General features: G+C 39.5%; 8 protein-coding genes and 1 long non-coding RNA gene across 19 annotated transcripts in view; 4 read left to right on the top strand and 5 right to left on the bottom strand.

Annotated features, from left to right (window-relative positions):
- ints9 (integrator complex subunit 9) overlaps positions 1-4,585 on the top strand; it is an 18,672-nt gene extending 14,087 nt beyond the window's left edge. For all 5 annotated transcript variants that reach the window (XR_007138128.1, XR_003443760.2, XM_027166242.2 and 2 more), the window contains one exon: positions 2,921-4,585. Coding sequence is in view for 3 of the 5 variants with exons in the window: in XM_027166242.2 (XP_027022043.2) it covers positions 2,921-3,097 (177 nt within the window). In the remaining 2 variants the exon portion in view is untranslated. The remainder of the gene's footprint in view (positions 1-2,920) is intronic.
- A 5,448-nt stretch (positions 4,586-10,033) lies between these two features.
- On the bottom strand, positions 10,034-34,922 carry extl3 (exostosin-like glycosyltransferase 3). Its single transcript, XM_027166189.2, has 6 exons — positions 34,500-34,922; positions 19,325-21,908; positions 18,786-18,913; positions 17,833-17,977; positions 16,158-16,286; positions 10,034-13,182 (listed from the first exon to the last, which is right to left on the bottom strand). The coding sequence occupies exons 2-6, from the start codon at positions 21,452-21,454 to the stop codon at positions 12,973-12,975; spliced, it is 2,742 nt and encodes a 913-aa protein (XP_027021990.1). The 5' UTR covers positions 21,455-21,908; positions 34,500-34,922; the 3' UTR covers positions 10,034-12,972.
- A 690-nt stretch (positions 34,923-35,612) lies between these two features.
- Positions 35,613-45,373, top strand: riox1 (ribosomal oxygenase 1). 2 transcript variants are annotated; one of them, XM_047801816.1, is made up of 15 exons: positions 35,613-35,768; positions 36,737-36,850; positions 37,025-37,179; positions 37,771-37,870; positions 39,007-39,120; positions 39,304-39,410; positions 39,870-39,977; positions 40,062-40,096; positions 40,228-40,406; positions 40,501-40,605; positions 41,866-42,007; positions 42,975-43,095; positions 44,172-44,271; positions 44,609-44,695; positions 45,160-45,373. In XM_047801816.1, exons 1-15 carry the CDS (start codon positions 35,703-35,705, stop codon positions 45,226-45,228), a joined length of 1,602 nt encoding a protein of 533 aa, XP_047657772.1. In that variant the 5' UTR covers positions 35,613-35,702; the 3' UTR covers positions 45,229-45,373. The 2 variants fall into 2 exon arrangements, with proteins under 2 accessions (XP_047657772.1, XP_047657773.1); XM_047801817.1 differs by lacking the exon at positions 35,613-35,768 and adding an exon at positions 36,339-36,485.
- Positions 44,943-47,802, bottom strand: LOC113655606 (NADH dehydrogenase [ubiquinone] 1 beta subcomplex subunit 1). 5 transcript variants are annotated; one of them, XM_027166204.2, is made up of 3 exons: positions 47,669-47,802; positions 46,179-46,323; positions 44,943-45,934 (listed from the first exon to the last, which is right to left on the bottom strand). In XM_027166204.2, the coding sequence occupies exons 2-3, from the start codon at positions 46,316-46,318 to the stop codon at positions 45,898-45,900; spliced, it is 177 nt and encodes a 58-aa protein (XP_027022005.1). In that variant the 5' UTR covers positions 46,319-46,323; positions 47,669-47,802; the 3' UTR covers positions 44,943-45,897. The 5 variants fall into 5 exon arrangements, with proteins under 5 accessions (XP_027022005.1, XP_027022003.1, XP_027022004.1 ...); XM_027166202.2 differs by having other exon boundaries at positions 47,586-47,692; XM_027166203.2 differs by lacking the exon at positions 47,669-47,802 and adding an exon at positions 47,449-47,585.
- Positions 47,803-47,811: 9 nt separating this feature from the next.
- cpsf2 (cleavage and polyadenylation specific factor 2) lies at positions 47,812-55,372 on the top strand. 2 transcript variants are annotated; one of them, XM_047801815.1, is made up of 15 exons: positions 47,812-47,955; positions 48,360-48,532; positions 49,519-49,678; positions 49,802-49,907; positions 50,339-50,468; positions 50,557-50,672; positions 51,097-51,284; positions 51,605-51,895; positions 52,422-52,522; positions 52,649-52,852; positions 52,944-53,096; positions 53,450-53,675; positions 53,992-54,303; positions 54,547-54,681; positions 54,992-55,372. In XM_047801815.1, exons 2-15 carry the CDS (start codon positions 48,384-48,386, stop codon positions 55,082-55,084), a joined length of 2,364 nt encoding a protein of 787 aa, XP_047657771.1. In that variant the 5' UTR covers positions 47,812-47,955; positions 48,360-48,383; the 3' UTR covers positions 55,085-55,372. The 2 variants fall into 2 exon arrangements, with proteins under 2 accessions (XP_047657771.1, XP_027021991.1); XM_027166190.2 differs by having other exon boundaries at positions 47,830-47,874.
- LOC113655603 (ankyrin repeat domain-containing protein 9-like) lies at positions 55,137-57,624 on the bottom strand. Its single transcript, XM_027166196.2, has one exon. It carries the CDS (start codon positions 57,566-57,568, stop codon positions 56,753-56,755), a length of 816 nt encoding a protein of 271 aa, XP_027021997.2. The 5' UTR covers positions 57,569-57,624; the 3' UTR covers positions 55,137-56,752.
- Positions 57,625-59,303: 1,679 nt separating this feature from the next.
- On the bottom strand, positions 59,304-60,499 carry LOC113655604 (ankyrin repeat domain-containing protein 9-like). Its single transcript, XM_027166197.2, has one exon. It carries the CDS (start codon positions 60,309-60,311, stop codon positions 59,463-59,465), a length of 849 nt encoding a protein of 282 aa, XP_027021998.2. The 5' UTR covers positions 60,312-60,499; the 3' UTR covers positions 59,304-59,462.
- Positions 60,500-62,593: 2,094 nt separating this feature from the next.
- On the bottom strand, positions 62,594-63,709 carry LOC113655602 (ankyrin repeat domain-containing protein 9-like). Its single transcript, XM_047801381.1, has one exon. The coding sequence runs from the start codon at positions 63,495-63,497 to the stop codon at positions 62,691-62,693; it is 807 nt and encodes a 268-aa protein (XP_047657337.1). The 5' UTR covers positions 63,498-63,709; the 3' UTR covers positions 62,594-62,690.
- A 281-nt stretch (positions 63,710-63,990) lies between these two features.
- Positions 63,991-68,131, top strand: LOC113655608. Its single transcript, XR_007138074.1, has 2 exons — positions 63,991-65,055; positions 65,511-68,131. It is a non-coding gene; the product is annotated as an uncharacterized LOC113655608 (long non-coding RNA).
- Positions 68,132-70,299: the final 2,168 nt, after the last annotated feature.

Below are 70,299 nucleotides of genomic sequence, written 5' to 3'. Positions count from 1 at the left end.
GCTCCAGGGGCGCTGTATCATAGCTGCCCCTTCACTCTGACCCCAACCTCCTCGGGTTGGGATATGTGAAGAAAAGAATTCCACAGTGCTGTAACGTATATGTGGCGATAATAAAGGCGTCAACCATGGAACCAGACTCAAAAGTAAACCCACTGACATCTGGGTGACACTGAATAATGCGATTATAAATAACGTCCTTTCTATAACTATATATAGTCAGGTAGAGTTGTGTAGGAGCTTGAGTTCATTATAGATTCACAGTAAAATGTGCGTTCAACTCGTAAATACAATCATTCTGACATGACTCGATATTAATAAACACCCATGACAAGGTTAGAAAATAACTACCATTTTTGACCATAGGACTTTTATGTTTTCCTAAAGTAGAAAAAACTCGCACACATCTGGTTAGATTCAGCAGCATCCGACGGCTCTCACAGAAATCCGTATAAACAAGCAAAGTTATAATTCTAACAGATTTTCTCACGTTTAGAAGCAGCATGTTCTGAATATATTTTGTTTCTTTTGGTATTGTCCAGGAATTCTTATTAGAGCGCATCACTGTTTAATTTGATACAGGAAACGAACAAAAAGTGCTACATTAATAAAGCTTCTTATTTTCACGGTAGCATTTTATCATGATGTTTGATGGTCTCTGGGCTGTGCACTTCCACAGAGGCAGGGAATTAGTGCAGCGTAATCCCGTCTGTGTTACTGTTAAATTCCCATTAAGAGGGGAGAGATGGGGGTGATGGATGAAGCCATTCATTTTTAATAGTATTAGGGTCTCGTGTGTGCAATATAGAGAGTGTTAGCGAACACGGCGTGTACGAGAGGCGCTTCATTTCTGTTCCATTACCAGCTCTAAATGATCCGGAGTGAAAAGTAGTGACGTAAGTCACGAGAAAGCTGTGATCCATTTTCTGGTGTGTATGTGAGAGACTCTTTAGGCAGGAGAAAGGCTTTGGGATTTGAGAATTAGACCCCTGATGGCACCCTAAATTGAGGTAGAGAGGTGGAGCACACACATTAAAGTGGAAAGAGAGTAGTCCATCTGTGTGGACTGAGAGAACCCTGATTATTATTTTTCACATGGGCAGCATTAAGGAAAATTGGATATTTTCTCTGCTTCCGAGACTGTCCCTAATGTGGGTGTCATTACAAACTTATTTATACTGTTTAATGTTGTGGAGTGTTTTCAAAACAAGTTCCTGTGTCACTCACAGAACGTTACTGCAGACAAAACATAGCTCGTCATGGTACTGATAAACTCACAAACCCTTCATCCCGAGGACTTCGCCATGTCTGAAAACGTACCGCTTTATTTCTCACTATTACTAAGAGCTGAAACGGGAGACTCGTTACAATAATTCCCCTCAAAAACAACTTTTTACGTCTTATTACACTTTTTAACAAAAATGTCAGAACTGCTGTTATTAAAAAAAGACAATACTATCAGTGAAATAGAGAATTCAGCGGAAAAGATTCTGTACCAGATTTCACACAATTGAAAAACCTGTGTTCAAAAAGAGTTTATAAGATCTAATTGGTTGGGTGGAAGCATTGTGCATATGAGCTGAAGATAAACAGTAGATGAAGGCAAAAATATAAATATGTATTGTTATCACTTCACTTTGGCATTTAACAAAAGAAGACAGAAAGAAAGTAGTTCATCAAGCCTAAGCAGATGACCTGATCTTTTTCTGCTGTGTGTGCAGATTTAAGTGCAGAGAAAAAGTTTGTGAAATTTTATCTGGGATAAAGGTGGGATCTGAGTTTGATCTAAGTTCTATATGTTATCTGTTGTATATAAGACTGTCCTCTCAGGCTGCACAGCCAAGATTTCTTGGGAAAGAAAGTGCTCTAAAGTCCTCCTGAGGACTAAGGGTGCATGGTAAGCACTAAGGCATACAGCACGGCTTCATTCACTGGCTAATTAAAAGCATAGCAAGTCCGCTTTAGTGGGGTCATATGGCCAGGCTTTAACCTCACTGCGGAAAATACTGCAGCATACTCGCCTACCAGTTTCATTAGTGCGTGATCGATATGCTATCTGCCTGTGGAAAGCTGGCAGGATTAGCTCTGTGTGTGTGTGTGTGTGTGTGTGTGTGTGTGTGTGTGTGTGTGTGTGTGTGTGTGTGTGTGTGTGTGTGTGTGTGTGTGTGTGTGTGCGTGTGCGTGGGAAAGATAGAAGTTGAAGACAATTTTGCTGAAGATTGCATATCATGAATCGATAGTGTTCGAAGAGTTTGACTGTATTGAGCTTAACTGTGGAAGCCCTAATGCATGCAATTATGTCTACTTGAAAAATTGTTGTTTGGAAAAATGGAGGGAGGGGTATAACGGCCTGGCGGGTGGGGTATAACGGCCTGGCGGGTGGGGTATAACGGCCTGGCGGGTGGGGTAAAACGGCCTGGCGGGAGAGGTATAACGGCCTGGCGGGAGAGGTATAACGGCCTGGAGGGTGGGGTATAACGGCCTGGAGGGTGGGGTATAACGGCCTGGCGGGAGAGGTATAACGGCCTGGAGGGTGGGGTATAACGGCCTGGAGGGTGGGGTATAAAGGCCTAGCAGGTGGGGTATAATGGCCTGGCAGGAGGGGTATTACAGCATGGCGGGTGGGGTATATAGTCTGGGCAGTGCAAATTCACAGTAATTCAGATCAGAGCAATTAAACTAGATCAAAACAAGAAGTACTGAAGATTATAATGGGAGAGTTTAAGTCCTCATGTCTGTGTTGCTGACCAGGATGCTTCTAGTTTGAGTTTGATGCAACACTGATGGAAAAATGAAACTTAAATCTATCTTATGTATGACTAAGTTATTATGGCCATTATCCTGTTTGATCATTTGAATGGAATATGTTACATTCAAATGGAGCTCCCACCGCTCACTGTGCTTTATTCTTGTTGGTGGTCAGAACGGAATCTCGGAGGTGAAGGTGGAGGAGACAGCGGACGGTCACATCCTGCATCTGCAGGCCGAGGACGCGCTCATCCAGCTGGAAGAGGACGCAACGCACATCGTGTGTGACAACAACGAGCCACTGCGGACCGCCCTCAGGGACCTGGTGCTCCGATTCCTCCAGAAGCTCTGACCTGTGACCGTTGGAGTCTGGACTGTCTGACCTTAGTGTGGCTGTGCACAGCATGGTGATGATCCAGTGAGTCAGTAGCAGTGAGCACTGGGATATTTGTGGTTATTTAAAAACAGAAGCTCATTGTAAACATTACAGAGATGTGTCTCAGGGCAGATAGACCTCACTGGTGAACACTGGACTTCACTGATTTCTTGAAATAGGAGATGTTCCTGGAGCAGCATTTCTTATAGCACTAATGACATCAATTTGTGTCCTAAACCTCCTGCTCCCGAACCACTTAAAAATAAAAACACACACACAGTTCATTACAAAGATTCAGAAATGAACTGTGTGTGTGTGTATATATATATATGCTCTTAGTAGTTTGTATTTTATTGCATTGCTTAGCTTTATAAATTAATATAAAGCTTAGCATTAAAATACAAATTACTAAAAGCATTTATTTATATATATACATATATATATATATGTATATATATGTATATATATATAATTAAAAGATTCAGAAATGAACTGTGTGTGTGTGTATATACATATATGCTCTTAGTAGTTTGTATTTTATTGCATTGCTTAGCTTTATAAATTAATATAAAGCTTAGCAATAAAATACAAATTACTAAAAGCATATACATATACATACATATATATATATATTTTTTTTTTATGGGAAATGGTACATTTTGTTGGGAAATGTTTCTTTATCTGTATTCTATATAATATAACCAGAGTCAACAGTAAATTTGATCAGTTTCCCTACATTAAATTCATATAACGTTTAAACACTTAAAATTGAAGATCAACAGGAATTGAAGTCTTTCAGTACACCGTTATGTAAAGCACATATCATAGACCTTCTGTAATCAAAGGCATGTATACATTAATCTCTAAATTTGTAGAAGTTATCCTTTCAGACATGGAATTTCTTTTCCAAAGGAAGGAATCTGTGGTCATGTGTGTTACCAGTGTAGTCCTGATGGCACACCACAAACCCTAAAGCACAAATACACAGGATGACTTTGCATTGCTGCGGTGGAGAAAAGATGGATAACATTTCATAAGAACTGCTTAGTTAAGGCTTTCTCTCATGTCCTTCTCATCCTTAGACCTTTAGTGTTAGCAAAATGAACGGTTTTACTTTAAATGTAAAACCATATTTTAAATGTATGTTTATGGAGCTTACCAACCGCCTTTAGACTTAAAACATGTTCAAAATGACGTACAGAGTGGTACTTTCATGTCTGGAAGTGGACTAGCATCAGGGGGGAATGTTTAAGTGGCTCAAGTTCAGGAGGAATCAGATCAGATCAGATCAGGTGATACTGTTGTTTAAAATAAAGTGGCCCTGCTTAGAAAAAATGAGGTTCATCAGAATCAGGAAGCAGAATAAATAAATAAATAATAATAATAGACTTTTCTGTTTCACTCTTTTTTATATTAAAGTTTGTCTTTTATAATTTTGTAATAAATCATATTTCTTAAATTTCCTATGCCTGTTTTCTTCACTGCACCTTATCAGAGGCTGTGCTGAAGTTTTGGCACCAGAGGTCAGAACTGAGCAGTCCAATAATCTCTTCTAACAAATACAACTTCTAAAAATAGTTTGGAGCCTTGTTTTAAATCCTGTTAGTGGGATTGTGGATTTTTTTTTTCTTTTTAAGTAGGAATGTGCTTCCCGATAATGAAATAAATGGAGCGCAGCAGATGGCCATGTAATTTGAAGTGCATTAGAGCACTCATGCTTAACTGAAATTCTATTGACTTGATATTCAGTGCAGTGTTTAGTTTGTGTGAGCTGCAAAAGAGTGAAATTCTGTCTGCTTTAATGACTCATCGCCTTACTTATCACTGCTTTATTGCTGTTCTATCATGACCATCAGATTTGTTGAGTGGGAGGACTCAGAGCACAAGTGTTTCCTTGCATTTTCCCTATGCTTTCATTTACAAAATACCTAAATATCATTCTTATCTGAGAGTCAGATGTTGAACTGAACACAAGGGTTTAAAGACCGATCTCAACGTTTACAGTCCGGCTACACTGATTCAGAACAGCACAAACAAACTAAACTGAAGACTGCTAAAAATAAACAAAAAAACATCTCAAATGTCTTTACTATCATTATAATTGTGGTCATAACTGTCATGAGTCGGTGGTGGCTCAAGTGGTTAAAGCTCTGGGTTGTTGATTGGAGTATCACTGTTCAAGCCCCAGCACTGCCAAGGTGCCACAGTTTGGCCCTTAAGCAAGGCCATTAACCCTTTCTGCTTCAGGGCTGCTGTTTCGTGCTCTGACCCCAAATTTGGTGTATCTAAAGAAACACTTTTACTGTGCTGTAAATGTATATGTGGTAAAAAGGCTATTCTATTTTTCTGATAAACAAATCTCTAATTCCTAATGAAATTCTGTTATAAAGCCAGTAGCTCACTTCATCTTTGTTAAGAAACTGTAAATATTTTTCAACAAATTGCACTATATACTGAAATAATGAGTAAATAAATATTAGGAAAGTAAATTGTCCGAACAGACGAGTCACTGGCTGTCTTCAGATGGTGTGTAAAGTCTTTCCTCTTCCTAAAAAACTAGTTCATGTTTTACAAAGAAGTTGATGTGCTTTTCTAACTGTCTAGACTGTTATTATTAGTCCCCAATACCCCAGTGAACCGGTATTGATGTATTCGCTGATAAAGATCTAAAGCATTGTAATGTAAAATAATATTATGTTCATAAAATAAATTTGTAATGAAGAGATGTGTTTAAAAAAAAAAGAAGAAGAAAAAAGAAAGGTGAATTAATTGATTGTTTTCCATGTAGGAATTTACATGATTCTTTACAGCATTTGGCAGACACCCTTACCCAAAATGATATACAAAAGTGCTGTTAGGTCTCTAGCTATGAATTCATTAACACCGGTTCATAGGTTACAGACATGGGATACCATACACATACAACAAATAGGGGACAAAGTGCTAGTTCGAGTGTTTCAGAATCAGGTAGGTCTTCACCCATTACCTGAATTAATTAATGTTGGAAAATAGGATGTAAATTGCACTGTTACTATGTGTAGATCTGGCAACAGCATACCAGACCCTGCTCACAAAAGGGTCACAAAAGGGTCACGGGTAATAATTCTGGGCTTGAAGATTGCAGCAAGTCATAATAAGAAAGTGACACAGTGGATTACATCGATTCAAATTTACAGTTTATTCGTCACATACACAATCACACAGGTAAACATAGTACAATATATAGTTAGATGCTTTTTACATGTCCTTGATATGAAATAAGAATGCCCTGTAGATCAGTTAATGATGTATAATGCAAATCAGAATGAGAAGTGGGACAAAGATGAAGGTCGGACCCTTACAAACAGCTTTTAGTTAAAATTTCCATTGCATCACCAATCATGACTGATTTGATTACATGTTAGGGAAGGGGATAATTGTGTAAATGTGATTTTGTAATGTTTTTTGAAAAAAATTCTTTAAAGCTCAGGCTGAAAGTCTAGTTTTTCAGCTACACCATTCATCAAAACGCACACCCGTGAGGGCGGCAGATTAACACCAGCACAGCTGTTCATCTACTGAGCCAAGAGGGACTTTCTTCAGTAATGTAGCTCTGACACCATTCACCATACCCAAACACTCCCCTCAATTAACGGATGCTTAAGGCGTCCAAGTTTCGGATGCAGTTTGTTAAGAGAGGGAGGAACAGCGCGCATTTGGCCATTAGAACATGTTGGGATTTGAGCCAAGAGTGTGTTGTGATGAGGGGCCTTACACTCCTCTGAGCTGTAATAGGAGCTCGCTCTTGCTCTCGCTCTCGCTCTCTCCCTCCCCCTCTGTCTCTCTCGCCTTAGTCACATAAACGCATACAGTAAACTGTCACTGTCATAAACTATAGATTTGGATTTATCATTAAATCCACACAAGATGAATAAACACTATTTTACTTATACCATTGGAATCAGTAGCGTGAAATAAAAAACCAGCCCAGACAGTCTGTGAGTTGTATACAAGGATTCTCATGCCCACGGTCATGCTAAGTGTCATTTTGCTAATGAGGCTTTTCTGAGAAATTTACCAACATGTCTAAAGACTGATTTCCACCTTGTTTCCACTGTCAGTATTCCTTCACACTGTCTATATGAAAAGAATAACAGTCTTGTGCTAGCTAAGTCATTTATTATTAGCTAGCTTATACTGGGTGTCTGTATTCCAGTTAGTGAGCAACAGCAAACTCACGTTTAACTAGGAGACATTTTCAGACATGTTTTGTCTAAACAGCTATATTTGGGGTAAGGGGAGATATTTGTGCATGTTTTTTTTGACCAGTTTCTTCAGAACAACTTGTGCCATGTGCTTATTCACAAGGTCTATCTGTCAGTGCCTCACACATTAACAGCATGTTTACAAGAATAAGTCATTAGATCAGATCCCGATATGTGGTAATGATCAGCATCGGATTAACGCACATCATTACTGAATTGCTCATTTGGCTGGATTTTTGTGGTAAGAACCCTTAACACGTCACTGCAGCTGTTTAATGCCTAATGAAATGCCAGCAACATTCCATCTGCTCTGAAAGAGCAAAGAAAACAGTTGTTTCACCGCGTCTTCAGGGAACGAAGGGTAGGCAGTCGTAACCTTACACAATACAAATTGTAGTACAACAGCAGCACTATGGCTGATGCTCACCAGGCTCTGAAACCTTGAGGCAGCAATGGGTCTTTACTTGGGTTAATTAATTTGTTTCACTTCACTGGAATTTCACAGACGAAAGAATCTTCTGTGACTGAATAAAAATGAATGAAAGCAGCCGTAAAAGCAGAATAGCTTCTGTGCGAGCATAACTGCTGAATAATTAAAACAGAAAAAGACACACGAAATGTGCCAACTACAATCTCTGCCAACTTTAATGTCTTATTCTGCAGACCCTGAGTTTGAAACCTTCTGGTCATGAAGTTCCACAAATGTAAATGAATGAAACCCCTCAAGCCCTTTACCAAACCTCCTTGAGTTCGGAGGTCAGTAGTAAATAACCCACTAAAGGAATTAGCTTTTATGACTGACTCGTGTTATATCATCTTTTAGCCAAGAGCATGGCTAGACCTGTCTATTTGGCGTCACACTTTCTCTCAGGTATTTTCCTCATTTCCCCAATATGGGACCCTGGGATGCTAGCGGTCTCAATTACTGTCCCAGGCACTCCTCATGCAATGGGTGTTTGGACCCAGACACATTTCTCTGCTGTCAGGCCTGGCTTAGTGTTAGCACTGTGCCAACTGTTAAATTTCTTTTATGTAAGCATCCTTTTTTTAGCAAATACCCCAGAGATTAGCCATCTGGGCATCATTTGAACTGGCACAACAGAGGCAAAGACCGCAATGTCCTGTCCTAAAACAAGTTGAACTCCATGTAATGATGATGTGAATCTAAAGGCTAGTGATGCTTCTGTGTAAATGGCTCTCCTGTGGACTGGACCCGAGTCTGTGCATGAGGAGTAAAAAACCTAATGTGGTCTTCTGCTGTTGTTGCCCATCAACCTCATGTGTTGTGTGTTCTGAGATGCATTTTTGCTCACCACATTTGTAAAGAGTGCTTATTTAAGTTACTATACTTCCTCATCAACAAGGTGCCTCAGCCTCCAGACCACACAGAGGATGTTTTTTTCTGTATGAAACTACAGAATTATAGAGAACCCAGATCAGCAGCAGTTTCTGAAATGATCATACCAGTCAAATTTTGGCACCAACAATCATGCTACAGTCAACGTAACTTAGCTTACATTTTCCCCCCAATCTGATGTGAACATTAATGGAAGCTCTTGACGTGGTTGATGGGATAACTGCATAAATGGTGTACAAATCGAGTGACCTATACCCTCAACCCCACTGAACACCTTTGAGATAGATTGGGATGCAGACTGCACTCCAGGCCTCCTTACCTGATCTCGCTAATGTTTTTATAGCTGAATGAGCACAAATCCACACAGCCACATTCCAGAATCTGAAAAAAAGGTGCTCCCAGAAGATTAGAGGTCATTTCATAACAAAGGGGGAATACTTCTGGAATAGGATGTATTCAAGAACCAAGTACTGGTGAAGAGAGTGAGGTGTCCAAAGATGTTTGGCCAAACAACTTTTGGCTAGTGTATTGCACAAAAAAAACTGAAGCATAACTTACCCAAATGAGCTATAATGGCTCATAGGTCCTGTCAAAAGCCTCCAGTTTGCAAAAACCCTGGAATCCTTTAACCGTGTGAACTCCATTGAGTTGTCAATCTCACATTCTAATTGCCCCGTTTCTTTTCGCACTGCTACCATTCCTGCACATCATGTTGTCTACTGGTGAAACATCTTTCATACATTCTAGACGGATCAAAAAGGATCAAACTCTGCTGTTTTGTCTTTTGTATTTTTCCACCTGATAATCACAACAACCTTATTATGGGGGCAAGTCATGGCCTAATGGTTAGAGAGTCTGACTCGTAATCCTAAGGTTGTGGGTTCGAGTCTCGGGCCGCCACGACTGAGGTGCCCTTGAGCAAGGCACCGAACCCCCCCAACTGCTCCCCGGGCGCCGCAGCATAAATGGCTGCCCACTGCTCCGGGTGTGTGTTCACGGTGTGTGTGTTCACTGCTGTGTGTGTGCACTTTGGATGGGTTAAATGCAGAGAATGAATTCTGAGTATGGGTCATTGTACTTAGCCATATATCACGTCACTTATTCTTGATGCACTTTGCTAGGGAAGTTTAAAAGAACAGACTATGCTTAGGTACAGAGTAACAGTTGATGACCATAGCGCTAATACTAGAATTGTAGAGAAAATTAAAATCCATGATTGGTGCATTTTTATATTTTATCACACCTTCTGGGACCGATACAAGTTTAATGAGTTAATAACCAAAATGAAATAATTAAACATCAATTTTCAAGTTCCAGAGACAAATGGCACGGGCTGGTTTATTAGTGTTTTTGAGGATTACACTAATGATACAGTCTATCAGTCAAATTGCTGTGCTTCTGCTTCCTCGCCTCCCCGATCTCCATGCTTGAGTGGCAATACAGGGAAAAAAAAATAAAATAAAATCCACACGTGCGCACACGCACACACCTTAAACCTTAACAAATGTATCCGTACAGTCATTAAGTGTATAAAAAAGGTTCCATAAAAGGCATCAATGATCTGACACACGTAGCGACATATATTAAAAAAGAAACATCTAATGGATTTACAATACAGAAATCTCTACACTATACATTTCAGGACAGAAATGAACATTGTAATGCAAACGATAGGTCATGTGCATGGAGGCATTCTGGGTTTTACCAGTTCAATGAGAAAAAGTACCATTTTGAAACAAAGGGTTCAGATTGTGCCAGTTATTCTTCTGCAGTATTTATACGCAGCATACATAGATTCTCCAGAATTGTGCTAGTACTCAGACCTGAGGTCTATACTCCAACTTCACATCAACTATTTGAGCAAAAGAACAGGACAAACATGAGATAGGCAAATCAGAGACACAAACGTCTGTGCTGCTTAGGCATGTGCCGATAATCACTTACATGATACGCTGTCATTTCTCCCCAACAGTGGCTTGGCAGTGGCAGGCTTTAAACTCATGATCAGCATCCCAAAAAGCCGTAACTACTGAGCCACTATTTCCGTAAGTTTTACAAAACTGGGAAAAATGTGCTGGGATTTGTTTTGGTTAAAATATTCATTCATTGATCTTCAGTAGCAATTCAGTCAGTCAAACGCAAGTCAATGTTGCAGTGAATCTGGATCCACACGTCGGATGGGACGCCGGTCCATAAAAAAAGTATCGTGTACACACACACACACGCGCACGCACGCATGCATGCATGCACGCACGCACACACGCACAAGGTCAATCAAAGAACAAATTGTAGTATTCCACCTACTGTTATGTGTTTGGGAGGAAAAATACACAGACATGGTGAGAATATGAATAGACAGTAAGCTCCAGACTGATCTTGTGGCCATGGAGCTGGAGCTGATGCCCATCATGCCATCCCAAAAATATAAAACCACCCCACTAGACCAGTTAAATGTATAGTTTTAAACAAAATATCATGATCATACAGTAAACAATGATAAGCTTAGCCTTAGGACTTAAGATATGAAGCTTCATCATCCAACATTGATTTCTGCTCAGCATTGGTTAAAGTCTGCACTGTTGAACACATCTGATTTCAGGTCTCTAAAGAAATGCATGTCATCTAAACTTGACCTTAAATTGACTCAAGTAACAACAAATCTATTTTAATGAATTGCGTTATGGGAAAAGCTTTAGAAACAGATGTGAAACTGATCTTCAATTCTCAGAGAATTTGGCCTTTACTAGTGCTAGTTTCCTTTCTTTACTTATCTTTGGTTTCCATGAACTGGCTATAAAATATACGTCACCATGACGATATTCACAAATAACTAGTCCGGCAAGCCGTCTCAGTGTGTTCAGTTTACACCATGACGTCTTTTCACAGAGGTTAAACAAAGTTAAACTCATCGGCAGTCAATACTAGAGAGTGATTAACCGTGAGGATCGTTTCAGTCAATCTTTCAGAAAAATCTTCACATAGCTTCTGATAATGATGACCTTAATGCTTTTTACAGTTCAGAATGACCAGTATTATACATATTTTTTTTACTTCAGTCTTAATCTGCTATTTAAAAAATGTATGACGTTGATTTTCAGTGAAAAGATTAATTTATAAGCTACAATATACGTAAATGTCATAATTCTAAACAAGGATAATAAGAGATAACATCTTCCTATGTACGGAGGCGAGAGTTCAAAGCTACTTAAATGTCAAGATAGTGAGATATGAGGGAGCAAAACGTACACAAAACCACATTTTTATTCCAAACACCGATCGGTAGGTGTGGCGATATAAAGCGGAGACTTCGTGATGTCATGTTCACCACGGAAACGCTGTTATTTTCTGCTCGCAGAAAGGTTTGTGATTTTAATGCCATAAATATTTAACATGCGCTATGATGTTATTGCAGACGCTAAATGAACGTCACTCCCGTTACATTCGATCCTGAAAAGCAGTCAGGTATGATGGCAGCGTTTTTTTTGTGCGGGTTTTGTGCTCCTGAGCTAAAGCCCATCCCAGCTGGGAAAGCCGAAGGCAGAGGCAGTGTCATGTCGATCTTAAAACTCATCCTGTTCAGCAGATGAATGATCGGAAAGATTTATTCTGATATGATAACGTGATATCGGCACATGCCTAAAAAGACCTTATTAAGTGAGGGTGTACACGCTGTTTTTTTCTGATCGCTGGCACCCCGGGAGAGAGAGCATTGGAAGTGATTAGCGCTCGCCCGGCCGTGTAGTGCTTTTAATTCTGCACTTTGTCAGTGTGTCTTTGAGGTCTGGTGACTTGAAATATCTCTTTTGAAAGTTCCTTATTTCGAAAACACACACACACACACACACACACACACACACACACACACACAAAATTTCTGTGACCTGCAGAAATGTGCTTGTCATATACAAGAGTACATCTCTTGCAGATGAAACACACCACATAGATATATAAATGTAGAATGGGTTAAAAATAAAGAGTGCAACGAGACAGGAAGCTTTTGCCCGTGTCTTTTACCATTCTGTCAGTTCCAAAGTATTCAGTCTGAAAGTGTCCTCAACTCGTATCCACTTCTTTTCTGAGAATGATGAAAGTGGTGCGAATGAGACCAGTAGTGGTTGCTGATGGGTCGAACACACAGAGAAACGAAAAAAAAAAAAATTTATGTAGCAGTCGTCCCGTCTTTGACTTTGTGTCAGATAAAAATCTCCCGTCCTTCAGAGCAAGTGTCTGTAAGTCCTCTTATGGTCCCTCTAAATGAACTTGAAGCATTTGGTCTTGTCGTGCGGAAGGCGAGTCTTAAAGAGGACAGAGTCCACTCGGAACTGTGTGTAGAGCAGTGGCATGTAACCGTACACTTTGACGAAAAAGTTGATGCACTTGTGGCGCTCGTGGAAATGTGAGTCGTCGTGAGACAGTGCCTGAGGACAGCCGGGACAGCGGAACGTCCAACGAGATGTCACCTGATCAGGGAGACAGAGAGAGTTTGTTTTATAAAAGATTTAGATATTTGCGGTCTAATCATAACTCAAGTGAAGTGTTTTCATTCCAATAATTCATGTTTGAAAGAAGAGACACTCTCTTTAAATTTGTATGTAATAAAGTGAAAAGAAAAAAAAAGAAATTTCTTGTTAAATTAATCAATTATTTGAAATTAGCAAGCATGACTCAAAATAAGCGTGATGATCATTCCAGTCATTGTTGTTCAGCCCTGTTTATCGTACAGACTTCATTTATTTGCAGTACACAAGACTTCCTAGCCCAGATGTTCTTAAATAAGGTGAAGATGAGTGATTTCTCTCTGCTGTTGTGAGCTTGCTGAAGAGAAGATTGTGGGTTAGAGAGATTGACTGCGAGAAATTCAATAAAAGAGCTTATGACTTTCAGGGGAAATTGCTGCACAGACGCAGTCTTCCTCTAATAACACGCAGTACATGAAATTTCATTTGGTTCCCCCCCCCCCCCCGTTGCCACACTTCTGAGAATATTGCTCAAGGCTTTTCTAAAACTTCCCAAACACCAGCAGTGTTATTCCCAACAATACCTTATCACGTAGCTGGAAAATATACTAAAAACAAACTGATTACAATTGTAGAACTGCAGCTCTGACAATTGCACTGGCTACAAAACTAAGGCCACGTTCACACTGCAAGTCTTAATGCTCAATTCGGATATTTTGCTCAGATCTGATTTTTTTGTTTGGCTGTTCACATTACCTTTTAAAATGTGGCCTATATCAGATACCAGTGTGAACTGTTTGCTGTTTCGAACTGACCCGCATGCGCAAACGAACAATAACAATGATGTCACACGCAGCACGCAGTTGCGCTAAAAACTTGGCGAGGTTATGGAGGAAGCAAGCAAACATATCTTGTAATACTATGTGATGTATTCAATGCAAACATTATGAGCTGGTTCACGTAACCACTTTATATAACACTCTTAACACACACACATTACCAGTCACGTTTGTGTAACGTTTTCGCCGGCGCAAAAATAAATAAATAAATAAATAAAGTTTTCGCCGGCGCATAATTGTGACGAATGTCAATGTAGATTGATGTAAAAGTCGCATGAAATCCGCCAGATTTGGGTCTGATTCAGGACCACATATGGAAGTAGCCCAGATCTGATTTGAAAAATTTCAGATTTGGGCCACTTTTACCTGCAGTGTGAACAGGGCCTTAATCACAAGTTTATGTTAACACACCCTTTATAATACATTACTGTTTATATAAACAATCAACACAGACGTGTATATAACTAGCGGTCTATATAACAAAGGTCTACATAACAGGTGTATATAACTAGCGATCTATATAACGGAGGTCTACATAACAGAGCTGTATATAGCTAGAGGTCTACATACCTAGCGGTCAATATAACAGAGGTATATATAACTAGCGGTCAATATAACAGAGGTGTATATAACTAGCGGTCAATATAACAGAGGTGTGTGTACTTAGCGGTCAATATAACAGAGGTGTATATAACTAGCGGTCAATATAACAGAGGTGTATATACCTAGCGGTCAATATAACAGAGGTGTATATAACTAGCAGTCAATATAACAGAGGTGTATATAACTAGCGGTCAATATAACAGAGGTGTATATACCTAGCGGTCAATATAACAGAGGTGTATATAACTAGCGGTCAATATAACAGAGGTGTATATAACTAGCGATCTATATAACGGAGGTCTACATAACAGAGCTGTATATAGCTAGAGGTCTACATACCTAGTGGTCAATATAACAGAGGTCTACATACCTAGGTGTATATAACTAGCGGTCAGTATAACAGAGGTGTATGTACCTAGCGGTCTATATAACGTTGTTTTGGTTTGGTTGCCGTCACTGCAGAAAACCCCGCTTCACACAGATAGCATGTCGGAAATGGCAATAGGGATTTAAGTGCTGTGGTGGCAATCTCAGGGTGTTCAGCCATGACTTTAATCCAGAACACCGGCAGAGTTTCTAACTTTCTAACGACGTCTGTTTCGTGCTCATTTTTGCTAATTTGTGAGTCAAATTTGTGCAAACACAATATACACGCACACCAAGCACTGTTAAACATGACAAAGTACCGGTGAACAGAGAGCAGAGCGATACACACCTTCTCTCCACCAAAGCTACAACGCCACTGCCGCTTGCAGCTGCTCAGCTCCAGACGTCACCTAAACCCGGCCCGATATCATGATATTTTGCGCATGCGCGGTATTGGTGCGGCTTTAGGTGACGTCTCTCAGCTCCCGGTTAACCTCTCGCACATGGAAAGTCGCACAAACCCGAGAGAAATACACCACAGTAAATAAAATGGAAATAATTTAATGTTCCTTGGGAAGCCCGGTACCATTTGGTCCACGGACCGGTACCGGTCTGCAGCCCGGGGGTTGGGGACAACCCCCCTAAACAACAGAGGTCTAAATAACTAGTGGTCTATATAACGCTTAAAAAAAGTAATTGTCAAATTTTTTGAGGGAGATTCTTATTTAACATTGTATATCTCCAGTGTCCATGCTCTGTAGTAGTTAAAGTAGGGGGGTGGAGAGTATAACGCAAGACAGGTGTAAGTGTCTTGGAAAAAAGTAAAGTTCAGCATTTTATGCAGCTTAACAATAAATGGATTAAAAAGTATGACATGTTATTCTTTATTATATAAAACAAAGTAATAAAAAACATGTAAAACATGTAAAAATAAGTAGTTATAAACTGCTGTACCCTGGGAGGAATACATCACCATGAGACATAAATGCTGTTACAGGAATTGTATAACCATTCTCTTTTAGTTTAACTCATTTCTAATTCTTTACATACTAGAAAACAACACAACACAACTCCTGAACAAATTCACAACTAAGTTCCACACAGAAGGGTGGTCTAGTTGAGAAGTGCACCGTGATAGACTTTGCTGTTTCTCACTGAGAACTGACTGACCTTGATGGGCGGTTTGCGTGTGATATGTGACACCAGGAAGTTCATGGCGATGTCTTCACAGTTGATATACTCATCCACCATGTCTCGGATGGCCTGGGGCATCACGTAGGAATACAGGTAGGCATAGTACTACACACGCACACACACCACATCACAACCATACCACAACCACACACACACACACACACACACACACACACACACACACACACACACACACACACACACACACACACAAAGAGATAAACATCAGTTTCCATTCTCACATTAAAGCAGCATAAATTACCCAACATATCTGACCAATCAGTGTGCTTGGACCATTTATCACCTCACATGCAGTATCACCAGCAGTAGACAAATAATCGTTTATATTCAGTTGTACTTTTTACACTTTTATATTATATTTATATATTTATATACATTAACTAATACTTCAGTAATGTCGGCACCCTGTTTTTTTCTCAGGATCTGTGGATCAGTCAGTGTGTGTATATTGCCCTCCTTGTGCTCTGTATCTTGAACAAGCTCTTTATAAGACATTCTATCACTACATAAATAAATTAAGATTGTACCGCATGCCTTGTACTGCATTTCTTTTGGCAGTTCGGAATAATACACACAAGTGATAAATCACAGGATTTTTTTGGCTCTGTAATGCTGCAGAAAGGTTTATTTATTTTTTCTGGCATGGTTTGAGTCTACTTGTCCACTTAAAGGGAAGCCTCACTGCAAATGCAAATCAATAAAGTTCATCTGACTGATCAGCTGCATCCTCTGATAAAACATTTCCATCCTGATACGAGTGTCTTCCTGGATGACTCCGCCCACATCCAGAGAGCATGAGGGCTGACAATGTTTTGCTGAAAATCATATTCTATGCCCACTAGAGTCACAAAAACTCAACCCAATTGAAAATCTACTGAGGTTCGATGTCTTAGGCATTTGACCTTCAATACCATCATCGTCAGTAAAATAACCATCTGGAGGGAATATTTGTGTGAGAATTTTGAGAATTGCTCTGGTATAGATCCAGAATCTATGCTAAAGGTGCACTGAAGCTGGGCTGGTGGTTTGTGATGGCACACTATACAAAGGCAATTATATGAATGGTTTTAAACCACTTAGCCTGTTTGCTCATAGGCCTATTTTTGTGCCTCTTGCTTGAAAATGACATGTTCGATTTAAAATGAGTATATATTAAAAACTCCAAGGTGTATATGAATAATTCTGATACTTAGAATGTCAGAAGGTCAGAGTAAGAGAAGATGGATCACCGCAAAAGATAAATTAATTAATTAATTGATTAATTAATTAATTAGTGGTTAATAATAAAAAATAAAACACTTTTTTTCTGGTTCTGTGAGTTTTGGTCAGAGTCCTCATCCTTATACCGTTGCTGTTTAAGCATTTTTTCTGTCTGTTAATTTAGCCACTTGGTGTTGGAATTGTGTTTTGTTTAGGTGGAAATGGTCTTTGTAGTCTTATAGCTGAGAGTCCTCCCGTACTTCTGCTATGCTGCATGTGTAGATACATTCGGGCTTTGTATGCTTAAGAAAATTATTTTTAATTTCTGTCCTGGTGCTGGGGTAGAAGGGGTTAAACTAATCCCCAACCAGGTGCAGAATTTAGCATGAGATTATAGATGATTTTTGATCGTCCAAGTAAGAGTTGTTACCTTGTGGAAAAAGGCAGCGCCTGTGAGCACCATGGAGAGTTCACAAGAGTAGTTGGAGTTGTAGAGCCAAGACTGGTGGTTGATGTCCCAGGCATGAAACCGCCCTGGGAAGCCCACAATCCGATCCCTGGCCTCTCGCCACACCCTGAGACACGAGCAAGAGACAACAAATCAGCACAAAGAAATCAAAATCAGTCCCGTCAATGTAGCTACTACTAATTGTGTAATTTTTTTTGTTCCTCACATGACCTATATTAACACTAATGCTCAAACATGTTCAGTTTAACACAATACTATGGCATTGTCCTAGTCACCAATATCTGATGGCACCAAATAAAAAAAGAAATCCTAATTCTCCCAATGCCCTATAACCCCATAACTAAACTCCTCACCTGGGACTTTTCACAGAACAGGTATGGCACAATGTCTACTACAGAATATCCTCTAAACCCATAGTTCGCAAATTGTGGCCCAAAAGTGTAGCGGTCTATATAACGGACGGGTATATAACAAACGGTCTATATAATGGGGGGGTTGTAATAAATAAACAAACAAACAAAAAAAAAGGGGGGGGGGTTTGGTAATAAACAAACAAAAACAAATAAATAAGAATAATAAATAAAGAATATATATTGTCTGTTCACTAAAAGGATGTGAAATAATTCGGTGTTTAATACATTTGTTATGGGAGAGAAATGAAATTACAAACTATTAGACACATACACCCTTCCATTGTCTCAACTGTTTCCCTTTCTTATCATTTCTGTCCGTACGACATGTTTTTCTTGCAGATTGTAGAAAAAAAAAAAAACTTATGCCAACACTAATATCATTCCGGACATGTTATTTTCCTACATTACAGCAAATCTGTTGGAACTTTTTTGCTGTTTTTTTTTTAACTGTTATGGCAATACATATAAAAAGATATATTAACATCATGAATTAAATATTACCTAAACCCAAACATGATTTCATCATGTCTGAGATGGGCGTCATCATCAATGGACAAGATCGCCTCCGTTTCTACTACATCCCAGGGCAGGAAGCGATTGTTCAGACTGTTCTTTTCTGTCCTTACCACCTGTAAATAATAAGACATTGCCTCAGAATATCACTGTCAAAATATCATATTCTTATCTACCATGGTCTGACATTAATTAGAAGCTTGCATAAAATAAGAAAGTAGCCTCAAGAAAAGAACAACTCACTGCTAAGTAATTTGAAACATGTGTAAACATGATTTTAAGTTGGAACATATTGGGTCATACAGCTACTTCTAATGCCAGTTCCATTTTGGCTCCCATTTCCAAATTTGACATTTCCGTGATTTTAACATGCATTTTAAAGAGATAAATTAAATAAGGACGTTTTATAGCATGTGACCCTTATTTCTACAAATTTATCAACTCTGGAAAACAACATGAAGGTTCTACTGTCAAGGCTTTAAAATATGCTGGTTAATCTTTTATATAATCAGGATAAACAAACATACCACAATGGGCAACCCAATGTCTGGCCAGAGGAGGTCATCTGAGGGTGGTTTTGGGGAATTCCAGACTACCACCACTTTGTTGAGATAGGGAAGGCCATTCAGCCTCTCCAGAGAGTTCATAAGTACCTCCTCTCGCTCATATGTCAGCATAACCACTGTGAATTGTTCTCGTGGAACATTTCCACCCAGTGCAGCCTGAAACTCTTTTCCAGAACCTCCAGAGCCTCCACCAATGGGGCGAAAACCAGTTCCTGAACCCAGAAACTTTGCCTCTGAAGGCAGAACAGGGTCTAATGGTGTGTGGGGGAACAGGTGGAAAGGTCCAGGAGCGCGATTCCACGTTCGGTAGACATCCGATACTGTGTAAGTGAAATTCCGCAAAAACCTAGGTGATGCGTAAGGGGGTTCAGTCTCTACTGGACCAAGGTCCAGGTCCCCATTGTCAGCCAAATTGGCATCTGTTCCTGCCATCTTTCCAGCTTTGTGGGGAATCTCCTGGGCAGGTTCCTCTTTTATGGGTGATGCTGGTATTTGAATGCTGGTTCGTATACTGGCCAAAATGGTATTGAAGATACTCTCAGAAGTGGAAAAGTATGTTTCCCAAAGGAATCGACCTTGCCGCCGCATGGCCAATAAATCGTTGTCTGATAGGCTCCTCAATAGAAAGTGCAACTCTGTTATGCGTGGCTTAGGTACCATGATAGCTGCCTCACTCCATCGAATTAGATGGTGATATGGTAACTTTGAGTGGTCGCCGAGAACCACAGGGATGGCCCCAACCTCTAGGGCCTCAAACAAGCGCATGTTGCACCCTGCTGTTGCTATGAGCTGCCCATCGCCTGGAGAAATCACCAAAGCAAACGTAGATGCTTTTAACACTTCCAAGCGATCCTCACGCTCCCCACACAGGGCCCATTCAGTCGGTAGACTGGGCTTTGGTCGGTTCTTGCAAGTAAATTCCACAAGTACCTGGTCTAGGTGACTGTCTTGTACCGCTTTAAGGGTGCCAATGATGCGATCATCATAATCAGCTGGCGGATCTCCCTCCATTTCTTCCTCAAAGGACTGTGGTGGTGCTTCCAGCAGGCTACTCCTCAGAGATTCCACCTTCTCTCCTTGAAAGGTAAACAGATACTTCCTTTTCACTGGAACCTGTGGTGGCAGCTCCAGAAAGTTGGGCTCGGAGAGAGCATGGACCAGTGGAGACACTACCAGGTCAAAACCCTCTCTATATTGTCGCTGAAGGAAGGTAGACTGTGCTATAGCTGCTCGGCCTGTACTTACATTGTACAAGAAGTTCTGAGTTAACGACTTCCTGGACAGTTGAACCAACAGGTGATTATGACCATCTGACCTCCAATAAGGCAATGCTTTTAACTGCTTTTCCAAGCCAGCTGGAGAAGGTGAATGATCTTGTATTTCTCCAACAAGCACCACATAAAGACAAGCAATATTTGGATTATCTGTCACATAAACACTGCTTTTAACAGAAGATACAAAAGCTTGCTTGATCAATGGGTCAATATTGTCTCCCCAAGGATATGACCCTGTGTCATAAACATATACTGGGAACCCCGATGTAAGTGGACATCTGGCGTAATCAAAACAATTATGCAAGCGACAGGCCTGTACGGACCGTGGAGGCGGGAGACCTGGATCATCCTTGTCCGGTAATAGTCTAACTGGCAATGATAGTTTTGGCTGATTCTGAGCCATGAGTTCCTTATAAGAGTGTTCTGTCTGGCTGATAACATTTTTGAGTTGTAACAAGTCCTGTTTGGCACTGTCGATGCTACGCTTACAGGCATCAATTCGCAAATTGAGACGGGCTATTTCACCGTTGAGCTCTTGCCGCTTGGCTTCCAGCTGAAGCAGCTCTTCGCTCACTGATTCGCGTATACGACACAGGTCTTGCACATGTTTTGCCTCACATAGTTCACCACCAGGTCGTGGGCCAAAAATGCGTTTGTCTGGACCACCTGCCTCATCAATTGTGGTGAGGTAGTAATGTGCAATGAGTGGGAAGAAAACCAATATGAAAAAGAGCATAAAACTGAGCCATGTCAGTCGAACCCTCCGGAACATCCATGGCTGGCTGCCATTCCCCGTGACACCTCCGTTTCGCTGCATCGTCCAAACGTCACTCTCCACCACACCAAGCAGTTAAATAAAGGTGCTGGGGAGAGTCAGCAGCCATAATGCAATCTATGTTGTGTAAGCATGTGTAGATAGACAAAAAATGAAAAGTAAAGACAGAAATCTCATCTTCACTTAGACTTTAAATAAAAGCAAACTTCATCTTCAAGAGCATGCAGTTCAAACATAATGCTGTATTTTTCTATGCTATGCAACCACACTCCAAATCTATCCAGAGATGTACATGAGACCTTGGACCGTGGCAAGAACTGCGAGCCTCTTGTCGAAATCAAAGATGAGCACATGTTTAGTACTACGGTATCTTCATCATTCTGTTTGGCAGAGCCGTTCTTCAACTCGGCAGAATCTTGCCACGATGGCTGTAATATGTTTTCCAGCCACTCATGGTCTGTGAACCATCCAGCGTTCCTTTAATGCAGCGTCCAATCTACAAGAGAGAATCATACAACATGATAAATGTCAGACAGATCATTAAAAGTGAATGTTGCTAGTGCATGCTTCTAAAGCATATGTACAATCTTGAAAATTCATTTACAGCTTGCATTATATTAGGTTCGGGGTTTTTTTTTCATGCAGCCATTAACAAATCCTACTTCCGACAGCTTAGGACGATTTAGTGAATTGCTCTGCAGCAAAGCAGTTTGTGACATGACAGCTGCACCTGCTACCCCGCTGGGTAGTATAGGAGCGCGCCATATGGACTCATGAGCTCATTATTCATGCTTTGCAGAGTGTCCAGAGAACAGAGACATATTAAGTCAGTAAGTTTCATATCATTTGATACTTAATGCTACTAAGCCATAAAACTGGACAGAAATTTGAACAGTCCCATATTATTAGCTATACTACTAATATCTAATACGATAATACAACATAATATCTTAAGTTATCCTTTAACTGAAAGTCTTAAGTTAACTACGGCTTATAACTAAGCCAAATTTAAGTAAACGCAGAAGACGCCATTGATTGTTTTGATCATTACTATTCTGGCTCGTTTTAGTGTCATTTTCGTAACTCTAGCGTTCGGTAAAATACTAACGTCAGAAAAGTCATTTGAATAGCCTCTTGATACCTAAAGCTAAAAGAAATTCTAAATGAAAACATTCATATATACAGGAAGCTGTATAGGATTTGCCTGTAGAAAAGTCCTAGCTCTTCTGTACACATATTTACATGTAGGATAGCAGAATTCTGATGTGCGGTTTTCAGGATCAACAATGTATATATTAAGGGCCTTTTTACACCTGGTCAATTCATACTGTATGTTTTCTCAGATCCGATAGCTACCTGATTTGTTAAAACTGTCCATTTACATTAGGCCACATAAATGCGTCTTGGCGAATCGGCTTTGGTGTATGCGGTTTTCAAAATGCAATCAAAAAGAAGACGATTATGCCACAAAAGCATCATTTACTGTTTGCTGCATTTTCGCTGGCAGTAGCAGTGCATTTTAAGACCCAACGAGACTCCTGGGTGAAAGATCACCTGCGATTGACGTACTTCCATTTGGGAGGAGTATAGCACTGACGTATGTGGCTTCAACAACCACATGCATTTACACCTCTCCAGTTTCATCTGAAATGCGTCCCAGACCACCTCCTGAAGTGGTTTGAACGATGGGATTTATATCCGTCTCAAAAACGTTTCGGAGGGCGTTTAGACCTGGTCTTTTTACCATCTGATAGCTATCTGATCACAGAAAACACATGAAGTGACCAGGTGTAAAAAGCCCCGTAGTTAATCGGTAATCCAAACAGTATACATATAGCTGTAATGTACTGTAGCTTCTCCAGGTCTTTTCTAGCCTAACATTAGAGTATCAAAGGAAATCAATGCCTTAAGGCCTTTCACTCCAATCTGCTAAAACCTAAAACATGTTGAGTCAAACAAGTAACAACTTATTAGGTCTTTAAACATTATTCACAAACACTGAGAAATACTGTAGATTCAACAGTAACACATAATTTAGTTAATGCTGCAGCTTTAAGAAGACCGAGCCAAACATGTTTGTGGGATACAGTGTTGTGTGGGCAAACACCACGCTTGCAACCTGAAATTCTACTGCATTATTAAATCAGAAAGCTTCTAGTGTGAGAACGCACGATCACACTACATACTCCAGGTGCATGATTAATGTGGCAGAAACAATAATGTATTGTACTGATAGAACAGATGTGTTCAAAACAGACACTGGGCAGTAGACCAACACTAACAGGATCATCAGTTCTCAGAGAAGCACTTGGTTTGGTTCGGTTATTTTTGACGTAACGTCTTAGTTGGGGTCTTTGATGTTAGACCACAATACTGTGGGTTATGAAGCTGCATAAGATTAAGGGAATAAATTCTGTCCAAAACAGGACAATTCTTCAGACAGGGGAACAAGTTGCCAATTTTACAGCACGTCTGACTTGGTTGGTGCTGTGAACTTTAGTAGATCAGCTCACACGCATAATGTCATGCAAGTTTCATTATCTCGGCGTCCTCGGTTAGTCCCAGGTGTCGGTAACGCAGCTACTTCTGTTAGTGACAAACTTTGCTAGTGATTTCTCATTAAACGTTAGTCAAATTCCCGAAACTATAAATGTCAAAAGGTTCCCCAAGACCTTATAACAAACATGTTTTTGTTAGGTTTTTAGCCTCTTGAAAAGCAAACACGATGACTGTGTACAGAGTTTCTACCTTTCGATATGCCAAAAAAGTAGAAAACAAATAAACAAGCCCATGTTTTTAGCTGGCAGAGTTCAAAGGCCAAACGAAACGCCATCTGGTCCAGCTAGTCTTGGGAGTCTGCCACGTTCTGTCCGATAGCACAGAGACGGAGATAAAAATGGAAACATAACCTTTTCCATCCCTACAAGAAGTAACAAGACAAGACTCTCTTAAAATTTTGAACGCTTAATGCATTGGAAGTAGTTTACCAAGAAAGAGAGAAAGGGATCAAGAGAAGAAACAAGGAACTGTGAGAGTGCCTTCCATCCCTGGTGCCCATGTGGAAACTAAACTGGAAGCAAACTGAGCCAATGTTTAACCAGCTGTGTTAAACAGGAGCATTTGTTCTGCCAAGCCCTTATTGAGAGAGTGGCAGCTAAACATAACCGTAACACAGTAATGCGTAATGAATTCTCATGCAGCACTGCCAATAGGCCTGACATTACTCTTGTGCAGATAATCAGCTCTTGCATCACAATTATAATGGAAATAACGACCGTTAAGATGTAATGTCTCTACACTAAAATGCTAGAATGCAACCGAGTTAATAAAATGACAGAAAACATATTGCATCAGTCATACTCTCAAAATAATGGCAGAAATTCTGATAAACTGGATAAGCGGTGGTTATAGAAACGTTTTATTAACGGTATACATTAAAACCATAATGATATGAATCGCTTTAGACATGTGATCGATATCAATAAAAAGTGTTCGATAAAAATTAAAATGAGCCGCAGTGAGCGAGGAAATTGTAAATAAAAGAGGAAAAGTCAGCTCGCAAGTATGGTTGTTCTTTTGGATATTACAAGTCTGACCGTAGTCATACCAATGTCGTCTGTAGTCGTCCCTGCCAAGACTGGTAATACCTATAAAGACTAATAATAATAAATAATATATGTATAAAAAACAATAAAGAAAGAAATAAAGAAAGAAATAATAAATTTATAAATTAAATTAAAGAAATAAATAATAAATGTAAGTAAATAAATAATAAATAATATAAAAATAATAAAGACTGGTGGTAAAAATATTCTCTATGTTTATATTTAACACTTTGCACTATTTTATTACACTTTATTAAGCATTTCTTACATTTTGCACCTTAAATATTAAGAGATAATAGTTAAGTGTTCATTGTGACTTTAGACTTATGTTTACATTTTAATTATTTGAGTTTTCCTGGTTGACATTTCTGTCTTAATAACTGAGGGGATTATGATCAGAGGAAGGTTAAGTTTAAAATAAAAATGTTTAAATGTAATATATTTTTCTCCTGGTCCTTATTTTAAATGGGTCATAAAAATGTAATAATTATCGATATCGATCAATATGAAACACTGATATCGTGATACAGTTTTCAGTCATATCACCCAGCCCTATGTTACATTTTCATGTTCCTCAGAGAATTCCTTGACATTAACCAAAAAATAAACACACACACACACACACACACACCATGCTGCATTTTTAAATAGCTCCATATTTTTGAACCTCCCACTGGCAAATACATGTGAGAAGAGAGCAGCTGGATTCATCAAGAGCTTGGAGAAGAGCGCAGCTGGGAAGAGCAAAAAACAGCTGTTCTCTTGTTCATCTATTCTACTCTATACTTTCTCTTTTTCGTCCAGATCTCCGTCCACATGTACCTATCACTTAACTTGCAGCTGTCTGTCTCTATACACACACACACAGACACACACACACACACAGACACACACACACACACAGACACACACACACACAGGCACACACACGTTATGACTGCACAATATTTTGATGGCTTTCTGATTTCAAACCCTCTTTTCTGGAGCCTCGTTAGCAGCAGGTCCGAAAAGTAAAAGACATGCAAAGCAGTCTGCTTGTTCGTGTGTCCCACTACTAGGAGGAAGGCGTCCGCTAGCATTTCTAGTAAAGGGTTAAATCACGTCCCTACTAGGATGTATCAATGTATTAGCGGTGCAGCGCATCAGCCAATGGACAGGGCACATTTTGGTGTAGTGTAGTGTAGGGCACGAGTGAGCTGGGGCCAGTTCAAGACTCCCTTAAAAGCGATTGAAAAATCTACAGTTTTTATTTTTTTATTATTCTTTTAGGTATAGAACTTTTAATTTTCTGCATCTAGCCAAGTTTCTGTCACATCCTCTGTATTTGTCTGTCCGTCCTAAGAGCCCCGGTGGGCTTTCACAGAGAGGCTTTCTTTTGAGCGCACATCCATCTGCCCAGCCTTCATGGCCTTTACACTGGAAATGACTTGCTACAGATGGGGCTCAAGATGACTATTTGTTTCATTTGGAAATGTATTTTTCTCCCTCGGTGGCATTTAGCGATTAGAGAAAGTAAAAAAAAAATCGAGTGTGGCAAAAAAAAGATAAGAGCTGGGTGAGTTTGTGACTTCAGTGCAACCCTTAATGGCCTGCAACAAAGCTACAAAATGAGCTATTGTCTGATTCATTATCTGTGAGCAGTTTCCCTGAAATGGTGTAGAAACCAGATGGAGGATTGGTATTTTTGGACATTTTACAATAGAAGCTTTTTTTTCCCCCTCTAAGAAATGTCAAGGGACCATGAAACCATTTAGGAAGTGCATTTCTAGAAGTCTAACCCTGTTCAGCAGACATGCTGAGTGCTCAGAATAAGTTTCGAGCAGAATCAGAAAGCAGGAGAAACCTCACGTTCGGCTCGTTTTGTTACAGAGAACGTAAAGACGTATGGCTGCGGACTTATTTCCAGCTCTGAGACGGTTATATAGTTATATCTGGAGAGGAAGAAACTAAAGAAAATGAACAGGCCGATCGTTCATTTTTTTTTTAATCTTCGGTAACAGCTTTAGTCTGCTCAGGGTCACGAGGCATCAGAAGCCAATCGATGGTAACGAGGTGGAAATACACCTTCGGTGGGATGCTAGTCGATCGCAGGCCACTACAGACATCCTGTAACCTCACATACTTATTTACACCAAAAGACAATCCACAGATTTTATTGTATTTATAATCAGAAGTTTTTTTCATGCTCGAATCACACGACAGGAATGAGATAAAGGACATAATATCTGATTAACTTAAGCCTACTTAACACGGACAACACTAACAGAAAGCCAGTGATAACGAATCTGATGCCTGTTCAACGCTGTATACATTTTCACTAAAAGATTCAAAAAGGCTAACGTGTTTAAACATGAGCGTGTAAACGGTCAGAGGAAAACCAGAAGATCTGCAATTCCCAAAGGCGTTACAAATAAAACATGATTTATTCAAACAGACTAGCTAGAAAATGTCGGAAATTCCTTTTAGCTCTGCGGCGGTCGAACAAGCCGTAACGTTTAGCTGGGCCTTTGCTAAGTGAGCGATGTGAAAACACGTCACATGTCACTGACACGGAGCTCAAGACGATATGACAGACGCATGGCTAGAGGCTGAATCGAGTGCGTGAAGTTTTACGCTCTGCAACAAGGTCGACCTTCAACAGCATCTTTGCTCGAGCTGAAAATCATAACAAAATGAAGATATAAGAGAATAATCGATAATATTATAAATTCTGGTGCAGAGAGTCGCTCGATTCCTTATACCTGAGGGTTTTAAAAAACGGAACTGTGATCTATTCCACCAACTCTGATGCAACTCGCTGGGAAAAGGTACAGAATTAGGCCTAAAAAGGCACAAAGACAAAGAGTAAAACTGATTTAAACTAAACCACAATCCAGGACAAATTGAACACAAAAACATCATGTACCGGATTGGAAATGAAATGAAATACTAATCCTGTGTGTGTGTGTGTGTGCGTGTGTGTGTGTGTTTGGGGGGGGCAATAAGACAAAGGCAGAAGGGAAACCAGAGGGTACAGGCTGGATAATGACAGGGTCACAAACAGGACAAAGATGGAAGCACAGATCAGACAACGATGGAGTTGGCACAATGTGGGGAAGAGTTTGGACAACGGGATCACAGTTCAGATCATAATGAAAGTCGATACAGGCCACAAAACATATAAGGATGGAGACAGATCAGAAGCACAGACTGAATGAAGATAGGACACAGACTGGATCAGATAATGGAGATGCATATCGGACCACGACGGAAGACACCCATCTACGTCCTCCGTCCTCATCCGACTTGATACTGGAGGACGTAGACTGGATAAGAACACGGTACAGATCGGATCTTTGGGGGTCTATGAGACAATGACGGATATTCAGATCGGATGATTGGGAATGCGGATGAACGTAACTTCTTTAACGACTGGATAGTCGACTAAATAGTCCAAAAGGAACCTCGATACAGTTTCATCTCCTTATGAGTTTCATCCCAGCGACAAAAGTGTTCATGTAACTTAATTCCCTCAACAGTAAACTTTCTGTCCTTAATCACATGTGGCATTGTCTAATTATAAATTCCCAGAGCAATGCAGAATTCATCCAACCTACACAACCACACACACACACACCATCACAACCACCCATCCACGACACAAAACCCACACACATCGATATGACCCAAATCTTGCATGTGCTACATTCCCAAATCTGTCCAAATCCAGGCTTTTTTCAAATAGATGGCATAGAAGATAGCGGCATTTACTGAAGAGCAGAAATGCAGATGATGCTTCACTAAGTGCAGACAGCTGCATCTGAATTTTAATGCAGCACTCGTTAAAACAACATTCATTTCAATAAATTAAAATTAAAAAAAAGGTCTGTGAGGATAAAAAAAAAAAGAAAAAAGAAACCGCACATAGCTATGCATGTAATGATCAGTTTTCCATCTCAACAAGCTATAATTTGCAGCATTGCTCTTCAACATGTCACTAAACCTGTAAGTTGAAACACCGGTCGATAAATAAATGCAAAGATTTCTTGGAAACAAACACAACAGGAAAGTATGGAAGTATTTTCCAAAGCAAAAAGTTCCTCTTATAGGTGCTTTAAAACGCGCCCGAACGTAACGGACGTCGCTTCCGACTACAAACAGGTCTTAAGAGTTTACTCAGTGATTGACAGGTTTCTGTGCAACAAAAGGCGTGTGACAAAGTTGCAACTCACGAGACGACGGACATTCGCTTGGAAAAGAGATTTTCTTTCCCGTCCGAAATTTTGGCAGGCGCACGTTTGCGTAAACAAACCGACTTGATGCGTGATTTGTGTCCGTTTTTGGGTCCGCAGACAGAAAACGCAGCTGTAAACACACTTTAAAAAAATCTTTTTGTCTGTAAACCTTCATACTAATGACACGTCTGGTACGAGATGGCAAATTTTATTGTATTACGTTTGAGCATCGTGCTTCTTCCCCATGTGCAAAACCCTACAAAATTCTTTTTAAAAACCTTTTCTGCTCGTGTTTTTTAATTAAACGCAGTCGATGTACTTGTTTTAACTGTGCAGCCAGCTGTTGTGTGCTTCCTGCTTTCGATCAGAGCGTTGACTGTTCACGTCCAAAAAATGTCCTGCTTGTGGATGACAGAATAGCAACATAAACAGAGGGGGCAGTGTGTGAGGCAACATGACGGTGCTTCGAGTAACAGACAGATGGTGTTACTTTGGCGTCAATGTTTCTTAGAAATAAAAGAGAAATATCCTTTGTTATCATCAGTCTACATAGAGCATTGTGATCCCCAGTTTTGGCCATTTCTAGAGCTCCACATCTTCACAGCCTCCTCAACATCGGTCAGGAACTTGGTCAGTGATGGTGTTCCGGTGCTGGAGTTTTGTCTCTGACCTTCATGATGGAGATTTTAAAATCTTACACTTTTAGAAACATGGCACACTGCGTACATGAACGGTGCTGCTCGTGTAGCTGGGTTACTGCAAGCCTGAGTAGACGTGCTAGTTTAAAACAGAAGGAAAATATAAATAAAACCCAAATCTGGACCATGAGAGATCATGTGGTCTTAATAACCATGCAGAAAATAACCGCTTTTGCTTTAGTGTGTGAACAGATGATGAGCAATTTTCTTAAGAATCGGAGGGAAAAAAAGCAGGATGGTGTTTTTGGAGAGGGAGAACTGGGCAGATGGAGAGAAAAAAAAAGACTGAAGCAGAGAATTTCTCCCTCTTATTTTTTTAGATAAAAAGAGGAATTTCAGCTGTTCAATAGTCTAATTCAAACTAGGGTCCTGTCCAAGAGGCGACACTCACTTGCGAGCACGCACTTACCCGCACTTACCCGCCCACGGCGAGGGTTGCAAAATTCTGGGAATTTTCAAGGATGGAAACTTTCCATGGGAATTAACGGGAATATATGGGAATAAACTGGGAATTATTAAAAAAAAAATGCAGAGTTGCCTATAACAATGAACTTAAATGTAGTTAAAAAAATCATACAGCATAATTTTGTTTAAAACAACAAGATTTAATGCAATTTAAGTTGAATTTGTACCCTGCGTTCCTCGGTCACTTGCACACTGCTTACTGGAGAGCCATTGAGGCCAAACCCCCTGCATTTATTTGCATTCTTCCATAACACGCACAGTAACACTTTATTTTAGGGTCATTTAACTAGTTGTTTATTAGCATGAATATTACTAGAATATTGGCCATTTATTAGTACTTATTAAGGACATATTAATGCCGTATTCTGCATTACCTTATTCTATATTCTTTATTGTACCCAATACCTAAACTTAATAACTATCTTACTAATTAGAATAGATTACAGCAATCATAGGGAAATATGTTTATTACAAGTATTAAGTTTATGATGTTACTCAATGAAAGGATCGTTTAAAGTTACTACTTACAATTAAATCAGTCAAGACGTCATTTTTTCATTTGTATTACATTTGTATATGATATAGTTTATATACATTTCCCTACATTTCCAAATAACTCCCATAAATTCCTGTAAAGTTTCCAATTTGGAATATTTTCAAAATTCCCCAGATTAAGTTCCCGTGGAAACTTACCGAAAACTTTCCGCCCGTTTGCAACCCTACCCACAGCATCCTTGCTTATCGCCTGTAAGACTACAGGGACAGTCATTTTTCTCTTACACACTTATCCTGCAAACAGGTGCATTCAGGACACGTTTCTCATCATTTTAACCCACACAAACGTTCTGCTTCACAACTCTTCACCTGCCAAATGACAGAAAAGTAATCTTACCTGCTCACATTTATACAATTCCTCAAATAAAATCAGGGTTTAAATGTATTGCATCTGACATGAGACTAGCCAAGAGCCGACAATCGTTTAAGTAAAACATGACGATATGTAGCATGCACAATACTACACTGTACTGACATCAGAAATCCCAACATCTGACACCACGTTATACACTACGTGACAGAAGCCCAGAGAACTTAATCTGAAGATGGTTCATATTTAATGTACGAAAAATGTTTTAAATGGTTTCTAGAAAAATATCGATATTTTAACGTTGTGGAACATCCGAGAAACAAGTTCTCCCAAGAGTAAAAAGTCACACATACAAATACGCTTCGTTTTGTTTTAGTAAATAAGACAGCATTCATTTCTGTTTATTACAATCCTCGTATAAGCAGCGTATAAGCAGGACAAGTCTCTGGGTATGAGCTGTTACTATAGAATCTATAATATCAATATAAAGTGTATTTTTCTAAATAATGTGCACCATCCGACCAATCAGATTTAACTGCAGTGTTGTGCAAGACAAATAATACACAATCAAATAACAATCTCTCGTGCAGCAGGCACTCGCACGCTCTCACGTCAGGGTCAAAATCACTGTTAATGCACACTATTTCACATCCTGATGTCAGACTTGAACATTACCTACAGCTCTTTTAACCCTGAGGACTTTTAATCTTGTAAGTAACTGTGGGAAAGAAAATCTTGTCTTGTCAAGTCTTGAGCAGTTTTACCTTGAGCAGTTTTGAGCGCTATTTATGTATCCGTATGAATCACTGAGTGACGCTGTAAGTGATTTCAGTGATTCATAAACACTCAAACACGAGCTCAGGTCAGTCACAAGCAGAAAAACAAACTGAGGACCAGAGAGAGAAACAAACTTCTCATCACAACACACCCAGCTTTTCAGGTTTAAGGACTGTGTGTGAGAGTGTAATTAAACTCCTGACACAAACACTCACCTTTGGTTAATTATGTAACATGATTTACAATCAACAATATAAATATGTGAGTCATTAAACATGACAGCAGCGATGCATAGAAAAACAATTAAACCACACTGTCATTAATTCTCCGATTTGTTTGGTGAGAAAATGAGATTCATTTAGTCTCACAGCAGCTCGTTCTATAGTAACAGATCACAGACTGGAATAGCGGAGGCTCCGCCGACGATTAAAACATCCATTTATGGATTAAAAAAAGGAAAAGTAATTTATTTAGCATTTTTGGAAGAACTGTAAACTGGAGGGAAAAAACTGACAATTTTTCTGACACAATGTGAGGGGAGGGGGGTTGGGCAAACAGAGAGAATGAGAGAGAGAGAGAGAGAAAGAGAGACAGAGAAAGAGACAGAGAGAGAGAGACACACAGAGAGAGAGATAGAGAAAGACAGAGAAAGACAGACAGAGAGAGAGAGAGAGAGAGAGAGAGAGAGAGAGAGAGAGAGAGGAGTGAAAAAGGGAAAACTATTCAAGCGAGCGACTATTCTAAGTGACAACAGAAACTAACTAGCTTCGCCGATGTGCCGCAAACCACAAGTCTTTCTTTAATAAATAAAATAGAGATAATTGACATTGGAGTTGTGTATGAGGAATAGAAGACTTCAAAATGTGCTGTGCAAATACTTTGTGTCAGGTCACACACTGAGCTTGACTGTTTTTCTCTACCTCCGTGCACTGTAAGTGTTTAATTCCTCGTCTTTGTTAACACAGATAACAGAATGTCCCATTCCATCCCATGTGTGTGAATTTCACATTTTTAGGCCATAATTTTTACAACTTCTACAATTATTTCTGAACAAAGATGCAGTTAGTATTACCTGGACCCTAGACACACTCAGAGGCTAATTTAATACCTGTCACACAGTAATCATGTGGAAGCACCACAACACAATAAAGAGTCATCAAAAGTCATCACTCAAGAGGCTACAGACAGCACAGGTTTAGTGAAACGGGACAGTCAAAAACACCAGGTGACATTTTCCAATCTTTAAGTGTCCTGTCTAGATTTCTGGCAGAAGTGAAAGCCTATGTGGTCTTCTGCTCTTAGTCCGTCTGCATGAAGGTCTGACATGATGTGCATTCAGAAAAGCTTTTCAGGCACCGTGATTGTAAAGAGTGGTTGCTTTTAGTAGCAAAACCTTCCTTTCCAGTCCAGACATTATTTTCCTGTGAAAGAGTTTTTCAGGAGATGGACAGCTTCCGAAAAGGCCGACTGGCACAAACAACCGACCACGTCAGGGTCAAAATCACTGTTAATGCACACTATTTCACATCCTGATGTCAGACTTGAACATTACCTGCAGCTCTTTTAACCCTGAGGACTTTTAATCTTGTAAGTAACTGTGGGAAAGAAAATCTTGTCTTGTCAAGTCTTGAGCAGTTTTCCTTGAGCAGTTTTTAGCACTATTTATGTATCCGTATGAAATCACTGAGTGACGCTGTAAGTGATTTCAGTGATTCATACTACTACTTGTTTCTGAGACAGGTGAAGGCGCTAAATACAGGTCTCGAGATCTACATTTATGACTTCTGAAAAGCACTCAGCAAAGTCCTCAGTGCTGATTAAGTCCAGTACTAGTCATTTAGGTCCAGACAGACTTAACTATACAATCTGCAGGGGGTCATCATGTCCAGAGTCCAGCACAGTGAGCAATGTCTAGGTGTCAGTGGGAGTCAGAACTGTGCTGGATTCTGGACAGGAGAGGATAGAAGACTAGAATGCACTGCACACACACACACACACACACACACACACACACACACATATATATGTATATGTGTGTGTGTGTGTGTGTGTGTGTGTGTGTGTGTGTGTGTGTGTGTGTGCAGTACATTCTAGTCTTCTATCCTCTCCTGTCCAGAATGTATATATAAAAGCTTATAGTATAAAAACATTATACACATTCATCAAACCGCAATAAGCACTAAACGCTTTAACGCTACAGTTTCATTAACATTTTTCACTATGAGAGTAAATAAGAAGCTGTTTATTGTTATTACTGTTATTTACTGTTTACTGCTTATTGTATAATTTCTCTCTCTCTCTCTCTCTCTCTCTCTCTCTCTCTCTCTCTCTCTCACACACACACACACACACACACACACACACACACACAAACACACACACAATTCCTAAATAACCCAGAAACGCAGTTAGCTCTTAGCTTAATGCTAACCCGCTAGCGCACTTAGCAGCTCGGCTTCTTACCCGGTCTGGAGCTCGTGCACGCGGACATTAAACTACACCAGGGCAATTCCGTGAAAACGGTGTTCTTAATCTGATGAATCGACCTGGATATTTTGCATGGCAGAAATCCGTGCATCCGCATCCGCTTGTTTTTACCCCGTTAGTTTTGCCTTGAAAAGCTACACGGTATGGTAAACGCCAAAATCAGCCCTGCGTTGTGTTTTCCCCAACCGTATTCCGACAGGTCCCGCCCTTCCTACACGATGATTGGTTCATCTCATTCAACCTCTGAGATTTGGTTGGTTAACACTGCTCCCTCTACGACATAGCACCCATTCAAATAAAAGGAGGTGGAATCTTTAGAAATACGGGTGAAGAAAAAAAATAACGCAGCGCTGCTGCATTGTTAAATCAGCTATGCAAACACTAGCCGTGATGAATTCTGGGTAAAGTTAGATAGGTCTTTTAACCGTCAAAATGGCGCCATCTAGCGGTTAAAAACGTCAACAACTAAATTATGTGCTGTTTAATTAAAATCAGTTTAAAGAAAATAAATCAGAACGACAATATCGACATTTTTGACTTCAGAAACGGTTGACATTTTAAACGATATATTTTTTTATACGTTAAATAAAAAAAATACATCGTAACAAATTAGCTATTACATGAACTGTCGTTAACCTCCGATACGCTAGGTGGGGGTAAAGAAACAAAGTTTAATTTAAACGTCGAAGAAACGCCGTGGTCTGTGTTGCCAATTTCAATATAATCCAGTTTTTTATTACTTTTACATCCAACCTTAACTTTTTTGTGTTGTTACAGATACAGACTCTAAGTGTTTTAAAATTCAGATTTAATAATGTATTCAATATGAATTAAATACGTAGCTGTTGCATTAGTTTTGTCATGTTTTACAGAATATCGTTAAATGTTAGCATAGAGATGGATCATACCATTAAATTGCATAATGGGGGGAAGAAAATGACTGATAAGTTAAAAAGTCTCTCTTAAATTACTTAGGGATTTAGAATGGTTAATAGAAAAGTCAGCAATATATTTAAATGTTATATGTTGTGTTATTTATTTTATAAACAAGATTATTATATATTTAAGGAATTCGTTTTTTTTTTTTATCGGGGTGATGTGTGAAACTGTGGTTCGCTCCAACAAAATGGGGATTTTCCGGATCTGGCAACCTTGTCTCGTGTTGGTGCTGGTAGCAGCATGGAGAGAAACAAGTCAGCGTTTGCTTATTACCAGTCATTAAAAGAAAAGACTGCACATACACAGGTATATTAGTTTTAATATTGTATATCGAATGTGTACTATTAGTCGAAGCAGGCTTTATGTCTTTTTAGTTGTTGTTATGTGGTTAATGCTAGCAGTGTGGAGCAAAGCTATATCTATACACCAATAAAGCAAAACAGCATTTTAAACTACAAATTATTAAAAATACCTTTTTTTAAATACTTTATTTAACTTTACTGTTGTGGTTAAAGTGTTTACATGTTTTTGGTAAAACATTCCATTCCTTATTTACTTTTCACAGTAAGACAACACTGTGTGAGCAATTCATGCTTTTATTAGGACATTTTATCGCGGTTTTCGATATTATTGTGATATCAAACATCTAAAAATGTACGTGACGTGTAACTACACGGTTTCCTACAAAGCTGGATGTTTGCATTACACATGGGAATAAAGTCACATAAGACATTGTCACTCATGATATTGGCTCATGTATTTATTTATTTATTCATTCCAATCACTACACATCATGTGGGTTTATATGAACTGTTTGTTTGGTTTTAGGACAGAATGAAGACATTATATAGGTAAATAACAGAATACAGTTCCACAAAGTTCCCTCAAGCAGCAAAAATCACTAAATGTGCTTTAATCTCAGCTGCGTTTAATGCCCGAGGTGTCATATACCTGTAAGACGTCTTTATGAAAGAGACTTATCATAGGAGACGGTGAAGTGAATTGTTCTATTTTAAGCAAAAGGTAAGTAAATTAGGCCTTGACATTTCTTACTGACTTATAAAATAATTGTGCTTCACTCAGCTCCGCATAATGGTGATTCTTAATGATGTTTTTTGGTAGTTATTGTTAACTATTTAGAAAAAATGAACTATTTACTATTACTGTTTGTACTTACAGTGTATCAGCTGGTCAGAATTGTATAAGCTTTAAAAAAATATAAATAAATAAAAAATCTGATCTTGTTTTGAAATCTTTTTTTTTTTAATCTGCAGGCCTCCATTTCACCATTAAAGAAAAAAAAGAAGAGGAAGCAGCATGGACTACAGCCAACCATGAGTGCCAAGAAAAAGACAAAGCAGGAGGAAAATCATGATGAGTTTGTCAATGTATGTTCATAACCCTGTACCAATGATCATTTTTGAGTGCTTTAGCTCAAGGTTTAACCCCTTAAACTCCCAGGACCTGTCAGTGGGTCCAGACTTATAAATATCTCATAACTCCATATCTATGCTTTAAGATAAATACCCGAGTGATAAGCTGGAACTTAAATGACCTTACAGGAGGAGCAGCGACCAGCGAACGGGACCGATCACGTACGCAATGACGCACTTCACACAATTCTTACTGAGCTGGCTGATGTGGACAACAGCAGGGAGCGAGCGAACATGCTGTTTCAGTGGATAACTTATCCTGTTACAGCCAAAACCTTTTTCAGGTACAGCCTTCATTCACATACATCAACGTATCAGTGCATAAGATCAATCCCTTTTAAACTTTTCTAATATTCTTTAAGTTTCTGGGATCTGAAAAGTTCTTGCTGATTTGAAACCAATCGTATGTAGCTGATGAGTACAAAGTATATAGACACAGTTAAAAAGGACAACACAGAACTAAGGGCTGAAACTCTAAACCAACCACTTCTCTAGACCAACCTCTTCTAGACTCTGCAAGACAGATACGTGGAATTTTGCAGACCAGTGTAGAGTAGGCTAAGTGCTGTGTGTATATTTAAAATTAATTGAAAAGATTTAGCGATTCATTTACGGCAACCTTATCCATAGCAACTTAATTATTTTCAGGTCAGTTGAGGGATAAAGGCCTTGGGCACAGGCCCAGCGGTGGTAGCTTTGTGGACCTGGGATTCGAACTAAGCTACCACATCCCTGAGTTCCGTTCCGTTCCCTTCTCAGAGCTCCTTACCCCAGTTCCCTCGCCCGAGTCCCCTTGGCCACCACTTGAAAGTGGAAATGACAAATTTATCATCAAACCGATTTGTAATTCTGTGTCTTTTTTTCCTCCCTACTAGGGACACTTGGGAGAAGAAGCCCCTTTTGATCAGACGCCAGAATCCACACTACTATGATGGCCTTTTCTCAACGGCAGAGTTTGACCGCATTTTGAGAAACGTAATTTATTATCTGCTATCTAACCATTGCGACTTACATCTTGGAGAATCAAAGCACAATTTTATCTTAGACAAGCAGCAATTCAACTATTGAAAACCTGTCATTCACTTTAGAGGAGCTTTTGCCTTCTCAGTACTTCAGTGTTAATGCTAAGGTCATTTAGCATGGTTGAGGATTTTGGCTAATAGTGAGCCAGCATTAATGTAGCCAATGTTAGAGATTTAAGCACTTATGTATGTCACTCTGGATAAGGGCATCTGCCAAATGCTGTAAATGTAACATATTACAGGTAAATGTAGCGTAGCGTTCCATGACTTTACCGTAAAATGCTGGCGCTCCATGATATAAAGACAAGAGCTAAGAGAAATGCTAATGCAAGCATAGTAACACATACATTAGTTCATGCTACAAGTTTTTTTTTTTTTTTTTTTACCTGATGTAACGGATCATCTGCATCACAGTCCAGAAAATACAACAGACATTACACTGTAATGACATATCGCCATGCCTCAGTATTGCTTTATCTATTATCGAGGATGTCGTGATGTATTTAAAACTATTGATCTTCCCTGTTCTGCTTGATAAGCATTTTAACCTATAAGACAGATAAACACGATTGCATAGTGAGTTAAAATTCCAACTATTAATGCTGCATGTCAGGAAAAAGCAGAGAGGTTTATAGCTGTTGTAAAGTAAGCGAAGACAGGAAGCACATTCCTGTTTCAAAGATGTTCCACAACAATAAGTGTAGCTAAGGGATAAAATGAACAGCTCGTCATTTCCATTTAAAATGAATGAAAATTTTGATTTTTATTGGGGCAGCGATGGCTCAGTTGGTTAAGACTCTGGGTTATTGATCAGAGGATTGGGGTTTAAGCCACAGCACTGCCAAGCTGCCACCGTTGGGCCCCTGAGCAAGGCCCTTAAACTTCCCTGCTCCAGGGGCACCACAATCTGACCCAAAACTACAGAGCAAATGCTACTATTATTAGTGCATAAGTAAATAAATGGTAGCTGTTATCAAATAACTGTGATTGTCAGTGGAATAAAACGATTGGTCAAATAATTAAATCTGGCCGGTGATTAGAACAGCAGTTATCTGTTCTAGTAGCAATCCTCTGTGTTCTGCTTTACAGGATGATGTCCAGTACGGAGTAAATCTGGATGTGACGAGCTACACAAACGGCAAGAGAGAGACACACAATCCTCCAGGGAGAGCTCTGCCCTACACAGTGTGGAATTTCTATGAGGTATGAGGGAATGGTGTTTAAGTTTCATCTTAACTGTTTGTAAGATAATCACAGTTCTGTATTTCCAAGTCAAGTCAAGAAGCTTTTATCTGTGTTCTTGCTCTGTCTTGTTTATCTGTGTTCGTATTCTGAGTGGCTCGGATGCTTCACTTCCTGATCATCTGGATTTTCTTTTGCTCTCAGAACGGCTGCTCGCTGAGGATGCTGAACCCTCAGGCCTTCTCCTCTACCGTGTGGAACGTCCTGTCCATCCTGCAGGAAAAGTTCGGCAGCATGGCAGGAGCCAACGTGTAAGCGGAAACACTGATTAAGGCAAAACACTTAAGCAGGGACTTTGGAAACGCTTGTACTAGTACTAGTTCCCTTCTGAGTCTGGTTCTTCTCAAGGTTTCTTCATCATATCGTCTCAGGGAGTTTTTCCTCGCCATCATCACCTCATTCTTGCTCACGATGTTAGCGATAAATAGTAAATTAATTTTAAAGTTTACTTCTTTTTTTTTATCCGGTTTCTATACTTCTGTGAAGCTGCTTTGAGAGAATTTCCATTTTTGAAAGCGCTATCCAGATGAATTGAATTGAAAAATAGCTCTACATTCTCTCAGCTTGATTATTGAGAAGTTCTTAATCAGTGTGAGAAAACGTCACATGTGGCAGATTTCAGTCAGTAACACAGAAAACCCTGAGCCCTATTAGTGAAATCAGAAATGTTTGCTTTTTGTTTGGCTGAATCTCTGTGTTTGTGTGTGAAGGTACTTAACCCCAGCAGGAACACAGGGATTCGCACCACATTACGACGATATCGAAGCATTTATTGTGCAGTTGGAAGGCAAGAAGCACTGGAGAGTGTATAACCCCCGGTGAGTCAGCACTCTCCTCTCAGTAGGTCATGATGATCTATTTTAAGCGTCGTAGACTAATATCGCTGTCGTACATTTCTCTAGAACCGAAGACGATGTGTTATCGCTTGTGTCAAGCCGTAAGTCATTTTTTACTTCAATGCCACACCAAAGTTACGTCCTTGCCAAGCAGCAATTTTTTATTCTGGTTCACTTGGATCTTAAAGACGCAATCATCTATTTTATCTTCACTAATCCTCGTCTCCTTCAGCTAATTTCAGTCAGTCTGAGATCGGAAAGCCCGTGCTGGACGTAGTGCTGGAGCCGGGTGATTTGCTGTATTTCCCCCGTGGGTTTATTCACCAGGGCAACTGCCTCCCGGACGCCCACTCGCTACACATCACCATCTCCTCATACCAGAGGAACAGCTGGGGTGATCTGCTTCTGAAGGTACATCCTGTCACATTTATCTATTTATCTTTCTTTTTTTTTTAAGACTGGTTTTTGAGCTGTCGTGTTTTTAAGTTCTCCGATCGATTCTCAGGTGATGCCAGCGGCTTTGGAAATGGCAGTGGAGGAGGATGCGGAGTTTCGAAAAGGACTTCCTCTTGATTATCTCACCTACATGGGAGTACAGAACTCTGACAAGGTGTCATCCTCTTTTCACCCTACATTACACTTTCCCACAAGGCCAAGAAATGGAAGTAATGCTAAGTCATAACACGTTAACAAGCAGAATCCTCAACAATCAAAACTTTTACAGCTCAAAGTTCAGGTCCCGGATTTATGAAGATTCTAAGATTGATCTCAGAGAGCCCATAATTTATCTTAAACATTTCTAACTCGGAATCTTATCTTAAGACCGATTCAAGACCGAACTCGATTAAAAAATAAATAGGAGCTCTTTTAAAATCTGGTCTATTATAAGCCTTTACTTTGTCTCTATGTTAAGATATTTGAGGCTATATCATGTAGGGATTACGCTCGTGACCGATCATATTAGAGGTGCACGAAAATCTGTGTGTTTATAAATGAAAGTGACGTGACATACGGCTAAGTACGGTGACCCATACTCAGAATTCGTTCTCTGCATTTGACCCATACAAAGTGCACACACACAGCAGTGAACACACACACACACACCGTGAACACACACCCGGAGCAGTGGGCAGCCATTTTATGCTGCGGCACCCGGGGAGCAGTTGGGGGGTTCGGTGCCTTTCTCAAGGGCACCTCAGTCGTGGCCGGCCCGAGACTCGAACCCACAACCTTAGGATTACGAGTCAGACACTCTAACCATTAGGCCACGACTTGCACAGTGCAAGTATCTGTATCATCTTATTAACTCACTATCATTATTAAATATTGTATACAACACATTTCTTCTCCCTCTTCACCTTTCAGCCATTTTCTCTTCTGCTAAAGAAACTCTAAGCCTTTTAAAAGTCCTCCTCACTACTCCTAACACCTTTTGACCTTAAGAGCTCTTTTAAGATTTAAGATGCTTTATGAAGAACTTTTATCTTTACTGGGATCTTCTCCTTAATTTTAAGGAGAAACAACCACATTTCTGAGAATTTTGTCACTAGGAGAAACTCCTAAATACTGACCCAGGACTTTTTCTGTCTGACGTTCCAGTGGATTATAAGCTGGCGATGTCGAGTGTAATTCCACTGTAGTTTAGCTGTAAGGAGTCTTTGCTTAGTCTGTGGGAATGCTGATAATCCTGACGGTTTGGTCGTACTTTTGTTCTTGTTTGACACGTGCGATTAATTTAAATACACCATAAACGTAAATCTCTTTATATTTCATGGAGATTAATTAGGTCATGAAGTCTGGAAATGGTGCATCTTTATCAGCGACATCCCACTTTAAGCTTTATGACACGTGTTTGTATGTGTGTGATTAGGAAGATCCACGCAGAGACCGATTCCTGTCCCAGATGGAGGGTTTAATGAAGAAGTTAGCTTCCTACGCTCCAGTGGACGCCGCTGTGGATCAGAAAGCACGAGAGTTTCTACACGACTGCCTGCCACCCGTGCTAACTCCAGGTAACTATCTATTAACCCTTTATGAGCTAATCCTGACTCTTCATAAGTCGCCGGGATTTTATACATGATATACATGGCATTATATTTTTTAAAACTATAACTGGAATGTAGCTACAGAAGCAGCATAATCTCTGATCTGTTATGTCCATCTCAGCTAATTCTGATGTAGAGCGAATTTCAATCATTCAAACCTGAACAGTCTTAACAAACTAGTTAATGTTAATTAGAGAGAGGTTTTTGTTAGTGGGCTAAGCAAAAGTGTCCGTGTGTTTATAGAGTAGTTTATTTCGAAACGCTCAGCAACAACAAACGTGGTCTTTAATTGTTAGTGTTTTCTTCCACTCAGTGTTTCAAATGTATTTAAAAAGAAAAGTCCCTAACAAAAAAAAAATCCAAACCAATTGTACTATTAGCGTTACAGATAGCTAAAATTAACAGTGACCGCAACAAAAGCTGAATGACAACAAACATTTTTTGTAAACTGATCCCAATCAGTTCCTCTAGGGTTTTTGCAATGGCATAAATTAGGCAAAACAGATCAAATGCTGCAATAATCAGAGGAGCTTGTAATTTTTCTCTATTTCTGCAGATTTGGGCCAAGACACGTTAATGCCATCACAGTGAGCGTTCAGCCCCAAGTGGTCAACAAGTCACATGCATGAGTAAAGTTATCATAGCACATAACTACCTGTGTAATTCACTGGTAGGAGTTTAAAAAAAAACAATCAAGAATGCAATTTCACCTAGTGACACTGCAAATTTTGAAATAAGCTGCAGAAAAATCGAGGATTTTGAACTCAACCACCACAAAAAAACAAATCCTTGCAAAATCCTGTCTAATTAGTAAACTAAGCTTTTCGGATGTCTTACAGTTTCACTGTAATCACTTCAGCAAAATCAAATGTGTGAAGATATGAGAGTAGGGTGTCTGACATGATTAGTAACAAGTGTGTGCCGGTGTGTGTAGCGGAGACGGCGAGCAGCGTGTACGGCGCTCCTGTGCGATTCGAGGATGGAGAGGCCGTGGATTTGAAAACCCACATGAAGCTTCAGACCAAAATAAGACTCCTCCGTGCAGGGATCGCCAGGTGTGTATGCTTGTCTTCCACATAAATGAGTGCAGGGGAACTTGTGTCTGAGGTGTAAAAACATCATGTCTGGGAAATCTATGCTGCTTTCAACCCAGTAGTATTACACTGTACTTTTACTTGTCACTGTGGTGGTGGTACTCCGAAGAAAACACCTTTTCCATATATTTTAATATATATATAATTTTTTTTTTTACATTTAGCCTGGAACAGCTGGAAAAACAAACGAATTTAGATAAATACTTTGACTCTTTTATAGGCGTATATAACATGAGTCTTTGTGAATACCACCCCATCAACACGAGCTACCTCCCATAGACCATAGAGTAGAACATAGTGTGAGTAGTGTGTTGACATAATAGTGCACCTCAGGAACCCGCATGATGATGAACTTATTCAACTGATGTCATATGCCATCGACCGTTCATCTGTCACGGCGGTCCATTTGAGATTCTAAAAGCCTATACACTAGATGACCGAGTACATTCTAGGACTGTCGCATTTTAAACTACAATCACACATAATGTGAAAATTTCTATTCGAATGACCATTTGTCCTCGTCTCCCCATCAGTAATATATGTTCATGATACAAAAACGGAAGATGACAGCAAGCAGCGGAGCTGACGATACAACCCGAAATCATCACAGCGTAAAGTAGTTTGGGTTTTACACTGTAGATGAACAAAGATAAGGCTTTGTTTTGTTGTTGTTTGGTTGTATTGCACCTCCACAACAACATCATCTGGCGACAAAGGCACAGAGGCGTAGAGCAGCACCAAGGATACAACCCTGTATGACTGCATATTATTCGGAGTGTTAATAAATACCGAAGACAATGTGTGTGTTGTAATCAAACTTTTTTTTTTTGAGGGGGATATTCGAACGTATACTGTATAGTGCATCATTTAGGATGCAGCTCTGGTATCCCTTCATCCCTTTTTCCCCCTTCAAAAGAACTGTGTAATTGTGCTGTTTCCAAAAAAAAAATGCTCCTCTTTTGGAACTTTCATTGCTCCAGACCTTTCATTGCTCCAGTTTTAGACTCAGACTCTTCTCATCTTTCTACTGTATGCAGGCTGTGCAGTGACGGCGAGGCCGTGCATCTTTACTACACCACCGAGAACTCCAGAGTTTATCACAAAGAGGAGCCAAAAAGCCTGGAGTTAAATGCAGAAGTAAGAAGTGTGGAAGAGCGAAGAGAGATAGTGTGATGAGTAACATTCTGTAAATAGTTTGTAGCCTCCTGCTTTGTGTTTAAACTTCAGTTCATCATACATACAAAATCAGGTGCACTTCATCTACATTCTTCTGTTTAACAGTGGAAAGAAACCATCATGTCTGAGAGACTGTAGATTATTACTTTACTAATATAAAAAAGTTCACAAAGACGTAATCTATAGCTGAGCAATAATGCAAAATGGTCTTAGTGATCTACTGTTGTTGATGCTTAGAGATCAACTTATTGTATTTATTATTTACATCTAACGTTCAGTTTGGGCTTATCCTCTGTAGCACACAGATGCGGTCGAGTTCCTGATCCACTCGTACCCGAAGTTCATCACCGTCTCAAGTTTACCCTGCGACTCCGCAGAAGAAAAGGTGACATCTCAAATCAACCTGATAGTATCTTGATAAGATCTTATCCAAGTGCGAATACATGTGCTTAAATTAACAGACAGAAATTCAAAATCTGTATTGACCTGATATGAAAATCAACTTGAATGATGTTCTAACACTGTCTTCCAGTGTTTGAGATGGTACGATAGTGTTGTTTCTGCCAATAACGCTATAAGTCTGATATTTTAGCCCCCCCCCCCATAAAAAAATGACTTTGCAACAAAAGAAATAAAAACAGTTGTCTGTTTATATTATACAAATCCATTTCCAATGTTTTAAATACGTAGCAGGAACATAAGTAGTTTTTTCCTGATCCACCAATTTTTTTGCAGTAGCCTCATTTTTTTTTTTGTTTTAAGGATGAGGGGTTTTTTTTCACATCCTTGTGTAAAGTCAGTGTTGTTAAAGTTCTTGTCCTGATCGGAAGTTTGTCTGTTGTTCTGCAGGTGTCCTTGGCAGAGATGCTGTTCTCAAAAGGGCTGATCCACACAAGAGAACCTTTGAACACTAAGTGAAGAATCCATCTGATGACCGTCCGTCTGGAACAAGTCTTTGTTGTTCCAGTTTTCTTCACTTAATAAAAATCGAGATCAGGATAAAAATTGCAATTGACTGATTGAAAACGTTACAACCTTTGCAATAAAGAGTTGAATTTCTGAAGCCTTTGTGATGTAGAATTTTTATATATCAAAATATTCTTTTTTGATGTTGTGATTGAAATGTGCAACTTTTTTCTATCTGCAGTGAAAGTGTTTAGATGCAAATCATTATTGCTTCACACGCTAAGAATCAGGGAGATAGTCAGAAAGGACACATCAGAGTAGTTTATAGGGCTGAATATCATGAATGATTAAGCGTTATGAGCATAATTAAATATAAATGTGGAAGGTATTATTCCAGTGCTTTTCCCCAGCAAGGGTCACATTTGCATTTCCCACAATCAGCTCAGAAGAGTAAGAGTAAACTGGTATTTAAACAGTGTCCAGTATAAGGTGATTTAAAACTGAACTGAAACTCTAACCTTGTCTGCTAATGAGAAAGTACTACAAAAACACAGGGTTTTTTTTTGTTATATCTGTATATTGTACATCACAAACGTTATTGAAAACTCATTTACAGCTTTGAGCATGACAGGATATTATGAAAGCAAGGAAGGAAGTCCAATAAATACATAGAGGAGGATTTCACTTCCAGGTGTATTCCTCACCAGGCTTCAGTTCCCTGCAACAAAAAGAGCACCTTGTGGGTTTAGTCAGCTCTCATCAAACCTGGTGTATCAATACGCTGGTAAAAGTACATGTACACTGAAATGCAATCACTGTCTAAACTCAGCACTAAGCCACATATACTTTACTACACATTATATTTAGCATATAATCTTCACATAAATGAGCAGGAATGTACATAATCAATGCTCTTGGATAATTCTGTTAGCACAATTCAGCACTTCCTTTATGAAACGCACCTGCTGTACAATGCGCTCTTGTTCCTGAATGCAGTCAGTTTCTGATCGTTCCACCTGTCCAGGTAGACACCTATGACAAAGCCCAGTGGGACCAGTACGTTCACCCAGTGCTCACGCACCATTGCTGCGAAGTTCACCATTATATCTGAAACCACATTATATATTAGATCTCACTCAGGGGTGTTAAACTTGTATTTGAAAAGGCCCTGTTCCATACAATTATTTGCATAGGATGGTTGGGATAAGCAGATATGACTGATGGGTGACTCATGGTTACCTCTTTATGGTTAAACATTAACAGTTATCTCTTGACTATAAATAAGAGAACTTGAAGTGGTTTTGTTTAGGGGTAGCACCTCATTACACTTTTGAGTCATGGCATAGATTCTGGATAGACTACAGTGTGTCCCAATTCTGACTAAATGTCTCAAGCCTGGTCTTGACTAAATGTCAAGACCAGGCTTGAGACAGGGGGGGGGGGGGGGTTAAGGTGTTGGACTACTGATCAGAAGGTTACGAGTTCGAATCCCATGTCCACCAAGCTGCCACTGCTGGGCCCCTGAGCAAGGCACTTAACCCTCAAATGCTCAGTTGTATAAATTAAGTCACTCTAGATAATGGTGTCTGCTAAATGCTGTAAATGTACATGATGTGATGCCTTCAGCTAAATAATTGCAGGTATAAATGCATGTGATTAAATGAACAGTATCTAAAGAAACATTTTCCTCTCTGCTTTTGTCTCTACCGAATACTTTGGTTCTGCTGAATATTTAACAGATAAATTACTGTAATGACATCCATCAGCTCATTAAGAAGCTGCTGTTGAGATGATAATGCACATGTTAGTAGTAATGCTGTATGTATATTAGTGTGCTATGGGTATAACTCAGGAGTCAGGGTCAGTTAGCTAAAAGCTACTCCAATGTCTAGAGTGCAAACGTCGAGCAAATACATTCAACTAGAAGGAAAACTCAAAATGATTAAGAAAACACTTCGAATAAAATATAGGAAGGAAAAACAAATGAAAATGAAAAACTCACGAGTAACAAACATCTCCAAAAATCTCGTTACTTAGCAAACAACTTGGCTAATTCAGCTAAAGTCCTAGATTTTTAAGTACAAACAATACACTTTGCTCGTAAATTCAATAAACTACTACAGAACCCAACCATATCAATAACAGAACAACTATGTCATGTTTATTATCCATACACTGATATATTAGTTTGTTTGAACTTACCGTTGTGTTGTTTAGCTTAGCTTAGCTTACCGGTATCAAGCTGCTCAGGCGGAGGTCATAGGACCATACCAACAGTGTAATATTTCTTTGAACAGTATTTATTGATATTGGATTTAACAAAGGTGTTTTAATGGTTGAAAATATATTTTTAAAACACAATCATTTACCGTTAATTCGACGACGTGAAAGTGTTTTCGGAAATAGCACACCATTTAAAGCATCCCTATTTTAGGAATATAATGGTACATACCGTTAACGCCAGACTAGCGGTAACCGCACAGAGGCAGAATCCCAAACAACTATTCGCTGCCTACATATGTGCACTACGTAGGGTGCATAACCAAGACAACTTCTAGACCTCATGTAGCGCACTATATATCAAGTAGGTTGCGATTGAAGACGCAGCCACAAAATGGCGGAAACACAAGAAAGTGTGAGCCGTGTGGCTCGAAAAATGTGAATAAACAATGACTTTCGTCACGTTTATAAACATTTGTCATATGTGAAAACACTACGTTAAATTTAGCACGTTATCCGGTATGCTACTATCAGTGGATATTGTTTAATAGTTATGTTTCGGTTTAGTTAGCTAGTTTGCTAGCTTTGTTAGCCATACAGGAGTTCTTTTCCAGCTGGTTAAGTTGTTATGCTAGTAAACAAATTGTAGTGAGTCATTAAGTCATTTGTTAAAATGACACTTGAGTCATTTGTTAAAATGTTTGTTTCTTTTGTGACATTTGACTCCATGCGATGTAGCAAACTGAATCTTTAGGATCATACTCTTACACTGTTTATTATATAGATGGTAAATTGTTTTTAATTAGATTACAGTCTGTAGAGTTCCTGTGTATACTGAGATGCATACTGAAATTAATGGTAGTCATTGTTATTTAGAGAAGTGTGCCAAGAGTGTCCTTTAATTTCTCCACCCGTTGTTTTAGGTGTGAGAGATCTCAGTGTTCAGGATGACGTCCATCATCAAGTTGACTGCAGTGTCTGGGGTGCAGGAGGAGTCTGCTCTCTGTTACCTGTTACAGGTAGACGAGTTCCGCTTCCTGCTGGACTGTGGCTGGGATGAGAGCTTCTCCATGGACATCATAGATGCTATGAAAAGGTAATTAAGAAAAATCCTACCGTGAAACGTTTAAAAGTAAGTGCTGTGTAATCCCAGGTGTCTTCCTTGAGATTGGGATGTGGGTTCACTGGTTTCTATCAAAAATATGCCGTTAGGTGCATCGGCAACACTAAACTGCCCTAGGTGTAGGATAGACTCCAGATCCATCGTGTAACCCTGACGATGAGAAATCCAGCATAAAACCACTAGAGACAGGGACGTTGGATTAAGAGGTCCAGAAGGCAAAGCATTTGTACACTATTTTTTTAGCTGACACTCAGCTCAGCTAGCTTTTTACTTCCGTTGGAAGTGAGAGTTTGAATTCGTAATGGGGAGTGGTGGCTCAAGCAGCTGAGGCTTTGGGTTGTTGATCGGAAGATTAAGGTTCAAGCACTGCCAAGCTCTTAGTGTTGGGCCCTTGAGCAAGGCCCTTAACCCTCTCTGCTCAAGAGATGCTATATTGTGACTGAAACTGTGCTCAGACCCTAACCTCCAAAGTTGGGATATGCGAAGAAAGAATTTCACTGCGCTGTAATGTAAACGTGACAAACAAAGGCTTCTATCTATAACTCTGGGTCTGTCGGTTACAAAGTGGGGAAAACCATTGGCCTTTTTTTACAACAATATAGCCAGCTATAAATATTGATCATGACTTTAGCATGTATTTAGATTTACAGAAGAGAAAACTGTACCCATGAATAAAGAGACTTTACAGGATTACAAATTGAGGGGCTGTTTTCTCTGGTTTTTGTTTTGGAGATTGTCAATTCCGAGTTAGGACTTTTAGCTGAATGCAGCATAAATACTTACAATCAGCAAGTCAAATGGCATTATAGGTAATGTAGGAAACCGTTAAGAAAAGTGAAAAGAGCTCAACCTGAATGAACGAAAGACATTTTTCATCCGAAGAACATTAAGCAGTGGAGCACAGAGTCCTGTTTTTTTGCCCTGTTTGTATTTGATTCTGGTTTGTATGGCTGTTTCAGATATGTCCATCAGGTGGATGCAGTGCTTCTGTCTCATCCAGATCCACTTCATCTCGGCGCTTTGCCCTACGCTGTTGGCAAACTGGGTCTCAACTGTGCCATCTATGCCACTATCCCTGTGTATAAGATGGGTCAGATGTTCATGTATGATCTTTATCAGGTACGAACATGGATTTGTGTGTGGGAAGGGCAGAAAAAGGTCTAAACAAAAAGTGTAAATAAAATATGAACACACGCAGCACACCGAGTGTGTTGTTTCTGATGTAATGTCTCTCTCTCACAGTCTCGTCACAACACAGAGAATTTCGCCTTGTTCACGCTGGATGATGTTGACTCAGCTTTTGACAAGATCCTGCAGTTGAAATACTCGCAGATTGTGAATCTGAAAGGTAAAAGTCAAGGACCTTCGTGTTCCAAACATAGGTCAACACATTAAACTCATTTTTAATTCTTATTGTGTGTTTTATTTACAGCTTATTTATTTGCGTGACCAAAGAAACCTGCTAATAACTAGGAAATCAGTTAAAACTTGTGTAGTAGAGACTTGTATTTTAGAGAGTATAATTTTATTTATTTTAAATCACTAGCTGTCTGTGCTTCACAGACCACTATAAGAAACATGACACACAAGGGATGGTGGGTGAAGAGTGATCTGTATAGAACAACTCTGCAAGCAGGAGGACAAATTGCAAATGGAAATTCCTTCTATAGTTGTAGCCCAGTGTCTGTAATTCAATGAGAAATAAAGTAAATGTTCCTCACTCAAAAGTCATGAGAACAAGCAGTCTGACTTAGTCTACACATCTGTTTTATTTAACAGGTAAAGGACACGGCTTGTCCATCACCCCTCTCCCTGCGGGACACATGCTCGGTGGGACCATTTGGAAAATCGTAAAGGATGGAGAAGAGGAAATTATTTATGCTGTGGATTTCAACCACAAGAGAGAAATGTAAAACGTGTTAAATGTTTATTTTTTTATAATTTAGTTAATAATTAGTTTCCATAAGAAATTAACTGTTTTCTGCTCGATCTTGCAGTCACCTGAACGGCTGTTCCCTCGAGGCGGTTAGTCGTCCCTCACTTCTTATCACGGACTCCTTCAATGCCGCTTACGTTCAGCCTCGCAGGAAACAGCGTGATGAGCAGCTCCTAAGTAAGTTCTCACACCCTCTCAACATGCTATGTTCAAACAATACATTTTAATGTATTCTGCGTATAATTATTAAAGCTGACATGCATACCATATCAGCTATTAGTTTAGCATTAGACATTATTCACATTAGTCTGCTGTATATGGTGAGTCCCGGTGAATCTGTTCCTGTGAATGATCATATATCAGAATGAGGAAATTAAACAACAACAAAAAAAATATTGTGATTCGAGTTACAGTCTGCCTGTCAGAGCTGCTGGTATAAAAAAAATAAATAAAAATAATCATCCGAACATATTCAAGAATTTCAAAGTGCTGTGGTATAAAAACGTTTAAATATATACAGCATCATCTTCAGGTTGTGTTTACTGCAGCTCCTCTCAGGAAGTCTGCTCAGCACCACACCTTTATGTTCTCTCTCTTCCAGCGAACATCATGGAAACGCTGCGTAATGACGGCAATGTGCTGATCGCAGTGGATACCGCAGGCCGTGTGCTGGAGCTTGCTCAGCTACTGGATCAGATCTGGAGGACGAAGGACGCAGGACTGGGCGTCTACTCTCTCGCCTTGCTCAACAACGTCAGCTATAATGTGGTGGAATTCTCCAAGTCTCAGGTAATCAAGGACATGGGTGTTTAGAACTATCCTAGGGTTGTAGCTAAGGGCTGTGACTCGGGTAGATCCACACTAAAGTATATATTAATGAGACTGTCTGCAGTCTAATACTTTAGGAGCACCGTGGGGGGGGAGATCAGGTTTTCCTCTTGGAAAATTTACCCCTGCACTTTAAGCATATTCTGTCTAAAGGGATGTCCAGTGCAGATGCTTATTATAATCTACGGGGTCCAGTTGGGAAAATGGTTTTCACTAGTGCTGGGAGATTATACCATATGTCTAATTATTTATTTTTTCTTTTTTTCCTTTCCCTCCCCTAGGTGGAGTGGATGAGTGACAAGCTGATGCGATGCTTCGAAGACAAGCGCAACAACCCGTTCCAGTTCCGCCACCTGTCTTTGTGCCACAGTTTAGCAGATTTGGCACGAGTGCCGAGTCCCAAAGTGGTGCTGTGCAGCCAGCCTGATCTGGAGTCTGGGTTCTCACGTGAGCTTTTTATCCAGTGGTGCCAGGACTCCAAAAACTCCATCATCCTGACATATCGCACCACGCCAGGCACGCTGGCGCGCTACCTTATAGACCACCCTGGAGAGAAGATGATAGATTTAGAGGTAAACCTCCTACATTTTTATAGTAATATAATTCCCATGTTTAATAGCCAGTCAGTTAGCTTATAGTGTGTAATACACATCTTCTAAAGCCTCAGTTGTCATTAACCTAAGATTTCTTCCACCCAGATACCCCTTTTGTCCTCACAATGGCATAGTTTAGTCTTTGTCTTATTAATGTTTCTGTAGTTTCAGCCTCAGATCTTCTGTCCAGAGTGTCTGATGTCTTTTATATGCTTTTCTGGCCCAAGCTTCATAGTCTTGAAGATGGCGGTCTGATTTGCTCAATGCACATCCTAATGCTGATTTTCAAAGGAAGTACAAACAGAACTTTTGAGCAGTAGTTTACTGACCCTAAAGAGAATCTACCCAAAATGGCCAAACTAGCAATTACAAAAAAAGTTCTGCAATTATATGATCGCTAGGTGTCACTTCTTATATCACTGCTTTAATGTTTCTCTCTTCAGCAGGTTTGATTGCAACACAGTGTTGATTTCATTTTTGTTGTCCCTTTTTGTTTTGGCACCAGATTAAAAAAAGGATCAAGCTGGAAGGTAAGGAGTTGGAGGAGTATCTGGAGAAGGAGAAAATAAAGAAAGAAACTGCTAAAAAACTGGAACAAGCGAAAGAGTGAGTAGATCTATGGATCAGATTATTAACAGGTTATTAAACTTCATGCAACTGGAGCGCTGAAGAGCCGAATCCGTTAAGTACCAAGTTAGATTGTAAATTGTAAAGCTCCTTCTAACTGCTCAGGGTGGATGTGGACTCGAGTGATGAGAGTGATATGGAAGATGATTTGGAGCAGCCTGCAGTAGTGAAGAGCAAACATCACGATCTGATGATGAAAGGTGAAGGAGGGCGCAAAGGAAGCTTCTTCAAACAGGCCAAAAAATCATACCCCATGTTCCCTACTCATGAGGAGAGGATTAAATGGGATGAGTACGGAGAGATCATTAGGTCAGTTGCCGATTCAGATATATTGTTTTTTTTCTTCTTTGTTTTCTGAATAATAAATTTCAGCGCCATATTTGGTATGTGATCCTTCCAGACCTGAGGAGTTCCTGGTTCCTGAACTGCAGGCCACAGAGGAGGAGAAGAGTAAGCTGGAGTCAGGCCTGGCTAACGGAGATGAGCCAATGGAGCAGGACCTTTCGGATGTCCCCACTAAGTGCATATCTATTAAGGAGACACTAGAGATAAGGTTAGCATCCTTTTCCTGCCTGTCTTTATATTAAACCTAGTTTTCAAAGAAACGGGATGCCTCTAGTAGTGATACTATACTTTAGTCCAGAGGTTCCCAGAGGTTTACAGAGGTTCCCTCACCCCAGCATAGCTCCTCACCACTCACCCAACGATCACCATCATTGTTTTCTGTTCTGAAAACCTCAGGGGTTTTAAACACATTCTAGGTAACAGGCCACATTACAATAAGGTTAATGTCATGTGAGTTAGACCAAAAAAAAAGGATTAGCGTAGTTTCAAATAACACAAAAATATTTGTTCACACACGGCTGTGAACATGAGGCTGTAAGATCTTTATGCTTCTGTTCCCAGAGCTCGAGTCACTTACATAGACTACGAGGGACGTTCAGATGGAGATTCCATTAAGAAGATTATAAACCAAATGAAGCCCCGGCAGCTAGTTATTGTTCACGGACCTCCAGAGGCTAGTCAGGACCTGGCTGAGTCCTGTAAGGCCTTCAGCGGTAAAGATATCAAAGTGTATACACCCAAACTGCAGGAGACTGTGGACGCCACCAGCGAAACACACATCTACCAGGTAATCAGACGTTAACATACAAATTATTTCTGTACATGGTTAAGTTTTAATTACAGTACAGTAAATGTATACATTCAGGTCCACTCGAATAGGGACACCTACATACAGGGTCTGATTCAGCCAATCATGTGGCAGCAGCACAAAATAGAAAATTATTCAGGAAGAATTGTGATCTCTGACTTTGACTGTGTCAGTTGTGTTAGTGTCTGTTGGGATGGTTTTACTGCTGATCAAAAAAATGGCCGGATTTTATATTTCCCTGGGACTTGATGGTTGTTCAGTCTTTAACCGATGTTAATGTTTTTCTTTTGTGTAGGTGAGGCTAAAGGACTCTTTAGTCAGCTCTCTGCAGTTTTGCAAGGCCAAAGAAACAGAACTGGCTTGGATAGATGGCGTGCTGGACATGCGTGTGGTGAAGGTGGACACGGGTGTGCTTCTGGAGGACGGAGACACCAGGGACGATACAGAGGACGGAGAGATCACAATGGATGTGACCCCTGAAGTCATGGCTGAGAATAGCACTGTAGCAACGCAGCGGGCCATGAAGACACTGTTCGGAGAGGACGAGAAGGAGATCTCAGAGGAGAGCGATGTCATTCCTACACTGGAGCCACTGCCACTTACTGAGGTGAGTGAAGTGAGCATGCAGTGTGTTACACTGGATGATGGTCTGATGACCAGGGAGGGTGCAGAGGATATGAATATTCAGGTAGACGCAGTGAAATAATAAGGGAATATCAGACACGTGAGGCATTTATCAGAAAATGACGATTTAGCTTTCGGTCCATGTTTAACTCTGTTCCTGTGTAATACAAGACACAAGATGAATTTACACCTTACTTTGCTTGTCTGTGTGCATGTGTATTCACAGGCTCCAGGTCACCAGGCTGTGTTCATTAACGAGCCAAGGCTCTCGGACTTCAAGCAGGTTCTGCTGCGTGAGGGGATCCAGGCCGAGTTTGTGGGCGGAGTACTTGTCTGTAATAACATGGTGGCTGTGCGCAGGGTAAGACTCCTCCAACTCCTCCTCTTTCTCATTGTTCATTACCAGTGCTCATATGATCAGCTTGGCTTCTTTCATCAATGTGTCTGTACACTTCCTGTTAACAAGGGACTTTTTTTTTGGAGATTTAATATTTGTTCTCATTTGAAAAAGACCTCACTGATCTTTGACTTATCTTTTGTGCTCTCATATCCTTGTCTTTCTCTCTCTCATTCTTGTTCTCTGTCTTATGTATTGTTTGTATATTTTTCATTTACTGGACTGTTTGCTTACACTCTTTCTTTCTTTCTTTTTCTTTCTTTCTTTCACACAGACGGAAGCAGGACGAATTGGGATAGAGGGCTGCATGTGTGAGGATTACTTCAGGATTCGGGAGCTGCTGTATCAGCAGTATGCCGTGGTGTAGCACCGCTCTTCAGCTGTAATCTGCTTGACTGGGACCTACATGTCCTAAATTCTTTTTTGTAGTTTCTATGTTTATTTGTTGATTACCTGCACTGTTGCAGATGCTCTCCCTGAGTCTCTCAGTATGCACATGCTCACAAAGACATTGCAGATCTGTCCTGAACTCAGCAGGATGTTGAGAAAACATTTGATTATGGATGAATTCATTTGTATTTTTTTTTTTTTAATCCTTTTGTTTTCTGTTGATAAAATTGGTTTTCTGACATAAAAAAAAAGTTTTGTCCACGTTCATGAGATATTAGGGGTATGTGTGTGTACACTTTACTCAGTTTGGCGACATTTTGACACCAGATGGCGACATTTTCCCAATGTCATCATTTGACCCGTAGGTCATTGAGTAATTTAGAAACCTTATAGTCTCACTAAGCTGCACAAAACCATGAGCTCAGAACTGATTACATTACAGTTACAGAGTCACCACGCAATTTAAATTTACTGTTCAAACATTCAGGTAAACTAATTAATGAGCACCTAATTTTTCTGTAATGTTTGTCCATAAGAGTCAGTGAGAGCATCCTGTGTGCTTTTGCAAGTGGACTAGTATTCATTTTTGACTCGCTTGGAAGCCCAGCGTGGCAAACCTATGAAACGGCTTGAACTGAACTGCCATAGGCTGAAACTGTACTGTTTACTGTTTGAAAACTGAATTAAGCTCAGGCAAAGTGGTCAGCAGGACTTTCAACCTATACAGTCTCCAGCCACTTTTATAGAAACACCTTCTGATTGTTGGATTATTTGACCAAAAACAAATCGACTGAGCAGTAGTCAAACCTTAAAGTGACTGGGCTTTAACAGCACATTTGGTAGACTGAGCATGTGTTCTCCAGCACTGGATAGTTTTATCTTTCAAATTTTCAAAACTTCCATTTTGGTGATGCTTTGGTGATCCTGTTTCACCTGGACTCTCAGATATCTGTTACTAGCTGACAGTACTAGAACCTGCTTGGTGCCCATCTGCCTCAGGGTTCTGTGTGTTAAATGCTGAGACACTACAGTTGCAAAGTATGGTTATTTGAGACACTGTAGCCTTCCTGTCAGTCCAGCTTGACCTTTCTCAACAAGATGAGAATTACAACTGGCTAGATATAATTATTTTAAGAATTATACTTTCTGTGCAGGCTGGGACCCAATGGCTCATGGACGGGCACTGGTCCGTGGCCCGGTGGTTGGGGACCACTACCCTAGGAGATGGTGGAATGGAGATTTACAATGGATTATTTAGTTATTATTATTTTGACCACAATAATGTAAAAGTCTTGACATAATAATAGTTACACTTAAATCATGGTTGGACAGATGGACACCGAAAAAACAGACTTGCATATTAAATATTGTTGGTACCCAGATTTTCATATAATAATAATAATAATCATCATCATCATCACCATCATCATCTCTTTTAGTAGAAAGTGTAGCAAAAAAGACAAACTTAAAGAAAAACTTCAAATCAGGATTAGTCTTTTAACTTTAGACTGTTTAAATTGATTTAAAAGACAATAAAAGTCACATGCACATGAATTTACATTACAAATTTATGCCAGTCACTCAGATATAAATTCAATAAAAATGATAATAAAAACAAAGGTAGTTTTCAGTAAAAGTTCCACTGTTAGGACTGCATTAAGGGTTGCAGTGGGAAGGGTTTCAGAAAAGCTGGAATGGGCAGTTCGTCCAGACTTTTGAAAAATTCACGAGAAGGTAGTTGAGTCAGAGTTCTTTTCATAGCTAAGAGAAAGAGTGTCCCTGGAATTCTTCCAACCAGGTAGTTAAACGTCTCCTCTCCCAGAACATTGGACCAGTACTCTGGATCATTTTTCAGTGAGCTCTTCATTTTGAACTGCAGTTCAGGCATGAACATGAGCATCCTTTCCAGGCATAACATCTTGGCACGTGTGTTCTCTTTGGAGGCCTGTAGCTGTTCGAGAATGAGATCCAGCGGTGTCATACCATCTTTATTCTCAACTTGTGAAGCCCCACTTCCCAGTAACATTATGACAACATCTGGATGTAACAGCTCACATGCCAGATGGAGTGGAGTTCTGCCCTCGTCCACATGTTCGCATTCTCCTCGGTTCATGTAGGACCAAGAAGTCTCTTGAAGAATGAGAGCCATAATTTCCTTCCTGTTGTAGTGGACAGCCAAGGCCAAGTGTGGAGCAGATGAATGACTGCAGCAGGCATGCTCACCTGGTGTGGCAAAAGCACCATCTGAGAACTCATTCAGCAAGTATTGTGCGTAATCTCTGTGGTCGTGCACGATGGCATACATCAGTGCCTCAGATGGAGTGTATGTCCGTTGGTGGCTGCATTCTTCCCAGTGAAATATCTCCATGTTCCGCATGTCTTCCAACATCTGCACAGGTTCATGTTGCTTTACAGCTTGGTACAAAGTTAAGATCTTGTGTTCATCGCACGTGCCACCCATCTTGCCAGTCTACACCAGGTATTATGAGAACATACAGTATAGAAATCTTTTACATTCTAGAATTTAGATTTAGAACTTACGTTCATTCGTCACAAATACGTGCGCACGTCGCGTTTGCCTGTTTCCATGGTGACGCTAATTTAATTCATAAATACTAATTACGTTATTAATACCTACTATATACATAATACCTAATTACGGGATATGCTTGTGAAAGAACATGACATCAGTAGTCCTTTACAGGCATTCTGTCACTAACACAAAAATGATCAGGGTGATTATTATGATGTCGCTTATTGCGCATGCTCAGTAGCAACATTCTTTATACACGGAAGTGTCGCGTTTGCAGGTTGCTATGGCGACGGTATGCCGCCAAATTTAACGTACTATTTAATAACATCGTTTAAAGGATAGCGGAGCTAATGAGCAGCACGCCTACAAAAGGAATGGCTAATGTTAATTCAGAGGGAGTCACCGATATTAAAATAACTAACAACGAGGACATTCCTGAACACACATGGCCATATATGAGGGAGATGTTTGAAATAATTTTTAGGGTGGCTTCAGCCCCCTGTCTGCAATCTCAGCCACCTTAAAACTATAAGGATCATTTTTACTTTCATAAATAAACAATAAAAAAATACGTTAAAATGCAGGACATGTCGTCGATGGGAAAGAAAATTATTTATCAGTTTGATCCAAAAGCTATTTTTTTTTACTTTGCTTTTACACATGCGTGTGTTGTCTTTCAAAAGTGCGTCTTCATCTGTGCTTTATTTGAACGGAAAAGCACAGGTACGCGCAGCGTGCACGCGCAGTCAGAGCTGGAGGCGTTTATCTATAACGTTAATCGGCGGAAAGACGCAAAGACGGCAAACAAAAGCAGTGAAATTTCACTATTCTTATTACCAGAGTTGTCATATAATATATAATATAGAACTCTTCTTGTTTTAAATTCTCACTGAGGGCTAAAACCCCCTAAAGATGAAATCCTAGACCCGCCCCTGGTGTCAACCCAAAAAACACGAAGTGTTTAATTTAATTAACATTAATTTTGTCATTTGTAAAACATCACAATAATTTTGAGTTGTTTTCAAGGACAGCTGGAATCTCCCTACAGTTTGGGATATGGCCTTGGTGACACACACACACACACACACACACACACACACACACACACACACACACACACACACACACACACACACACACACACACACACATATATATATATATAAAACATGACGTCCAGTTGTGGTAGTAGTATCGGCGACTTTTTACTTAAGTACATGTCAGAGCCCATACTTCTTTACTTTAACTTGAGTAAAAGAGTGTAGTCACTACTTCTACTTTTACTGGAGTCTTTTCAAAAATGAGTATCTGTACTTCTACTTGAGTAAAGGATGTGTGTACTTTTGCCACCTCTGTTGATCAGACCCATTTAGAATGGATTTTTTTTTAAAAATTCATCTAACCCTTATTATTTTGTCCACAATAATGTAAATGTCTTGACGTAATAATGGTTACACTTTCATTGTTGGACAGATGGACACCAAAAAAAGACTTGCATATTAAATATTGTTGGTACCCAGATTTTAATAATAATAATAATAATAATAATAATAATAATAATAATAATAATAATAATAATAATAATAATAATAAACTCTCTTTTAGTAGATGGTGATTTAAAAAAGACAAACTTCAAGAAAAACGTCAAATCAGGATAAATGTCTTAACTTTAGACTGTTTAATATTGATTTAAAAGACAATAAAAGTCACATGCACATGAATTTAAAATACAAATTTATGCCAGTCACAGATATAAATTCAATAAAAATAATAATAAAAAACAAAAATATGTTTCAGTAAAAATTCCACTGTTAGGACTGTATTAAGGGCTCTGTGGGAGGGGTTTCAGAAATGCTGGAATGGGCAGTTCGTCCAGACTTTTGAAAAATTCACGAGAAGGTAGTTGAGTCAGAGTTCTTTTCATAGCTAAGAGAAAGAGTGTCCTTGGAATTCTTCCAACCAGGTAGTTAAACGTCTCCTCTCCCAGAACATTGGACCAGTACTCTGGATCATTTTTCAATGAGCTCTTCATTTTGAACCGCACCTCAGTCATGAACATGAGCATCCTTTCCAGGCATAACATCTTGGCACGTGTGTTCTCTTTGGAGGCCTGTAGCTGTTTGAGAATGAGATCCAGCGGTGTCATACCATCTTTATTCTCAGCTTGTGGTGAAGCCCCACTTGCCAGTAACAGTATGACAGCATCTGAGTGTAACAGCTCACATGCCAGATGGAGTGGATTTCTGCCCTCGTCCACGTGTTTGCATTCTCCTCTGTTCATGTTGGACCAAGAAGTCTCTTGAAGAATGAGAGCCATAATTTCCTTCCTGTTGTAGTGGACAGCCAAGGCTAAGTGTGGAGCAGATGAATGACTGCAGCAGGCATGCTCACCTGGTGTGGCAAGAGCACCATCTGAGAACTCATTCAGCAAGTATTGTGCGTAATCTCTGTGGTCGTGCACGATGGCATACATCAGTGCCTCAGATGGAGTGTATGTCCGTTGGTGGCTGCATTCTTCCCAGTGAAATATCTCCATGTTCCGCATGTCCTCCAACATCTGCACAGGTTCATGTTGCTTTACAGCTTGGTACAAAGTTAAGATCTTGCGTTCATAGCACGTGCCACCCATCTTGCCCAGTCTACACCAGGTATTATGAGAACATACAGACATTCTAGAATTTAGATTTAGAACTTACGTTCATTCGTCACAAATACGTGCGCACGTCGCGTTTGCCTGTTGCCGTGGTGACGCTATGCTACGCTACGCTAATTTCATTCATAAACAAAAATTACGCAGAGGTGGCAAACGTACACACATCCTTTACTCAAGTAGAAGTACAGATACTCATTTTTTAAAAGACTCCAGTAAAAGTAGAAGTAGTGACTACACTCTTTTACTCAAGATAAAGTAAAGAAGTATGGGCTCTGACATGTACTTAAGTAACAAGTCACCGATACTACCTGTTTAGTGTCATGCTGGTAACTGGACGTCATGTTTTATTTATACATATGTGTGTGTGTGTGTGTGTGTGTGTGTGTGTGTGTGTGTGTGTGTGTGTGTGTGTGTGTGTGTGTGTGTGTGTGTGTGTGTGTGTATTTACTTAAGTACATGTCAGAGCCCATACTTCTTTACTTTAACTTGAGTAAAAGAGTGTAGTCACTACTTCTACTTTTACTGGAGTCTTTTCAAAAATGAGTATCTGTACTTCTACTTGAGTAAAGGATGTATGTACTTTTGCCACCTCTGTTGATCAGACCCATTTAGAATGGATTTTTTAAAAATTCATCTAACCCTTATTATTTTGTCCACAATAATGTAAATGTTAAGATCTCGTGTTCATCGCACGTGCCATCCATCTTGCCAGTCTACACCAGGTATTATGAGAACATACAGTATAGAAATCTTTTACATTCTAGAATTTAGATTTAGAACTTACGTTCATTCGTCACAAATACGTGCGCACGTCGCGTTTGCCTGTTGCCGTGGTGACGCTATGCTACGCTACGCTAATTTAATTCATAAATACTAATTACGTTATTAATACATAGTATATACATAATACCTAATTACGGGATATGCTTGTGAAAGAACATGACATCAGTAGTCCTTTACAGGCATTCTGTCACTAACACAAAAATGATCAGGGTGATTATTATGATGTCGCTTATTGCGCATGCTCAGAAGCGACGTTCATTATACACGGAAGTGTCGCGTTTGCTGGTTGCTATGGCGACGCTTTGCCGCCAAATTTAACCTACTATTTAATAACATCGTTTCATGTGGTTCATTCCATTTAGAAGTCATCCAGAAAATTAACAAATGCATTTTTGATGTCTGAATGTGTAAAGTAAGAAATTAAATACATTCTAAGCAAAGATGTGAGCTGTAGGTTTTTTAGTTACTTTGATTATATTTGAAGTCAAATGAAGGATTCTGATTTAGATTAAGGAATGAAACAAAAATGATGATCTTAAATGTTTATAATGACACATTGCCTTTTGTTCAGTGATTAGAGCCACAACTTTGAACATGGCTATATGGCTGTGGTTAGATTGTGAATGTATTTTAGAAAATTCACAACAGAAATTTCATTCACTTCTGAACAACATTAGCATTTTAATTAAAATCAAAGGTAATGAAGGTCACAGGAAGCTGATTTGCAGTTCTGGACACCAGTTCTGGGAGAGAAGTTTTATCTAGTCATCAGAATTGCACAAGTAAAGGTGACTGAACTTTAATATATAATGCTGACAGTTTGTACTGTTACCAGATAGCTATTTAGTTTACACCGGAGATTTTTAGTATTTTGAAGTATTGTAACATTACATTCAACATTTTATTGTCTTCTTAACTCTGAGTAAAGGAATGACTTTATAGGAACTAAATGTTCTGATCTTTGTCTTGCGTTTGGGTTCCTCCCTAACACCTCCACACTGCTACTGATAGTATCATCTGGCCAACAATGAACCCAGCAGGACCCCAGGAGCTACAGTCCCTCCTTGACACTGTCCAAATCCTCTTCTGCACATGAACGCCAGCTCAAGGACATTGCCTCAGCCACAAACAAACTATTTCATCACATGAGCATGCTCACCATGGCCCAGGCCTCCTCGTCATTACTGATGCCACTGGCTCAGTCTCCCCTACCCATAATTGATCAGACCCATTTAGAATGGATTTTTTAAAATTCATGTAACCCTTATTTTGCCCACAATAACGTAAATGTCTTGACGTAATAATGGTTAAACTTAAATCATTGTTGGACAGATGGACACTGAAAAAAGACTTGCATATAAAATATTGTTGGAACCAAGATTTTCATATCATAATAATAACATAATAATAATCTCTTTTAGTAGTCAGTGTTGAAAAAAAGAAAAACTTCAGGAAAAACTTCAAATCAGGATGTTTAAAATTGATTTAAAAGACAATAAAAGGCAAATGCACATGAATTTACATTACAGATTTATTTATCACACAGATAAAAATTCAATAAAAATAATAAAAACAAAAGTATGTTTCAGTAAAAATTCCACTGTTAGGACTGTATTAAGGGCTCTGTGGGAGGGGTTTCAGAAAAGCTGGAATGGGCAGTTCGTCCAGACTTTTGAAAAATTCACGAAGAGGTAGTTGAGTCAGAGTTCTTTTCATAGCTAAGAGAAAGAGTGTCCTTGGAATTCTTCCAATCAGGTAGTTAAACGTCTCCTCTCCCAGAACATTGGACCAGTACTCTGGATCATTTTTCAGTGAGCTCTTCATTTTGAACCGCACCTCAGTCATGAACATGAGCATCCTTTCCAGGCATAACATCTTGGCACGTGTGTTCCATTTGGAGGCCCGTAGCTGTTCGAGAATGAGATCCAGCGGTGTCATACTATCTTTATTCTCAGCTTGTGGTGAAGCCCCACTTGCCAGTAACAGTATGACAGCATCTGAGTGTAACAGCTCACATGCCAGATGGAGTGGAGTTCTGCCCTCGTCCACGTGTTTGCATTCTCCTCGGTTCATGTAGGACCAAGAAGTCTCTTGAAGAATGAGAGCCATAATTTCCTTCCTGTTGTAGTGGACAGCCAAGGCTAAGTGTGGAGCAGATGAATGACTGCAGCAGGCATGCTCACCTGGTGTGGCAAGAGCACCATCTGAGAACTCATTCAGCAAGTATTGTGCGTAATCTCTGTGGTCGTGCACGATGGCATACATCAGTGCCTCAGATGGAGTGTATGTCCGTTGGTGGCTGCATTCTTCCCAGTGAAATATCTCCATGTTCCGCATGTCCTCCAACATCTGCACAGGTTCATGTTGCTTTACAGCTTGGTACAAAGTTAAGATCTTGTGTTCATCGCACGTGCCACCCATCTTGCCAGTCTACACCAGGTATTATGAGAACATACAGACATTCTAGAATTTAGATTTAGAACTTACGTTCATTCGTCACAAATACGTGCGCACGTCGCGTTTGCCTGTTGCCGTGGTGACGCTATGCTACGCTACGCTAATTTCATTCATAAACAAAAATTACGCAGAGGTGGCAAACGTACACACATCCTTTACTCAAGTAGAAGTACAGATACTCATTTTTTAAAAGACTCCAGTAAAAGTAGAAGTAGTGACTACACTCTTTTACTCAAGTTAAAGTAAAGTATGGGCTCTGACATGTACTTAAGTAAAAAGTCACCGATACTACCTGTTTAGTGTCATGCTGGTAACTGGACGTCGTTTTATTTATACATATGTGTGTGTGTGTGTGTGTGTGTGTGTGTGTGTGTGTGTGTGTGTGTGTGTGTGTATATTTACTTAAGTACATGTCAGAGCCCATACTTTACTTTAACTTGAGTAAAAGAGTGTAGTCACTACTTCTACTTTTACTGGAGTCTTTTCAAAAATGAGTATCTGTACTTCTACTTGAGTAAAGGATGTGTGTACTTTTGCCACCTCTGTTGATCAGACCCATTTAGAATGGATTTTTTAAAAATTCATCTAACCCTTATTATTTTGTCCACAATAATGTAAATGTTAAGATCTCGTGTTCATCGCACGTGCCATCCATCTTGCCAGTCTACACCAGGTATTATGAGAACATACAGTATAGAAATCTTTTACATTCTAGAATTTAGATTTAGAACTTACGTTCATTCGTCACAAATACGTGCGCACGTCGCGTTTGCCTGTTGCCGTGGTGACGCTATGCTACGCTACGCTAATTTAATTCATAAATACTAATTACGTTATTAATACATAGTATATACATAATACCTAATTACGGGATATGCTTGTGAAAGAACATGACATCAGTAGTCCTTTACAGGCATTCTGTCACTAACACAAAAATGATCAGGGTGATTATTATGATGTCGCTTATTGCGCATGCTCAGAAGCGACGTTCATTATACACGGAAGTGTCGCGTTTGCTGGTTGCTATGGCGACGCTTTGCCGCCAAATTTAACCTACTATTTAATAACATCGTTTCATGTGGTTCATTCCATTTAGAAGTCATCCAGAAAATGAACAAATGCATTTTTGATGTCTGAAGGTGTAAAGTAAGAAATTAAATACATTCTAAGCAAAGATGTGAGCTGTAGGTTTTTTAGTTACTTTGATTATATTTGAAGTCAAATGAAGGATTCTGATTTAGATTAAGGAATGAAACAAAAATGATGATCTTAAATGTTTATAATGACACATTGCCTTTTGTTCAGTGATTAGAGCCACAACTTTGAACATGGCTATATGGCTGTGGTTAGATTGTGAATGTATTTTAGAAAATTCACAACAGAAATTTCATTCACTTCTGAACAACATTAGCATTTTAATTAAAATCAAAGGTAATGAAGGTCACAGGAAGCTGATTTGCAGTTCTGGACACCAGTTCTGGGAGAGAAGTTTTATCTAGTCATCAGAATTGCACAAGTAAAGGTGACTGAACTTTAATATATAATGCTGACAGTTTGTACTGTTACCAGATAGCTATTTAGTTTACACAGGAGATTTTTAGTATTTTGAAGTATTGTAACATTACATTCAACATTTTATTGTCTTCTTAAGTCTGAGTAAAGGAATGACTTTATAGGAAGTAAATGTTCTGATCTTCCACAAAACTGAAATTATCACTAAGTTTAATTTGAAATAAGATTAGTGTTATCAGTAGTACTTTGGCTACCTGTAGCTTCCGTGCTTCTGTTATGAGGTTGGTGCTGTGACTTTGCCCTGTTTATGCCTCTGTCTCTTTGTTTCTTTTTCATCCTGTGTGGATTCACATCTGAACTGTGTCCTAGGTTGGATCATTATTATTAGTATTATTAAACTCTCTTTATTGGATTTTGCCCTGCGTTTGGGTTCCTCCCTAACACATCCACAGTGCTTACTGATAGTATCATCTGGCCAACAATGAACCCAGCAGGACCCCCGGAGCTACAGTCCCTCTTTGACACTGTCCTAATCCTCTTCTGCACATGCGTGCCAGCTCAAGGACATTGCCTCAGCCACAAACAAACTATTTCATCTCATGAGCATAATAAAAAAAGACATGCACTGAATAGGGACGGTAAAAGTGGGTGGGTCCAATATTATTGGTCTTAAAAAGTGGGTGGGTCCTGTCCCACCCACATAAAATGGTTCCGACACCAATGGGTCTCTATACAAACACAAAACTGACTTAAACACAAAGTAATTTTTAAACACTATTTTATTTAAGTCAGACCAGCACAAACTGAATATATCACAAGAATTTCTGAAATGAATAACAATACAAACTGAATAATATATTCAGAATAAAAAACTAAAATGGCTTATGTGTTAACTGAACAAGCATTAATTATCTCCAATGGAGCAGTTTGACAACAACATTGGAAAAGAAATAATGACACATTTGGAGCAGCAGTGAGGTGCACTGTCGGCGACTTCGGATCAGCCAATGTGAGCAAGAGAACTAAAGCAGAAATCCATTGCCATTATCTCTAGAAGATTCCCATTCTCTTATTTCCTAGCAGGTAGTGTTGAGTGAGGTATCAAATGTCATATACATGGTGTATATATACTGTACGCTCTGAAAGTACCGGAACAGCAAAGCCAGTTATTTTGTTTTTGGTGTACACTGAAAACATTTTGGTTTGAGAATTTTTAGCATTCATTTACTGATATTTACATCTAGACGTGTTACTTGAAACAACATTTCTCCAGGACCATGATGCTACATAAAATGACACAGCTTAGGACTTAAAGTAAGTTGTCCTAGCCACATAAAATGCATTGTGTGCAACCTAGTGCAAACAGAAAATACAAAACTGTACAGGACAAATGCATGAAATAGTGCTGATCAGTGTGCATTTTGTATATTAGACAATGTGCAAATTTAATTTGTTTTTTAAAGGAAGAAAAAACCCCAAGAAGAACAGAGAGCTGTCTACAGGAGAAAAGCGAGCCATTTGGATGCTGAAGAAAGAGAGAAAATCAATCAGGGCCATTAAACAAACATTGGGCATAGCCAGTGTAATGATATGGAATGTCCTCAATGAGTTAGAAACTATAGATGTACTAATAACCAGACCAGACCTACTTACTTATAGATGTATTACGAGATGCTTGAGATGAGCTAGGTTCCACTCTCAGGTAATATTGTTTTGGACGTTAGAGGTATTATCCTGTAAAGGCTTTTCTATAATCCACAATTATTCCCCCACATGCCCCTTCCTTCAAACAGTATTGCCACCCTAAAAGAAATTGTTAAACTTTTTTTTAACAATTTTTAACTTTTTTTTAAACAAACTTTCCAATTTATTTGGAAAATATGTCTGATAATGGTCACATGAAGTCATTATTTATTACATAGACTTATTGTTATAATTATTTATTACATAGAAACCTAATAATAACTAAAATCACCTTAACAACCTTGATCCAGGTCCATTGACCATCCAGGTTCTTTTGTCTTTCCCATGGTCAGACAAAAGAACCTGGATGGTCAATGGACCTGCATAATAAGGTAGTTGAACTTTATAAAGCAGGAAAAAGAATATAAATAGATATCTCAACACTTGAAAATGCTAGTCAGTACTGTTCAAACTCTAATAATGAGGTGGAAAATAAGAGGTTTTGTTGATACTAAGCCACGGTCAGTTGGATCAAGAAAGGTCTCACCCACTACTGCCAGAAGAATTGTACTGGATGCAAAGAAAAACCCACAAACAACTTAGAGAGAAATAAAGACTGCTCTGGAAAAAATGGTGGTGTTTAAAGGAGCACACTAAGGATGTACTTGAACATAAATGACCTTCATGGTTGAATTGCCAGGAGAAAGCCATTACTGTGCCTATGCCGCAAAAAGTCGCACCTTCGGTACGCCAGACAGCACCTAGACAAGCCTCAAGCTTCTGGAGTCATGTTGAGTGATGAGACCAAAATTAAACTTTATAGTCACAACCAAAATCATGTTTGGAGAGGAGTGGACAAGGCCTATGGCCTACGGCCTACGGTGAAACGTACACCATCCCAACTGTAAAGCGTGGTGATGGATCGCTTATGTTTTGGGGCTGTGTGAGCACCAGTGGCATAGGGAGGTTAGTAAAAACTGATGGCACGATGAATGCAGCATGTTATCAGAAAATACTGGTAAACAATTTGCATTCTACAGGAAAGCTGCACATGGGACACCCTTAAATGTTCCAACATGACAATGATCCAAAGCACAAGGCAAGGTTAACCCTCCAATGGCTAGAAAAAGGTGAAGGTTCTGGAGTGGCCATTACAACAACAAAAAAAAAAATACAGGAACTGGAGGCATTTTGCCAAGAAGGATGGGCAGCTATAACACCTGAGAGAATTAAGGACCTCATGCACAATTACTACAAAGACTGCATGCGATCATTGATGCTAAAGGGTGCAATAGACGATATTAAGAACTAAAAGTATGCAAACTTTTTAACAGGGATTATTTCCTTATTTTGTTTTTTGTTCTGTTTTGTTTGATTGTGCTATAAAAAAATCAATGAAATTGTTTTGCCTTCTCACTCATGTTTTCTTTAAAAGTGGTACAGATCTTGCAAATTCTCCTAAGGAATGCAAACTTTTGAACAAAACTGTTCCACTGTGTCTTTCCACTTCCTGTGACAGAGACATAAAATTCGGTTTGATGCAAGATCTGGGCTTTCATTTGGATAATTGACTAGGACAGCCAGAAACTGTCCATCAGCTAATCCTCTTAGCCTTCATAATGCTGACTGTGGAGCTGAGCTATAATGGAAGCAGCAGCTGTAGGCTCAAAATTGAGATACAACTATAGAAATCATGGATAGTGAGGTCACACTCACCAGATATTATGACAAGAAAGGTTTTGTTTACTGACAGTAACAGATTGTTCTCAGTTTGTGCTTAGCTCTGTTTTACGTTATGTCAAATTAGGCACATTGCACAATGCTATAAATTTATATGCTATAAACCTAATCACTCAGAGCATACTTATACCATATTCTGGACTGGGTGTACATTACTAAGGAGTGTAGTAGCAGCAAAAGAGTTAATATATTGACATTGTATGCTACATGCAATTTAAGTCTGTAGCTAAGAGTCAATGCATCTTCACTTAGTATTTGGGCCAGGTATATGCTGACCAAGTACTAATTGCTTGGGCAGCAAATGCAAGTACTGCTTTAGATCAGAGCAGAGCAATATACTGTTTGCTGACTGCTGGGTGAAGCAGTGTAAAGCAATTCAACTTTGCTGACCCATAATTGTGCATTAATATTACATATTAATACTACACTTAATATTTGGGTCTTGAATATCTGGATGGCACACAACCAGGACAGATTACACAAACAAACTAACAAACCAACCTGTTTGTGATTTACCTCAGAGTTTTGAGGTGGGGGAGCTGGGTTTGCCCAGATTCTCAGAAACGTTAACGTGTAAGAGTGCAGTCAGTGTATTTGATTCAACCTTACTCACCAAGCTTTAAGTAACTACTATCACTGACTTGAATCTTTGAAAGGTGTTGGATAAACCAGACTCTTCCTCTTTTGCTGCTAAGACCAAAGATAAATAAATGTTAATAAATGATAAATAAATGTCCTGGTATCCCTTCAAGATTTTTCCTCAGCTCCTGAATCACTGTTCTCTGCCCATTGTATAGTGGGCATCTGGCTGAGGTACAAAGGAATGAGTAGAGGCTATAGCACTGACCATTGGCACAAGACCAGATGTATTATAGATGCTAACAGCTCCATATTGTGTATATGTAGACCATCATGTGTACAGAAGAAGAAGTTGGCTGCAGATCTTATTTATTGTACTGTATATACTGCAGAATAAATCCCTATGTGACTTTGCTGGATGGTTTTTGTATATGTGAACACAAGGAGGTTTCCAGGTAACCCTGTTTGTTAGGAGGCATGAAGTAAAACTGCAAATGGTATTTCTTAAGGATAACTAACCTATTTTCTCCTTGTATATTGCGAATCATAGTTTTCCTCAAAGGTAGCAGATGAGCAGATCTCCGGGTGTTTGAGGTCAGAGCTTGATGTAATTCGTCTTCCTTGCCCGCTCATCCGAGCTCCTGCTTACTCAGAGCGATTTATTTTCCCTATGAAGCTTGTTGGGTTGGGGGAAATAAACTCAGAGGAATTCTCTGTCAGCACATAACATCTGCTTTTGTAGGAAATAAACTTTGCGGTCGGTCCTGATGAGCCTCTGTGGAAGACAAGATCAAAAGGTTATTCTTTCTCAGTTTTGTCTTTTATCTTTTATCTCTGTGGCTATCACCCCTCCTCCTCTTCTCAGACAGTGAATAAATGGAGCTATTTTAGTGTTACTTATGCCCAGCGCCCAATCCCTCGACAATGGTTGTTCACAGTCAGATATCTTCATGATGCATTAAGCCTATGTAGTAAAACATGTAATACTATAAATAATTTGTGCCAGTATTTGACCAGTACTTGCTTGCTCTCTCTCATTTTGTCCTCCAAACACAGTATACTATCGCATACCTCCATGCATCTGCCTTCCAGTGAAGAGATTTATGGAATTATCCCTGCAGAGAAGGACACATTAAAAACAAGGCAGCTTCCCTTAGCATCCCTTCTGAATGAGGGATTGTAGCTCATATATTGGGTGCTGTTGTGCCTGAGCAGTTTATCACCTCAAAGTTCAAGGTTCTTGGGAATAATT

Source organism: Tachysurus fulvidraco, chromosome 16 (genome assembly GCF_022655615.1).
Source record: "Tachysurus fulvidraco isolate hzauxx_2018 chromosome 16, HZAU_PFXX_2.0, whole genome shotgun sequence".
NCBI classification, from domain to species: Eukaryota; Metazoa; Chordata; class Actinopteri; order Siluriformes; family Bagridae; genus Tachysurus; species Tachysurus fulvidraco.
The sequence above is the reverse complement of the archived record's forward strand: the minus strand, read 5'-3'. Positions and strand labels throughout refer to the sequence as shown.

Bases quoted from the DNA above. Each gene is read 5' to 3' on its own strand.
- LOC113655603 (XM_027166196.2), bottom strand. From the start codon at position 57,568: ATGGGTGGCACGTGCGATGAACACAAGATCTTAACTTTGTACCAAGCT.
- LOC113655604 (XM_027166197.2), bottom strand. From the start codon at position 60,311: ATGTCTGTATGTTCTCATAATACCTGGTGTAGACTGGGCAAGATGGGT.
- LOC113655606 (XM_027166199.2), bottom strand. The intron at 45,935-46,178 runs GTGCGTTTCATA...TTTTTGTTGCAG, and splicing joins AAGAGCGCATTGTACAGCAG to GGAACTGAAGCCTGGTGAGG.
- cpsf2 (XM_047801815.1), top strand. From the start codon at position 48,384: ATGACGTCCATCATCAAGTTGACTGCAGTGTCTGGGGTGCAGGAGGAG. The intron at 49,679-49,801 runs GTACGAACATGG...TCTCTCTCACAG, and splicing joins TCATGTATGATCTTTATCAG to TCTCGTCACAACACAGAGAA. The intron at 54,304-54,546 runs GTGAGTGAAGTG...GTGTATTCACAG, and splicing joins AGCCACTGCCACTTACTGAG to GCTCCAGGTCACCAGGCTGT.
- LOC113655602 (XM_047801381.1), bottom strand. From the start codon at position 63,497: ATGGGTGGCACGTGCGATGAACACAAGATCTTAACTTTGTACCAAGCT.
- riox1 (XM_047801816.1), top strand. From the start codon at position 35,703: ATGGAGAGAAACAAGTCAGCGTTTGCTTATTACCAGTCATTAAAAGAA. The intron at 37,871-39,006 runs GTAATTTATTAT...TCTGCTTTACAG, and splicing joins TTGACCGCATTTTGAGAAAC to GATGATGTCCAGTACGGAGT. The intron at 39,411-39,869 runs GTAAGCGGAAAC...TTGTGTGTGAAG, and splicing joins AGCATGGCAGGAGCCAACGT to GTACTTAACCCCAGCAGGAA.
- extl3 (XM_027166189.2), bottom strand. From the start codon at position 21,454: ATGCAGCGAAACGGAGGTGTCACGGGGAATGGCAGCCAGCCATGGATG. The intron at 17,978-18,785 runs GTAATATTTAAT...CTCGTGTCTCAG, and splicing joins GAAATCATGTTTGGGTTTAG to GGTGTGGCGAGAGGCCAGGG. The intron at 13,183-16,157 runs GTCAGTCAGTTC...CTCCCTGATCAG, and splicing joins CACGCAAACCGCCCATCAAG to GTGACATCTCGTTGGACGTT.